General features: G+C 44.1%; 1 protein-coding gene across 1 annotated transcript; it reads right to left on the bottom strand.

Annotated features, from left to right (window-relative positions):
• Positions 1 to 28853: 28853 nt before the first annotated feature.
• On the bottom strand, positions 28854 to 56829 carry RIPK4 (receptor interacting serine/threonine kinase 4). The gene is made up of 8 exons (XM_035115444.2): positions 56519 to 56829; positions 41449 to 41740; positions 35577 to 35725; positions 34571 to 34620; positions 33795 to 33953; positions 32098 to 32198; positions 31703 to 31958; positions 28854 to 30815 (listed from the first exon to the last, which is right to left on the bottom strand). Exons 1-8 carry the CDS (start codon positions 56698 to 56700, stop codon positions 29656 to 29658), a joined length of 2349 nt encoding a protein of 782 aa, XP_034971335.1. The 5' UTR covers positions 56701 to 56829; the 3' UTR covers positions 28854 to 29655.
• Positions 56830 to 72089: the final 15260 nt, after the last annotated feature.

Below are 72089 nucleotides of genomic sequence, written 5' to 3'. Positions count from 1 at the left end.
CTGCTGCCCTGATCCAAATCAGACATCAAAATACACTGGTCAAAATAATTTTGCATCACTGTAGAGCAGAACACCACACATTGAAACAAAAGGTGCTTCCAGACAGGTGGCTCTTATCCTGTCATTGTTCTTCCACTGTTGAGCTACCAATGGAATTGCAATTGTATAGCCTGCTATTTTCTGTTCATAGCAGTGGGCATGACATAGTTGTTGTGGGAAGGGAAATGTCTTATTCATCTCTCTCTCTCTCTCTCTCTCTCTCTCTCTCTCTCTCTCTGTGTGTGTGTGTGTGTGTGTAGATATATATCAGCATTTCTGGTCACTGCCATGTAAGCAAGGTGGTCAATGACAATGACTGGCAAGGTTCCTTAATACAGTGGTACCTCAGTTTGTGAACGCAATCCGTTCCCCGGAGCAGTTCGCTCGCCGAGGCATTCGCCTGCCGAAGGCACGCTTTTGCGCATGCGTGAAGCGCCAATAGAACGCTTCTGCACACGTGCATGCTGCACAGACCACATCTGCGCATCTGACGCCACGGAACCCGGATGAAAATACTTCCGGGTCTGCGGCGTTCGTAAATGGAGGTTTTCGTAAACAGAGGTAGGTGTAAACCGAGGTTCCACTGTATATATTTTTAATAGCATTATAGCACTATTTCACTATAGTGTTGTGGTACGCAGCTAATATTTTAATATTAAATAAATGATGACTAGAAAAGTGTTCTACTGCTAATTAAAGACTGGGGTTTAAAAAGAAAAAAGAAAAGAAATGGGCTCATAAATTTAAGCCTGCCTAAGACATTGCTGCCCACATCAAAATCCTGCCCTTTTAGAAAGCCAGAGGACTAATGCTACTCCTACATTCTTCTGGGTGTTTATGGTGGAAACCAGTCTTCCTGGAAAGAAGGAAAGGAAAGAACAAGAAGGAAAATACAGAGTTGCAATGACTGTGCCATGTGGATGCCTTGTGAAAAGTGAGTGAACAAAGCATGACAATTCCAGTTGTGGGAGCACCTTAGAAATGGGGTCCCTCTGAGTTGGGCAGGCTGTTGGCAAAACACCATCTAGTGTGGACCTCCATATCAGCAAGCTTGCCAGTGGCAGTGGGCAGCAGCCAGCGCTGCTATCTTAGTGTTCAGTGGCTCCACAGTGCTCCACCACAGTGTCACATAGGGCATTGTGGGGAAATTAAAATGGCATGCAGCTTCTCAGAGCCAGCCAGATAAGTCTGCTGCTTGAGAAGCAAGCAGGTGGGAGGTACAGACAGGCACCCGGCAGAGGTGGGCCTTGTAGGAGTGTGTGGGCCCTCACAGCTGTCCAAGGCTGCTGGGTGATATTCTCACCCCACACAGAAGCTGTGCCTTGAGCATTGATCACTGATGCTTTTGCTTTGGTGAAGAGAGCGAGACACGCAGATCAACCGAAAAGGGAGGAAGAAGAGTCATAGTCGCCTCAGCATTTTGAAATCAAGGTGTAGATCTGGGGTGGGGAACATTTTTCTGCCTGAGGGCCACATTCCTTTATGGACATATTCCAGTAGCAGGCAGGACAATGGATGCTTTGGAAGATTTTACACCGACCCTCACATCTCCATCCTCCACCTAGACAAGCATGAGACATGAACACTGTTCAAGGACACCTTCCAGTCAGCAAAAGTACTCAAGGAGGGTTTGAAGTAGGCTCACTAGGGTCATAACCTGGGGAGGTTTCTAAGGGCCTGACAGGGAGCTCTGAAGGCCCACACATGGTCCCTGGACCTGGGAACCCCTGTTCTGTCGATTTTCACCAGGTGTTAGAGACCAAAGAGCTTTGGTAAGCTTCCCTTTGAACACCAGTGTTGTTGCTGTATGTTCCCAGGGTTATAGACTTATAACACAACAACCAGCTAGTTATTTGCCTGCCTTTTGGAATAACAATAAGTCTCCAGTAATATTTGCATATTTATGCCAGGCTCTTATTGGGAAATTTCAGTCTCGGAAAAGCTGCCTATTAGTTGAAATGTAGTTATTAAAAAGGTATATAGTATGTGGAAGAAGTTCAGTGTCTCGTCACTCCACCCACCCTGGCATCTGATATCGCTCTTAAGAATGCATCATGGCATGATGAACATTAATATAATACCAAACATTACAAAACCACAATTACATCACCCCACACTCATTCAACATTCACTAAATCAAGCACATGAGCCTACTTGATCAAAGGACTACAGGAGAGCAAAGGTAAACTGACTGCCATCTCACTGTCTGTTATTGAGATGGAGCAATACGATAAAAGTTTTATGGGATACACCAGGATTAAAAACCTACCAGGTTGTGATCTAATTAGCTGTAATTTATCTTAGTTTAGTTGAAACATAGTTCACTAGATTTATACTGCAACGAGTGCTTAATGGACATTTTTTTGTAAGAAGTCTCAGATCTCTGACATAGAGGGGAAAGTTTCCAATGTTTCACCTTTTCTATGTCTACACCTACCAAACCAAGCCTCACATAGCATTAAGAACATAAGAGCACTGCTGGATCAGGCCAAAGGTCCATCTAGCTCAGCATTTTGTTCTCCCTGTGGTCAACCAGATGCCTATGTAGTCCACATGATGTTACTCTTAAAAAACAACACACTTTCCCCTTGTAAATTCTGATTTACCCGATTTAGGGATAATCAAATAAATTGGGCTGGGCTGGGCTCTGAAACACTCTACTTGAAGTCACAGGCTATTTCTTTGGGTGTTTTTGAGTGGGTGGATCAGTTCTCACTGTCAGCTACTTCCCCTTTTATACTTAACTAAGTGTGCACCTGAACAGTATGTATGTTGATAGACAGACAGACCCTGCACAAAACCAGATTTGCACAAAACCAGAAAACTGCACAAGCAAACCACATAAAAAATATCCACACCAGATGCAGCGTAGCAACCTTAATCTGAAAAGTGTGCATTTGACATTTACAATGGTTTTCATTTATTTGCTGTGCTCTGGAATGGAAGAGCTTAGCATTATATACATATTTTCCTTTTGATCCTTCAGATTTGCACAAAACCAGAAAACTCACAAGCAAACAGCATTAAAACATTCTCTGCTGAGAATTTACAATTGCCTGACTTGGCGCTTTTGCACACTTCCTGGATGGTATGTAGGTATGTATGTATTTTAAAAGTGCACATGCAGCCCTCTGCATGTATGCCCTGTCACTACCAGTAGTTAATCAGCATAAACAGAACCAGCAAATTAGAAGGCAGGGCAAACGCAAATGAGAAGACCTACTAGTATGAATGGGGAAGACCAAAGTCGCTGCACTTATACAAATGCAAACATTTGTGGATGTGGACTACTGTGACTTAATTCAAATAGATAAAAAGTGGGTTAATAGCTAAATAATGCTTAGATGTTGACAAGCCCTCAGAATATTGCCATCATGGCCAGTAGTCATTTATAGCCGTATCCTTCATGATCTTGTCTAATCTTCTTTTAAAGTAATCCAAGTTGGTGGCCATCACATCTTGTGGGAGCCAAGTCCATAGGTTCATTATTAGGCACCATCACTGTTTTTTATAAGTTTTGTTCTCTCTTTCCACCTTTAAGTATATTTATGCAGAAGCTAATTCCACTCAGTTCAATGTAACTTTCATAAATGTTTTCAGGTTTAAGCCCTCTAAGCAGGGACTAGTGTCTGAACAGCAGACACTATAGCTCATCCGGGTTTAAAAAGGGGGAGGGGATTAATTTATTCTGAATTGCAAATGTGGATCTCCTGTATCAATAACATCTTTGGCTGGCACATGCACAAGGTGTTTTTTCGTGTGTCTTGGATTAGTATAGCTCTCTGTATTGCACCCATAACATGTGTAACATTCACTTAAGACACCTTGCAACAGCAAAACCTCATCCATAAACATCTGCCAGTCCCCAACTTCTGTTCCAAGTCACAAGAAGAGATTTCGAAATATCAGCCCACAGAAATGAAAAAGCGAGAACATATCACATATCACAACAGAGCCAAAGCTACTCACCCTGGGGCCGGTACTGGTGATGGGAGCTCCCTGGTCTATGCCATTGCCACCTGCTCACCCATTCTGCCCCAGAAGGCAGAGTCCGAGGAAGCAATGAGAGTGAGCAAAAGGCACAGCAGCTGCCTGGTCCTGGTACAGTAGTTGCAAGCCTATTTATATCATTGCTGCTGATATTGTGTTGTACATTTATTTATGTTGCAGAGAAATGGTCCTGGTTTTAAAAGCTTGGGTCAATCAAACATGGAGAGGGCGACTTGGATTTGGTAAAGGGTACAAAGTTTTGCAAACCTTTGAGGTTGCAAGCAGCTTGAGGGCAGGATCCTCTCTTTTGTTCGTCGCTCTTGTTGTTCATTACATCCCACAGAGCAACAACCTGCACGCTAACAGTACTATGTAAATAAAGATTCTTATGGATGACCAAGCAAGTAAGTATATGTGTTGTAAAGGTATAAGATACGCAGGTCCAAACCATACCTTAAGACACCATAAGCAACTACAGTATGAGAGTGTATAATAATAATAATAATAATAATAATAATAATAATAATAATAATAATTTATTATTTGTACCCTGCCCATCCGGCTGGGTTTCCCCAGCCACTCTGGGCAGCTTCCAACAAATATTAAAATACATTAAAATGTCACACATTAAAAACTTCCCTAAACATAGAATGGTTCATGCACATCATACGCTTAAAGTACATCTGAAGCACACTCCTCCCTCCAAGAATTCTGGGAACTGTGGTTTACACTTCACAGAGGTACAATTCCCAGTACTACTGTGCCCTGAAGTACTTTTTGGAGTTTGTGCGCTTTGAGATTTGGGGTAAGATGCTTGCATTGCAGGGCATTGGACTATTATGTTGGACTGTTATTTTCTCCTACCAATAGTGAACCCACTTAAGGACTCTATACGTGCTCTTGAATACCCCATAAGGGAAAAGGAGCAGGTTTTTTTTTCTTATAATACATAGCATACATTTTCCCCTGGCCCTTTCCTTTTTGCTGAACTCTCAGTTGTGTTATATTCCTTGTACTGTACATGCCAATTGGAATTATAACACTTGTCTATGGCAACTAGCCCACATCCAGCTACGCAGGTTTTCTTAATAGCAAAGAAGGCAATTAAATGCCTTTGCATCACAAGAGACATTCCTTTCTTTCAAATGGTTACTGATTTTTATTTTATTTTAAATCCTTTAACAAGGCAAGAGATGAGCTGAGATACTGAGGAGCTGCATTAGGATATTCTAAGAGGTTACGATAAGACAGGGAGTGGAGGAGACAGACTGTCTTCCAAAAGGGTTTGCTTAATTTAATATTTAAAAATGCTTAATATAATATGTTGAAATATGCACTCATTTTTCACTGGTAATATTTTTTTTTAAAAAAAAACACAAACAAACAACTTGCTGCTGCAGATTTCAACATATTGTATAAAGTGTCCTGTAAAAACAAATTAAAGTTACTTTCATTTTAAAAGAGCTGCTTTTCCTTTCAACTGCACTTGAAACAAATGCTAATTTAAAATTATGTCCCTGTTAAGCAATCTCCATTTTAAGTAAAGGGGGGCTACTTGCTCAGCTATGAGGGGAATATAGAAAATGTATTTATTTTAGTATTAAACATTTGCTAGAGCACCTTTAAACTGCAGACCCCTAAACCGCCTTTCTTTCACTCATCCTGAGAACCAGGTGAGGTTAGATTGCTTCTGTTTTACAAAGAGTCTATTGAAGTGTGAGGCTTAGTGACCCTGAGCAAGGTAGACTTTGAACTGAACACACACAAATATACACCCACACAGGTGGCATAAAACGCCAGATCTTACCTTCCACTATTTATACTAGCACCTGGACTGTTGCTCCTGTGAAAGAGAAAGTGGAGAATATAACTTTGAGAACTGGCTGGCAAAAGCAGGCTTAACATTCGCATGACAAGCACAGGTAAAAGAAAGGACCAGTGTGAAAACATGCTCCAGCTTCTGGAGAGTGTAAGTCCTTCAGGTGCCCTCTAGATCAGAGCATTCCAAACTTTTCATGTTGGTGACACACTTTTTAGACATGCATCATTTCATGACACTGTAGTTCAGTTTTACCAGCAAACCAGAGGTTAAACTAACCCCTTTCCAGCCCTGGGAGGAGCGTGGGGAGCATTTGTGCGACTCACCTACACACTGCAGCCGACACACTATTGTGTCATGACACACAGTTGGGAAAGCTCTGCTCTAGATGCTTTGGACTACAAATTCCATCAAGCCATGCTGGCTGGGCCTGATAGGACTTGTAGCCCAGAAAATCTGGAGGGCACTGGTTGGAGAAGCCTACCCTACATTCTGCTTGAGAGGCATCACCAACCTTTGGAGACCCATTGGCTCACACAGCATAGGCCACACACTCTTCTACTGGCTACAACAGAATGCTTTTTCCAAGCCTGATTACAGCCGGGGAAGGGATCCTGCAAGCTCCAGAGAAGGCTTCTGCTGTCACACATGTGCCTACAGGCACCAGCTCGCCACTGAACTCCCTCTGAGCATCAGTGGTCAGCATAGTTGGGCACCTGCCAGGCGCGTCACAGAGAGGCAAGGAGCCCAGGCCACCGCTGCCTGGAGAATGCTGCTACAGTTCCTCCAGCCCACCCATATCTTCTCTGCAGCAGCGCTTTTGCCATCCAACCCCTCTCATTCTGCGCCATCCCCATCATAGGCTAGCAAGGGGTGGTGGGATGATGAGGGAGCCACTATAAACCTGAGCTGGCTGAGGAAGAAAGGAAGGAAAGTCAGGGCGGGAGCTGTTGGTTCCACAGCATCATTCTGACCAGGTTTAAGCTGAAGCCAGTGCCCAAAGCCATGTTAAATGCTTTAACTTCAGAGCACTGCTAAGCACCAGAGAATCTTCTTACAGGTATTTCTCAGATCAAGCCAATTAGATGGCATTTGTTTGCTTCTGCCTTTCCTCTTGGAGAGCTTCCAAACAGAAAGGGTTTGCAAAACCCGGATAGCTCAGCTGGTTAGAGTCACACATGCTTAATTCAGTGTGCCTCTCATCCTTAATCCACAAGGAGACTGTGACAATTGGCGCATTGCTGACGCCAGACCAAAGAGCAGGATCAGTGTAGAGGAACCAAAGTGATTACACAAGCACTGACAGCACCAAACTCCCTTGCACTAGATGGAGCCTCTTGCTGGAGGTACTTTTAGAAATGCACTGCATTTCTTGCTTAGAGCAGCAAGCCCTGGAGAAGCAGCCGCTGCGAGTAGGGGTGAGAAACCTGATCTTGCTGGCAGTTCAGATCCTACCTCTTGTGGGCCAAATTTGACAGGTGGGCAGGGCTGTCCACCTGTCAATCACCCAACATCACAATGGCATCCAGTGAGGATCATTGGGACTTCAAAGTACCAAGCCGGGCTTTGAAGAGTCACTAATGAGCAGGCTTGAAGTCGCTGCCTATCAGCTGTTGGGTGGCGGCCTGTTTTCCGTAGGGATTGGCTGAGCATTGGTTCAGAGTTATCCACTTCTAAGCTTTACAGTAAAGTTGTTGTTTAAATTCTTGATGCAAGACCTATCTGGGCAGTCTTCAACATCGCCTCTCTTTTTTTTTAAAAAAAAAAGTAAGAACAACCAATTATATGCCTGTCTCCACAGCTTTTGTGGACATAAATCATGTTGTTTTCAGCAAGAGCAACTTTCGCTCCATGTCCTCAACCCAGCTCTAGTCACACATAAGGAGGAGTGGCACGTGGCTGGCAGCAATGAGGGTGTGTATAGGTACAGGTTCCTCCAGCAATTATTTATTTGCTGGATTTTTATACTGCTTTTCCTCCAAGGAACTCAAGATGGCACAGATGATTCTCTCTTTTTCCATTTTATCCCCACACCACCACAATGTGAGGTAGCTTAGACGGAGAAATAGCGAGAGACCCAAGGGCACCTAGCTAGCTTTGCCAATGAGTGGGAATTTGAACCCCATTCCCATTTCATTTCCAGGGATACTCTACCAACTGCACAGCAAATACAGTGCTACCTCGGGTTAAGAACTTAATTCGTTCCGGAGGTCCATTCTTAACCTGAAACTGTTCTTAACCTGAGGTACCACTTTAGCTAATGGGGCCTCCTGCTGCTGTCACTCCACCGCCACGTGATTTCTGTTCTCATCCTGAAGCAAAGTTCTTAACCCGAGGTACTATTTCTGGGTTAGCGGAGTCTGTAACCTGAAGCGTCTGTAACCTGAGGTACCACTGTACATACAAGGGGATTTAATGGTGTTGTGCATCCAAATCTCATCCAGAGGTGTGTACATGTGGATGCATTATCAATGTGTTTCTGCATTTTCATTCAATCTGTGCATGCATGGGAGGTTACATTGTATGCAGATGTCCCTTTCCAAACTGGGTCAAATGTGTTTAAGAACCTACCATCAGTCAAAAAGGGACATCTCTAGAAAGCAAGTGTTGAGGGCAGCTCTATTATGCAGATAGCTTGTGGCAGTACCTGCCTTGCGGTTAGCATTGTTCCCCATTGCAGAGAAGAAAACATCAGTTCCTCCCTTATGGAACATAACAGGGCGATATGGAGAGGTGGAAGGAAAGGGCAACAACTTTTTGCAAGACATCAGCGCTCATCGGCTGTGCGGCATGCCCTGACTTGCCTCACAAAACAAGCTGAGTAACTTTGCTATACGATGCTCAAATACATCAAAGAGCACAGCACATTCATGAAGAGTCAGGAAACCAATTTTGTGATAAAAACTCAGATATACTTTAAGCCTACCACCACCTGCTGTTTCTAGATGTGTGCTTGCATCACACAGATTGGGTTTTATGAAAGGGTTACTACTGAAGAGACAGCCTAGGAAGCCATTGTTCCCTGGCACATGCACAGGCACAAGCCAAGGCTTGCCCTGTGTGCTGGACTGGGAGCGGAGATGGCTGGTCGGGCACTCCCTATGCCAAGGCTTGCCTCAAACACCCAGCACGTGGCATGAACACAGAGCTGCACCCAGCACTGCCTGCAGCTGGTCTTTAGGGACTGGCAGGTGATCTTGTGCCATGGATCCAGTTAGGCGATAAGTACATAATACAGGCATTGGGTGTGAATGAACATTAGGTTAGGCTGCTCAGTTATTATGATAAGAGTTCACGTGTCTTGAGACTGACAAGGAATAAGGTGTGCATTCCATGCACTTTGGGTACCAGTACCTCCAGCAGACCATGCATGGTGGTGTTCACCCCCCACGATCATCTGTCTTCCCCCAACAGACGACATTAGAGATAGGGTGGTGGTGGTAGATACAGGATCATCTGGAAAGACTGATAGCTCTGCAGTCCGAAGGAACGTAGGGAACCTCCAGAGTTTTCTCAGAAGCAGCTTTCAGAATTATACACTGAGGTCAATGACTTTTGATGGTCAGATGGAATTTTTCTTCGACCCAAAGCCAATGATTTCCCAGAGTAGTTTGGCCTCTGGCACTTGGGCCAGATTTTATAGAAATCTGAATGGTTACTAATGCATACACATGTTCAGGTGGATACAGTATTCGTCCAAGTCTGCCAGCATTGCACCACCGTAGGACAATAAGGAAGCAGTCTCAGTGGCGACAGCTGAAGCTGAGGAGTTTCCTTCTCCTTGAGATGCTCCAAAGCAAGCTGAGCTGGAATGCCTTCCAGTAATGTTGGGATATATTTTAATATATGATATGATCATTTAGATTGGCTTTTGGTAGCATGGGTTATGCCGGTATGGGAAGATAATTTCACTTTGTGTCAGAGTGCCAGAGTATGGTCTGAAGGCACATAATGCAGCCACTTTGCTGAAGCTAAGCAGGTCTGGGACTGATTAAGGCCTGAATGAGAGGCCACTTGGTGTATTAGTACCCCATGAATACCACCTTGGTGGAATAAATCATATACACGTATTAGTAGATCCACATTTTCTAAGCAGCCACGTTGCTTAAAAAATGTGGGTCTAGTAGACCCAAATTGAGTTGCACAACTCAAATTGAATTTTTTGTTTGGAATATATTTTGAGAATCCCAAAGTTTGAGAGCACAGATATTGTGTAGGTAGAGTGTTGTAGTAAGTTGGCTGTTCTGCTGTAGCTAATGCAACCCACCCCAGCCCTTTTATCAGAAGTCAAGACCCTAGAGGACTAACAATGAGTTCAAAAATGTACTTAAGTGGATACCAAAAACGCAAATTCGTGGACAATTTGTGCTGATCTGTCGTGGAACAACCCCATTGAAGAAGATGACAGTAGTTACCCAGAACTCGTTGCTGGTTGTGAGGGGGGACCTATCACAGTTCAAGCTTCAGGGCCCCAAATGTCCTGAACCCGTGGCCTACCTGGCAGCAGAAGTCAGTATACCAAGTCTAAAGGCCAGGAAACGCAGCCCAGAATCAATCCAAGTAGCCAAGCCTGAAGTCCCACAGTCAGGATACAGTCCAGAGTCAAACCCAAAGCGCAGTCCTGTAGAGGTCCAGGAGGATCCAAATCAAGGTCCATCAACATAAGCAGTTGAGCAGACACAGCTCTTTCACTCTGCTTTTCTTTTGCACCTTGCATGCTGATTGCAGCACCTGGACTTGATGAAGCATGTGACCCTCACCTGTTCTGAGCCTACTCTAGCTGAAGAATCACACCCCTCCTCCCAGAGCTAGTGAGCCCCACCTGGCCATTTCTAAACTCTAAGCCCTGTGGATAACTCAGTTGGTAGAATATGAGACTGGTAATCTTAGGGTTGTGGGTTTGAGCTCCACGTTGGGCAAAAGATTCCTGCATTGCAGGGAATTGGATTAGATGACCCTCGTGGTCCCTTCCAACTCTACAGTTCTATGATTTTACCATCTTTACAGAAGCCCATTAGATCCAGTCCTGCCTCAGAGATAGCAATGCGGGAATCTTTTGCCCAACGTGGAGCTCAAACCCACAACCCTAAGATTACCTGTCTCATATTCTACCAACTGAGTTATCCACAGGGCTTAGAGCAGGCATCCCCAAACTTCGGCCCTCCAGATGTTTTGGACTACAATTCCCATCTTCCCCGACCACTGGTCCTGTTAGCTAGGGATCATGGGAGTTGTAGGCCAAAACATCTGGAGGGCCACAGTTTGGGGATGCCTGGCTTAGAGTTTATAAATTTATTAATGGTAAGAGCAGCTTGACAATGGAACCAGTTACATAGGGGCAAGGGGGCCCCCTTGTATAAAACTTGTATAAAATATTTGGGGGGCATGTAAGCCCCTCCCCACATAATTGATCACAAGATGAAGTTCACTCACACCATTTGAATGGCAATGCCCATTAACCTTGGGGGGCCCTGGACCCATAAAATATTTTATTGAGAGGGCTGAAGGGACCTCAGTCCCTAGGAGTTGTCTGGGGATCCATTGGCAAATAGTAGGCTCTCCCTCACAGAGGTCTTCAGGCAGACTGTTGAGGATATTTTAGCTTTAGATTTCCTGCATCAAGCAGAGGATTGGACTAGATAGCCTACAAGACCCTGTGATTCTGTAAAACAAATATATGATTTGACTCCAGCAATGAAGATACATACACAGAAACCATTTCCGCACATGGATTCCCTTGCTAGTTGTTGTGTGCCCCCACAGTGTGCAAGGGAATGTGCATTTGAACATAAAGCACCCAGTGCAGCTGTGTTTGCATTATATCTGGAACAGGGCCATGGTTCTATTCTCTGAACCTTTGGGGTAGTGTTGGCTATGCATCCTAAAGAAATGTTAAACCAATGCACGTCCCTGGTATGAACTGTCTCACCAGGTTATAGCAGGTGGCCTGGGATCATTGTAGTTAAGTGATTACTCTTCTTGTGCACATGCAGCCCGTTGTTGCACCTACGGATCTGTGGATTGGTGCACGTGTGGTTGCACAAAAGTAGATAATAACCAATTAATCAGAGGGCATTCCTGAGAATATGTTAATTAAAAATGCAAGATTTCCATACAGGAACCTGTAGTTAGCCACAAGAGTCTAGAGACATCAATAATTACTCACCCACTCACCCACCCTGGATAAACAAGTTAAGGGAGAGCCCAAACAAGAAATTCAAGAAATAAGAAAACAGATCAATATTCAAAATCCTACACATCTCTACTCACAAATAAGTACCAGCCGGTTCACATTACTTACTCTCAAAGCAAATGAGCATAGGTGGGCAAGGCTAACTATTACAAATGACTCCTACAAGGAACATTTGGGGAAACTGTGCAGGGCCGGCTCTAGGCCCGCCTCCGGTGGCACGTGGCGCCAGGGCGCCAGGCCACCAGGGGCGCCGCTGCGCCCGCTGAGAGGCGCGGCTGAGGCTGCCCCAGGCGCACCTCCACTGTTCAGCGGCTTCAAGCCACTCTCCGGAGGCGCGCGGGCCTGTGGCCACCTCCGCCGCGCACAGGGGCGTCGCAACAGGGGGTGGGCAGCGCCCCCTGGCCCAGGGCCGGCCCTACGGCAGGCTGGGTGGCGCAGTGCAGCTGCGCCGGGGGGCAGCCGCGCTGCGTGTGACGCCTGCACGCACGCCGCGCTGGGAAACGGGGCGGGGGGGGGCACCAGAAGAATCAATCGCACCACAGCGCCAGGGCGCCGGGCATGCTTAAGACGGCCCTGAAACTGTGTGTATGAATTAAATAGCTCCATTTATTTATTTATTATTTTACATCTGAAAAAGGTCTGGCATCTGTGTTATATATCAAAACTGGGGAGAGAAAGTCGGTAGAAAACTAGTAGAAGACCAGGGTTCTTCCTCAGAGGATTCTATGAGATAATTTGAAAGAGGCTCAAGTGGAAGCAAGCAATGGCACACACACGCCAACAGGCAGTTCTGCTGAACAAAGAGGGTGAAGCAAGGATGCTTTTGCAACCAGCTCAAGGAAAGGGTTCCAGGCCAGTAGTGTGTATCTGCCCAAGTGATTATGCTTACCCATGCTTAGATTGAAGGTCACAAAACAGTCACAGCAAGGATAAATGGTAGCTAAGCAAATAACTGGCTTATTCCCAAACATGGTGGGGGGTCCCCCCGTTAAGAATGAAAATATTTGCACCCCATTAAATATTTGCACCCCATTAAATATATCCAAGGAGGCAAACAACAACAACAACAACACAAAAATACAACAGCAAAAAGAACTGTAAGAAAAAATAAAAGTCCAACTGCTTTTAACCTATACAGTTCAGCATCCCAGTATCTTTCAGAGTTCTGCCCAGAGTTCTCCCTGGGTACTTTGGCCTTCCATCATAGGCCATCTCCTGTTGCAACCTCTAAGTGAGGTTCAGAGGTTGGCAAGAAGGGAGAGGGCCTTTTCTGTTGTGGCTCCCTGTCTGTGAAATGTTCTCCCAAGTGAATGCCTCCTGGCCTCCTCATGAACATCTTTCCACTGCCAGACTAAAACTTATCTCGCTCCCCCCCCCCAGTTGTTCTTTTGGTGGGTTTATTTAGGAGTTATTGAAGTGGTTTTAGTTTAGTAGAATACACTACAGTATTTTGCTTTTATGTTATGCCTTTTTTACTCTTGTAATACACTTAGATGCTTCTCTGAAGTAAGGAAAATAATAAAAGAATGATGCTAATAATATCATCTTACATTAGACCCTAAAATGACATTACCAAAAGAGATGACACCCATCATACCATCTGTGCTATTCCATGCACACTTGTCAAGGATTGAGTTCTATTGAAGACCATGGGGCTTACTTCCAAGTAAACATGCCTAGGATTGTGTTATTAGAAGAAATGGAGCTAGAGTGGCTGCCTCTGCTTTCACACAAGGCCCACAATCTGGTGTCCTCACCTGAGCACAGACAAATCTCTTGCATTGGAAGGTAAATGCATCTCTTGGCACAGATGGAATTCTGAGTGGGTGCCTGATTGGTTTGCAGATGGGCTTGTGCATGTACTTCTCATGTTTTGTTCTCCATCATGGGCATAGCTTGTGGAATAATAATAATAATAATGATAATAATAATAATAATAATAATAATAATAATAATAATAATAATAATATATTTATACCCCAGCCACTCTGGGCGGCTTCCCAAAAAATATTAAAATACAATAGTCTATTAAACATTACAAGCTTCCCTAAATAGGGCTGCCTTCAGATGTCTTCTAAAAGTCTGGTAGTTGTTTTTCTCTTTGACATCTGGTGGGAGGGTGTTCCACAGGGCGGGTGCCACTACTGAGAAGGCCCTCTGGCTGGTTACCTGTAACTTGGCTTCTCGCAACAAGGGAACTGCCAGAACGCCCTCGACGCTGGACCTCAGTGACCGGGAAGAACAATGGGGGTGGAGATGCTCCTTCAGGTATACTAGACCGAGGCTGTTTAGGGCTTTAAAGGTCAGCACCAATACTTTGGATTGTGCTCAGAAACGTACTGGGAGCCAATGTAGGTCTTTCAAGACCGGTGTTATGTGGTCTCGGTGGCCGCTCCCAGTCACCAGTCTAGCTGCCACATTCTGGATTAGTTGTAGTTTCTGGGTCACCTTCAAAGGTAGCCCCACATAGAGTGCATTGCAGTAGTCCAAGCGAGAGATAACTAGAGCGTGCACCACTCTGGCGAGACAGTCTGCAGGCAGGTAGGGTCTCAGCCTGCGTACCAAATGGAGCTGATAATTCTGGACACAGAATTGACCTGCGCCTGTGAGTCCAAAATGACTCCCAGGCTGCGCACCTGGTCCTTCATGACCAGGGAGTCCTCCACACCTGCCCCCCTCAAAACAGTACTTCTGTCTTATCAGGATTCAACCTCAATCTGTTAGCCGCCAACCGTCCTCCAACTGCCTCCAGACACTCACACAGGACCTTCACCACCTTCACTGGTTCTGATTTGAAAGAGAGGTAGAGCTGGGTATCATCCACATACTGATGAACACCCAGCCCAAACCCCCTGATGATCTCTCCCAGCAGCTGCATGTAGATGTTGAAAAGCATGGGGAGAGGACAGAACCCTGAGGCACACCACAAGTGAGAACCCAGGGGTTTGAACCCCCACCACTTTCTGAACACGGCGCAGGAGGAAGGAGCAGAACCACTATATAACAGTGCCCCCAGCTCCCAGCCCCTCTAGACAGTCCAGAAGGATGTTATGGTCCATGGTGTCAAAAGCCACAGAGAGATCCAGCAGAACTAGGAAACAGCTCTCACCTTTGTCCCTACCCCACTGGAGATTATCGACCAGTGCGACCAAGGCAACTGCCCCATGATGAGGCCTGAATCCCGACTGGAAGGGATCCAAATGGTCCAACACTGGATCCAAATCACTCCAACATTGCACACTGTTCTTTTTGTCCTACCCAAAAGGAAGGATGGCGAGTGACTTGTTCTGGCTTTTCAAGGAGGCATGACTCCTTATCTTTTCCACTCCTTTACTGAGAAAACCATCTCATTAAAGTGTCGGCAGGTGACTGAACAGCACACAGGTTATCTGATTAAGCCTGACATCTCTTCTTAGCTAGGAAAAAAAAAAGCTAATGGCAGCAGGTGACAGTGGAGACACGGGCAGTGGCGGTGGCAAAATCAACCTGCCAATGTCAACTTGAAATGCCACAAGAATGGAATAAAATCTAAAATGCTGACCCTACTCTTTTGAAAAGGGAGGCTTGTTGCCTCTTACTCAGAATCATGTCAGGACAGGCTGGGCAAATTACCGGCATTAGCTTGCCACCCAAAGTCAAAGGGTTTGCAAGAAGAGAGATGTGAAGTGAGTCACTGTGCTTCATTCATGAAAGGAAGAATGGCTTTGTGGTGAACGCTCAGGATCCATATGGCTCTGAAGCTGCCTTGGCTACAGCAGTTTGTTGCCTGTGATCTGCCTTGGGCATGTTGCATCCAGTACAGCCACAGCTTTATTCTGTTGTGGCTCAGAAGCCTGAAAGAGAATGTGTGTGCCTTTGGGTTGTTGCTGCTTTTCAATCACTTTCTCATTCTCAAGACAGATGAGTCAAAAAACTATTCTCTTGTAGGGTTCTGCCAGATACAATGCTGAAGTTTGTTGCTTGTTTGTAAAACACACACACCCCAACCATTTGCACATAAGTTTGAAACACAGCTCCACTGGGAAACATAACAAATAATTAAAATGAATATGTCCCTGGACCTCAAGGTACGTTTTGGGCTGCTCCACTATCATATATTACCATGACTGGTGAACTAACAACTTTAGGTTCTGCAATATTTTTTGCCAATCAAAACAGTTGTGTTGCAAATACATGATGGCCTCAGGTGTCAATAACAAAATATGAAGTCTGTATGCTTTAGGCCATTCCAAATCGTACATCAAAACCTTCAGAAGAGTGTCCTCTAGGAGATGGCTTTGAATTGCATCTGGCTCAAAGCTTCCCTCTGGTGTTGGACAATGTCAGAAATGGTGTCCCCATGCCAATATGTAGCAATGGATAAGGATTTGGGAACCAGCAAGCAATGTCAGTATCATTAGCCAAATTCCTTTGGGAAGCTTGCAAGTGCAATAGAGAAAGCAATCCCCTTTGTGTTGTGGTTGTTGTTGTTTAGTCGTTTAGTCGTGTCCGACTCTTCGTGACCCCATGGACCAGAGCACGCCAGGCACTCCTGTCTTCCACTGCCTCCCACAGTTTGGTCAAACTCATGTTCGTAGCTTCGAGAACACTGTCCAACCATCTTGTCCTCTGTCGTCCCCTTCTCCTTGTGCCCTCAATCTTTCCCAACATCAGGGTCTTTCCCAAGGATTCTTCTCTTCTCATGAGGTGGCCAAAGTATTGGAGCCTCAGCTTCACGATCTGTCCTTCCAGGGAGTACTCAGGGCTGATTTCCTTCTGAATGGATAGGTTTGATCTTCTTGCACTCTCAAGAGTCTCCTCCAGCACCATAATTCAAAAGCATCAATTCTTCGGCGATCAGCCTTCTTTATGGTCCAGCTCTCACTTCCATACAACACCACTGGGAAAACCTTTGTGTTAATCAAGGCTAAATCTCCACAACCTTAGCCTGTCACCTCCCTGCTTTGCTGCAGAGGTTCTATTTGACTTTCAGTAAGAGACAAATGAGTAGGATCCATTATTCTGAATGCTCATTGCAATGCAGGTGCACAGCTGGATGCAGGTGCTTCACCTGTAAGCTAGAAGCAGAAGTGGACATACTGTTGTGAGGAGGACAGAAAACCAGGAAGAAGGAGCATGGAATGGAGTGACTGGAGCCCTGGACAGAAGCACTACATACTGCAATGTTTTGTTGCGGGTCCCACCTGAAACATTAAAATACTCCAGCAGCCTAAGAGGAAATATTCAGAGTAACATAACTGAGGTTTCTGCCACCTTGCAAAGGTTCACTCATTTATAAATATATGGACAAGACTGCTTGCTTGCTTGTTTTCCAGAGGAAAAGGGCAGAGATTGTTATATTGTACTCTCAGGGATCAAGTGTGCTCTAGCAGTGCTGCTGGCTACGCCACAAGGTAAACAATATACATGGAGAACACTAGCATATTCCACCATTGTTTGTTTCAACTACAAAATTGCCCTTTCTTTCCTCTGGCAACATTAACAATAGCTTGCGGCCAGCTTTGGCTGTGTACACATTACCGGCTTAAAAACACAGCTAGGTCATTCTTTTTCACAATTCAAATTGAAGCTGGTTCAGGGGCAAACACATCAAAATGCAGCATTTCATAAGAAAAGACAGGATGGATATGGACTGTGGCAAACACCAGTTGAACACACAAAATCGGAAGTAGGGGTTCTGGCTAGCAAACTTTGCCCCAGAAGACGAACGGTGGAAGGGCACTGGTGTTGGGAGGCCTCATTAGGGAAAGCGCATCTCAGTTTAAGAACGCCTTGGGTGTAAGAACGGATTTCCGGAATGAATTAAGTTTGTACGTAAATGGAGGTACCACTGTATAGATCTCCTGGGAGTTGCCAATAACTTGAGAATGGGCCAATCGTATCTTATCCCGCTCTTGGTTTCCTCATATGAAATTGATATTGGTAATGTGGACTGTTTTTATTTTATTTTATTATTCTTATTAGGACTGTTTTGACTATGTTTTGTGGTGTATGTTATGAACTTTTAAAATACACCATCCTGGGAAGAAAAACACAGTATACATTTCTAAATTGAACAAAAAGAATTATAATGCAGTGTTAAGACCATGACTGTATAATTTAAAGCACAAGACTTCCCTCAAAGAATTCTGGGAACTGTAGTTTGCTAAGGGTTCTGGGAATGATAGCTCTGAGGGGTAATTTAAATTTCCCAGGCTTCTTTGGGGAAGTAATGTGCTTTAAATATATGGTGTGTGCACAACCCATAATAAAAGGATGCCTGCATGAATTGGAGGCTTTGGCTCATGGCTGGGATCGAAATGGTGCATGCATGGGACTTTTTAAGAGGGATTTATTTAAGGCAAAGGACATCGCATACCAGAAAAGCAAACTGTGTCTCATGTGACCCAACAACACTTAAGAGCCAGTGGACAGCATTAAAGGGATAAGTAGGAGCTGGCAGAACCGTGTCTCTAATTGACATGAACACCACCCCAGCCCAGCAATGAAATGTCAACGTGTTCCTGCCTTCTGAACAATGCTTGGACGTTTGTCTTCCAAGGTGTGGCTCCGTTGGGAAGGCCTTCTGGGTAGAACACCAAATTAACTCCCTGCCACTGAAGAAGGCTCCTGGGTTGGCGCACTTTGGGTGCTCCTGCATTGCGCCTCTTGCACACTATAATTTGGGTATGACTCGAGTGCAGTACAGCCCAGTGCAAATATGCACAGGAGTCGGCTTGTAGAGTTTCTGCTGCCCATCTGCCTGCTTTTAAAACTGCTGCCGGACTGTAAGCAGGGCATCTGTTCAGGCAGTGTGTTACCCACAGCCAAAAGAAGAAGAAAAGATAACTTAAAAGGAAATGCCCAGCCTGCATTACTTCAGCTGCCCGTTTATTTAGGCCAGTGGTTTTGCAAGGTCCTCACCTCACAGAACAAAGAAATAGCAGTCTTTGTTAAAACTGCATCTACCAAAAAGTGCATTTAAAGCATGCCGTTTCCCCCATGAAATCATGGGAACTGTAGTTTGTTCAGTGTTGGGGACCCCATGATTCTTTGGGGAAAGCCATTACTGTTAAAGTGGTATAAATATGCTTTAAATGCATGATGTGGGTGTGGATGTGGAAGTGTGGGGGTGGAAGTGTTAAAGATAGTAGTAATGGTAGTAGTAGTAATGATAATTTTATCATTTGTACCTCACCCATCTGACTAGGTTGTAGATAGGAAGTGTAGATACAGGCCTTGGTCACAGGCATCTCTGTTAAAGGAATGGAGCTTGGAGAAGTGATTTGGAGGAGGGAGGAGGAGGAGGACGGCAGCTTGATAAAAAGAGTAGAAAGAGCCGGCCCTACCTCAGACAGCAGCACCCTCCCGAGCCTCAACTCACAAGTTGGCAACATGTGTGCCACGTGGATTGCTCTTCACCCTCTAAGCTAGTTCATTGGCCTCACAGAGAAGAATGTCTCATCATCAATGCTGAATTCAGTTGTCTCCCCAGTCAACTTCTGAGCATGGAATGTTGGGTGCCATCTTGTCCTTTACCTCAGGTAGCAAAATGTATTGGGCCAGCCTACAGTAGGATGCAGGTGGCGCTGTGGTCTAAACTGCAGAGCCTAGGGCTTGCCGATCGGAAGGTTGGCAGTTCGAATCTCTGCAACGGGGGTGAGCTCCTGTTGTTTGGTCCCAGCTCCTGTCAACCTAGCAGTTCGAAAGCACATCAAGTGCAAGTAGATAAATAGGTACCGCTCCAGCGGGAAGGTAAACGGCATTTCTGTGCGCTGCTCTGGTTCGCCAGAAGCGGCTTAGACATGCTGGCCACATGAGCTGTCTGCGGTCAAACGCTGGCTGCCTTGGCCTATAGAGTGAGATGAGCGCGCAACCCTAGAGTCGTCCGTGATTGGACCTAATGGTCAGGGGTACCTTTACCTTTACTGAAAGCAGAGGAGCTTTCCCCAAACATAGGGAACAGCATGACAGAGAGCACAAGTATGGGTGGAGAGCTAATGGGCAATAAGCAGGAGAGGGAGAGCTTTTAGAATCAGGACACATTCTCACACAAGCATCCTTACACAAACCTGTGTTATGTAACGGTCAGAGTGTTTGTCATCAATGTGGGAAACCCCATTTCAAAGCCATCCTTGGGCACAGAGCAGTCAATTTATAGAGTGCTTATTCTTAAAACACCTCAGAGAAGTTTTTAGTATGGAGTTAAAAGGTATGTTCACATTAGCACTTAACTCTGCATCCTGTGCTATCCCACTGCTTGTTTAGAAGATGCATTCATACTACGTTAGCCACATTCCATATCAATCCTGTAGTTTCTGGACAAATATTTCTGTTTGATGCGTGCTTTTTTCAAACCAGCTTCAATCTGACTTGAAAACTGGATGTGGAGTAACAGTAATGTGTACATTTGAGGAGGCTGTTGCGCATATGCAGCGGACAGCTTTATTGATAGGAGTTCTGGTGTGTGGGTGGGTGTGGGTGAAAGCATACCCACCCCCCAGAGCTGGCTCTGCTATTAGGCAAACTGAGGCAGCAGCCTCAGGCACCAGAAGCCCCCAAGATGCCTCGCTGCCTCCACCACTGGCACAGAAACAGTGCTTATATCGGGGCTGATTTAGGCCGAAACCATGTCCAAAATCATGCGAGATCTCTTGTGATTTCAGTGAAATCTCACCCGAAATTCCAGAAGCAGCAGGGTGGGTGGAAAAGTAGTAGCTGAAGTTATGGTAGTGGCAGCAGGACAGGGAAAGGTGGCGCTTCCTGTTTCACATGGCTTGAAGCACCGCTTGGAGAAGGAGAATGATCTCGCTGCATTTGCAGATGCAAATGTGAACACCCCCAAAGACTCCAGAAACAAAACAAAGGGGCAAGCACTCTATAACATACAGCTTGGTACCCATAGTCTGGAGTGGGGAGCACATGGCCTTCTATGCAAATTTCTGGGGGTTATATGCCAGTGGAGGGCAGGGCCAGAGACAGAAAGGGGCAAAGCAGGTGAACTTGTACAGTACTGTAGGCTAGTTTCTATATACACCCAAGTACCTCTCTCTCCTCCATCGAGGCAAACAGGAGTCATTACCAGAGCTCAAGGACACATTCCAGCCAGTAAAAAAACACTCACGGGTGAGCAATGCTGTGAGAGGTGTGTCCTGCTGGGAAATGGTGTGCCCAGGGAGAGTCCCAGTAGCCAACTAGAGAGGACTGAAGAACTGCGGTTGGTCTTTGGGCCTAGGGATCCCCACTACATTACCTATGCAAACAATATACAAAGCTAGAAAATTGGACAAAACAAAATGAATACTCAGACTATAAAATATTTAAAAAATAACAAGTCTGAAAATGGAAGATAACCAGATCCCAAGTTGTACAAGGCCTTGTATGTTAGCAACTAGACCATGAATGTGGCTCAGTAGCTAACAGGCAGCAGGCGCATGCTCCTCTCTCTGCGCATCATGTAAAGAACTATATGAATGTGACGATCTAGGTGCCAGGCACTTTGGATGGGATGGGATCTGCTCAGACTCGAGGGGTGTCAAACTACCACATCCACCAAGCCTTTACAGCTGAAGCGATGGGAACATGGCACTAATACACTTCTCCGTAACAAACGACTTTCCCAACTGCTTAGGAGAGTTGATGGTCAGGTTATATAATCCCGGAAACTTCTTTTTACTTTCAGAATTTTATTTTCCTGCGATTGCATACAATGAAGATAAGATTGAAATGATGGTGTTTTTTAAACAACAACAACAACTGCAGTACAAGGAGATTTCTGGAAGCAGAGTTTCCTTTGAATGTGTGTCTCAGTCACTCAGATAAGTCCACAAATTTGTCACATTTGACACTTTTCGTGTATCTGTTAAACCAAGGTTTCCCAAAGTTTTGAGTTCATTGACCCTTTGACCATCTTATAAAGTTGACATTGGCTATTCTTAGGAATGTACATGAATTAAAATCAATAAAAAATGCTGCATTGCAGAATCATCTTATTAAATCCAGATCTTCCTCATTGGCAAGGTACTCTTCCCCTTTATTTCTGAGGCTTATCGTTCCCAATTATTTTTTGTGTGCTGTACCTTGTTTCCTTCTTTTCCATGACGAGGCTCTTTCCAACCCCTGGGTCTATATTCACCTGCTACACCGTCCCATCCACCCTAGCAAGTATCAAGTACTTTGGAAAACTCCGCACTAAACTTTGTGAGTATTACACCATCCTCCCAAAAAACACCTCCCTAGAAGTTGCCAGGACAACAAATGGTGTTCAATCCAACTCTTCTGCTTCTGCAATGCAAGCACGGAATAGCAGTGCCCCATTTTTCCTCTGCCTTCCCCAATTCTGCCCAGCAACATGCCTGTTATTTCAAGCCTTAGCTTCACTTAGTCAGAGGCAACAAATTATGCCACATAGTTGAATTGCTGCCATGAAACAGCAAGTCTGGAACTGTTCCGTGTTCCATTATCTGCCCAAGCAGCTTTCTATGTTATTATAGGCTTATTATTATATTTGTGGTGTGTGTCTTTCCCTCAGTTCTGCATAGTTACATTAAAGCTTAAGTCCACAAAGCTAGGACAGCTGATAGACGAATGAGGACACTTCATATACCCAGAGCAATGTAGTAGTTACTACTGGTTACTTTGTCCTCTGAAAAAGGGGGCTACACAGATCACTGCCCTCCATGTATGCGGAGATCCTAATATCAAAACACGAACAGGATTGCAGGATCTGCTCCATGAGATCTCTTTTCTTTGTTTTCTGGGTCAGCCTGAAGTTAACTAATTGGAAATCTAAAACAATGGGCTGTGCACATTATTTATTTATTACATTGAAAGTCCCACCTTTTTCACACTTGTAGTTTTGGATATAATGGAGATGTAAAATATTTGGATTATTGTAGGAGGAAATGGTTAACAAAAGGACCCACAAAGGGGAGGAGGGAAGTCCAGGAGATTCTTTGGAATCTTGTTTATATGTTGGTTATTGGATAATTGATTGTAAAACTTCAAACTGAAAAACTAAAAAAATTTTTTGAAAAAGAACGTCCCACCTTTTTCTCCAAAGTGCTCAAGGCTACATACATAGTTCCTGCTTGGGAGAATGTAAAAAGAACTCTGTTGGATGCCTATCTAGGTCTGGAGTACTACTTTCCCACAGCAGGGCATGAGCACAATAGCGCCTTCCCAACTCGGATAGCCAGAAACTAATACTTATAGGCATACAACCATTGTGATTAGAAGCAGTGTTTTGTTTCTTAGAGGGTACTTAGAGGTACTTGAGGGTATGTGGTACTGGCATGCCTTTTTGTTGTTAAAAAGTGTGGCACTTACTGTAACAACTTCATGATGAGTACTAGCATCTATTTCTCTAGAAAAAAAAGCACTGATTAGAAGACATTAGATTTGTCCTCCATTGAATTTATCTAATCCTCTTTTAAAGCTGTCCAAGTTTTATGTTGTTAGGGCATTTTATTTCAGAATTTTTAACTGCTTTACGTTCAGCTGAGCAGCAATGGCAGCCACCATTATATCTTCCATTAGTGACTATTAACTAAATTCTTAGCAGTAATTTAACTATGAGCTCTTTCCTAATTGCCGCTTTTTATTCTCATGCAACCCACTGGACGGCAGTCCAGTAATGAAAGTTAGATCCTTTAAGTACCCAAAATCCCCACCAAAGATTGTTGGAAATGTCAAACTGAAGATTGGTTATAATCAATAGGCAAAAGTGTATAGGTTTTTATAAGAGTCCAGTGAAACAGAGCAGTAGTATTTATGTGCCTTAAAACTGACTTAGGGCCAAACTTCTTGTACTATTTTATACTTTAGTGCAACAGTGGGACTATAGAACTGGGGAGATGTTAACCTCCCCACTCCCATTTCTCCCATTAAAAGTAATCTCCCAAACCTATTTTTGCCCCATGACTACCTGTAGGTTTTCTCCATGGAGCAAACTGCATGAAAATTTTAAGAAGGTTAACCCCCATCCATGCTGCAATCCTGTTCCAATTCCCCTCTCATCTTCTGTAACTTTCCCCCCTCCAAATAAAAACATGAGAGATCCAAAGCTTGCATCATTTCTAGTACAATATATCACAACAAATGCAATTAATCCTGTAGCACCTTAAATGCTAGCACATTTATTGAGGCATAGGCTTGAACTGTAGTCCATAGAAATTTATTCCATACTATATTTGTTCAGTTTATAGGACTCTTTGTTGGTTCTCCAACTCCTTTAATAAGTTCAGGCTTGGCATACTAGCTATACGTCTGTCCAGTTAAAAAACAAAACAAACAGCTTGACAGTTCTTGTTTTTTAAAGAAAGCTTCATTTTTTAGGCTAAAAACATTTTTGGAATGTAAAATCCACAGATCTGATTAACTTTTTATTTAGGTTTACCAGAATGCAACATTCTACCTTAGCAGGTTGGTATTTTAAGAGGCCAATTTGGACCAAGAAACATGTCCTGGTGGTGAGCCATGATCAAGAAACATATCCACAAGTTTTTTTCTGATTCCTGTTTGAAACTAGGATCCAACTGGGTGTGGCTTGGGTATGGACTCTCGTATAGCTCAGGTTAAGACTAAACTGATGCATATTGTAAAAGTGCATTGTCCTTAGTTCAGGAAGGCTCCTTCCCCTCTATAATATTTTGGGTCTTAATAGATGGCTCTTTCCACATTAAGTATGGAGGGCAGGCACTGCCAAATTTAAATTGCCTGGCTTTTTAGATGAATAAAACTGAGCTCTCCTACACCCCTTTTGGGATATCTTTTATTCAGGGATGGGGGAACCAGCAGCCCCATCCTCAATGTTGTTAGGCTACAGCTCCCATCATCCCTGAACCCTGCCCAATAAGAGCTGAGAGTCCAACATCATCTCAAGGGCCACCCAGGGATAATGGAGCAAAGGAGGAACGAGATAGGGCAGGAGCAGCAAGCAGGGGAGCCTGCCTTTCTTCTCACGTGATGGTCATCATGTGAGTGCCCAGGACATAGGAACATTCTGAGAATCCCAGTGCAGACTCAGATCTGTAGCAGGAAGGGTTAACTGCATGGCCAGGCACTAATTAAGGGGAAAGGGGTCCCAAGCTGATCACCAGCTCCCAAGAAAAGGTGCATTCCCACGACCCTGCACCTTCTGCCCTTAAGGTAACAAGTGGGTTCTTGATATATTATTAGCCTTCACAACACTCTTCTCAACTGACAGCTTTATTAAAATGCCGTGCTAATGGACGGATCTTAAGCTTTGTCCCTACAGGCCCCACAATGCATGAACAGACCTGCCACTTGAACATGCTCAGGATTCTCTGTGGCAACAGGAAAGAATGCTGTTTTATTGCTAACAACCCTGCAGGCAAGTCTCAGCCCTTTCATTCACAACTCCTCAGTTACACAATCTTGACTTCTTCGCAGGACAGGTTTACCGGAAAAACAAGATTCATGCAGGCTTGTTTTAAAAACCAGGATACCCTTATTGTGTGGTCTGTGAAGTCAATACGGTGTAAGGGCCAGGTTTTTCCCCACAACAGGAGAGAGCAAAGAGACAACCTGCACTAAATGGGGACTGCTTGCTAGGGAGCTGGGTGTTTCCAAGACTGTCTTCTCTCATCCAGGGAAGGCTGTTCTCTTTAAACTGGCCCATCACTTCCGTGAACACCCAACTCCCAAACAAAATCCAGCGTTTTCTTCCAAGGTACTTTATGAAACATATATTCATTCATCCTCCCCTAATTATTCCTTCCTTGGCACACAGCATGCTTGCAACAATCACAAGTGCTTTTGCTATGGCCAACACTTTCCTATTTATCTTCGGCGTACTATTATATAATCAGTCTAAAGCAGAAGTGGGCAGGCATCAAAGCTTGTACAATTGTATTTTTGTTTACTAGAATGCCCAAGGTCCACCACCTAGAGCCAGGAGCAAAATAGGGGCGTGGGGGCAGAAGATACACCAAGAAATAAAAGAACAAGGCATCTCTAAGTGCATGCATAGCCCAGGAACTTGTTTTCAGAACCGGAATTTTCACGTGAAAACCACTTACTGGTTTTATCCTAGGCCTTCTTCATATCAGTAGCCTGATAAGTGTGGAGAAGAGCTTTTCATTGTTTTTGTTAAAGGACTGGGAGTCCAAAAGGCTGGCCACTCCTACTCCAAATCACCCGAAGATCTAACTGTGGACCCTGATCAACCTTCTCCCTGTACCTGCTCTTATTCTTTCGTATTACACCTGCATTTGATATCATCTTTCAATCTGAGCATACGCCATTCCCACCATCCAACTGATAAGGAGGAACGCTCCACAAGATGGTTCCACGCTGGATCTTTCTCTCCCAGTTAGCAATTGGACTTTTAATATCAATGTTTGCCAGTTTATTTCACATGAAGACACCACTGGCACAAATCTAACTAGCAACACCCTCATAAAACCTGTTTAGGCAGCTGGTGACATCGCACCAACCAGATGGACAAGGCAGAGCACAGAGGAATTTCACCTGTCTTAGGAATTAAAGACGACGCAAACTAGGTCTGGGTGCCAGTAGCTCTTCTGTGGAGCTTTTCACATTGTTCTGGTATATTCCCTAAGGCAGTCGGTGGCAGCACTCAAGGGAGAGCTGGGAAATTAGAAAATGCTTGCTGATGTTATGTGATTATTGTATGGAAATGCTTAGCTATGTGGAGCATGTGCCCAATGTTCTTAAAGACTGCCTAGAAATATATACCGGTATATATTAATAGGAAATTAAATCCTCCACTATTACCAGTGTGGCACCGCTGCTTAAACTCTAATTTACATTTTAAACAGAAAGCTACAGCAGGGAAAAGATAAGGGCAACCTGTAATTTTATTTTTGGAATTACCAACTCCCCTTTTCATTTGAGAGAGTGTTTGAAAGTCAAAATTCACAATGAGCAGGCTCAGCATAGTCAGCTGCCATCTTCAGCCTGGGTTCTTGATTAGTCAGTAAGAAATGCAAACAAATTTATTGCCTGCCAACTGCCTTATTGATGGGAAATAAAATATGTTTTAGCAGAAGTGGCATTTATAGTATTTCTAAGCCACTATTAAATAAAAGCTAAAGCAAGCAATGAACTGTTTTTAAAAACAAAGCTGGGAGACACTGTGGTCCATTGAGGACCAAGGTTTATATAGGTTCATTGAAAAGCCCTGGCCCACAGCTGTGCTTCCTGCTAAAAGGAAGATTGGTTGCAATATGGGTAGTGGGGTGTGTGTGTGTGTGTGTGTGTGTGTGTGTGTGTGTGTGTGTGTGTCACAGAGAGGGAAAGAGGAGAAACAACATCAAGATTGTGAAATGCATTTGCCCTTTGAACACAGTACATCCACAATTCAGTTTATTATGAAGGCGGTGAAGGTACTGTGTGAGTGTCTGGAGGCGGTTGGAGGATGGATGGTGGCTAACAGATTGAGGTTGAATCCTGACAAGACAGAAGTACTGTTTTGGGGAGACAGGAGACGGGCAGGTATGGAGGACTCCTTGGTCCTGAAGGACCAGGTACACAGCCTGGGAGTCATTTTGGACTCACAGCTGTCCATGGAGGCGCAGGTCAATTTGTGTCCAGGGCAGCTGTTTATCAGCTCCATCTGGTACGCAGGCTGAGACCCTACCTGCCCGCCAGAGTGGTGCATGCTCTAGTTATCTCTCGCTTGGACTACTGCAATGCGCTCTACGTGGGGCTACCTTTGAAGGTGACCCAGAAACTACAACTAATCCAGAATGCGGCAGCTAGACTGGTGACTGGGAGCGGCCACCAAGACCACCTAACACCGGTCTTGAAAGACCTACATTGGCTCCCAGTACGTTTCCAAACACAATTTAAAGTGTTGGTGCTGACCTTTAAAGCCCTAAACAGCCTCGGTCCAGTATACCTGAAGGAGCATCTCCACCCCCATCGTTCTGCCCGGACACTGAGGTCCAGTGCTGAGGGCCTTCTGGAAGTTCCCTTGCTGCGAGAAGCCAAGTTACAGGGAACCAGGCAGATGGCCTTCTCAGTAGTGGCACCCGCCCTGTGGAACCCCCTCCCATCAGATGTCAAAGAGAAAAACAACTACCAGGCTTTTAGAAGACATCTGAAGGCAGCCCTGTTTTGGGAAGCTTTTAATGTTTAATAGACTATTGTATTTTAATATTTTGTTGGAAGCTGCCCAGGGTGGCCCAGATGGGTGGGGTATAAGTAAATTATTATTATTATTAATCTCAAACACCATTTTACAGGCAAACCACAGCTTTTTTTTTAATGGATGAACCAGACTTTATTTGAACACTTGAAAAAAAATGAACATTACAAAAGGCGTATTAAAACATACCCATGTCTGAAGAGGCACAACTTTCTGCAGTAGAAAAAGAGGCACAATGAACTGAAATACTATATATACACAGTATATCTTTAAATTAGGCTACCGAACACAGCAAAATTCAGAAGGCAAGGCAGTACTGTACACGTGGTTCATAATCTACACCATTTAAAAACTACAACCATTTAAAATCTTTTAAAGAAATTTAAACACACCTTGTGTGTGCCTATACAGTGGGCCCGCCACCTATGCAAGGGTTTGGTTCTGGGGGTCCACTTCCAAAGGCTGCATTGTGTAAAGTCAGGAACCCCAGGAATGCCCCCCCCCCGCCAGAGAACCCTGCTAACTGGGTTCTCAGGAGGGCCCTGGGAGCAACCTTCTCAGAGCCTAGGAAGAAAGCCTTAAAAAGCTCTTTGCATGGCAGGAAAACCCACTGGGTGCACAGGTGGGGGTGGAAATAAATAACTGGAGAGTGGGGAATAGTGCACTTCCCCCACTCTTCGTTTATTCCCCCCTTGTGGGCCCTGTGTGTGTGTGTGTGTGTACTTTAAACGTGTGTGATGTATTCTACATCACCAATTAATTTCTATGCAATACTGCCTTCAGTTAACTTTTGGGTGCTAACAGTTCTAATTGCAAAGACTTGCTGACTAGGGTAAAAGGAAAGCTCAACAATTTGAGAAAACAGAAATGTGTGGCTTTGAAATAGGCACTTCTTACATTCTTTTTCAACAAACTCTTGCACATTGTGAAACAGATTTTGATTGCTAGAGTACTTTTTGTACGCAATGGTGTGTGTGTGGGGGGGTGAGGAAATCAATTTCAAAAACATTCTAGCATGATTTTTGAAGACATCTTCTTCCCCATCATTTGTCTGAATGTAAAAAAGAAAGAAAAAAGGATTGAAATATTAAGATACTGACTCTGTCCGGAAAGCAACAAGTGTCCACTTCTTAAAGCAATGCAATGCAGATTGCTCCTCCTACCATCTTCAGGGCAGATCAACTCCCCCCCCCCCCACTGCTGAAGCCCCGGGGAAAGAACACAGTGTCTTTACATATGGCTTGCTCAACAGCACATCACAGGAAAGTGCCAGGCTCCGTGCTCAGGATTTCATGGCTCCTGCTCCCACGCTCCCTCGGTTCATTAGTACGCATTGCTACATCAACAATGCTGCTTCTGCCAGGATGGAACTCAGACTCACCTGCAAATTTAAGCAGACTCATACACATGACACAGGAGCAGTCAGAGGAAAAACCCTGATCGTCAGGCTCCCAGAGTCTCCATGGAAAGTCAAAAGACATAAACAAGCAGTCTGTTCACTTAGCTCTCACCGAGTAGCATAGTAACAGCACTGTATCCATTTTGTTTAGCCGCCTGCAGAGGGGTCTGAAATGTGAGGGCGCCATGCTTTAACAGAACCTCTAGGGTGTGTGGATGTCCGCCTTTGGCTGCCAGATGTAGAGCTGTGAAGCCTTCCTCATCGGGGTCGTTTACATTCTCTGGGCTGACAAGCTCCTCTACTACTTCCCAATGTCCATTTCCAGCAGCAAAGTGCAGCGCCGTCCTCTTGGAAGGCCCCTTGGCCAGGACATTGGCACCTTCTTCAACCAGCAACTTGGTGGTTGATAAGTGGCCCCTGCAGGCTGCCAGGTGGAGCGCAGTGCAGCCGTCGGCCGTCGTGGCTTCTACGTCTGCGCCCCGGTTGAGGAGCATCCTCGAAGTGCCCGTGTGGCCGGTTTCAGCAGCAACATGGAGAGCGGTGTGGAGTGAGGCATTTCTGATGTTGACATCCGACTTCAGGTCCACAAGTGTACGAGCTACTCTGTAATGCCCTCTCTGGGCTGCCAGGTGCAAAGGGGTTCTCCCATCCACTGTCTGTGCATTCACATTCACCCCGGACTGCTTGGCAAGAAGCTTCACGATGGATAGGTGACCTTGCCATGCTGCATAATGCAAAGGCACCCAGCCTTCCTTCCCTTTGATATCTGCATTAACCCCTCTTCTCAGGAAGATGCGCACAATGTTCTCTTGGCCATACTGGCAGGCCACATGGATGGGAGCTCTTCCTTCAAAGTCTACTTCGTTCAGCGAGGCGTTCTTCTCCAGAAGAAGCCTGGTGCTTAGCTCGTCCCCGTTCAGCGCAGCAAAGTGAAGTGCTGTCCACTGGTCCTCATCCTTAGCATTCACGTTGATTTTCCTCGCCAGGAGCAACTCCACAATGCTTTTATTCTTCTTCTCTATGGCCATGTGGAGGGGTGTGGAGCCTCTCTTGTTGGTCAGGTTGGGGTTGGCATTGTAAAGGAGGAGCCACTTGACACACTCTTCTTGGCCCGACTCAACAGCCAAATGCAGGAGGCTATAGTTCCCATCCAAAACCAGGTCAACGTCTTGTGGCTGGAGGATCTTCATCAGTTTGCCAGTGTCTCCAGATGTGATCGCCTCGGCCAGCTTTCTTTTCTGGATGTCCGTTGAACCAAGATCTGGAGAAGCAAAGAGCAACATTAGAATTCCATGACAATCATACATTAAAGGCACAAGAGAAATAAATAAATGGCAGCTCCACTCTTCATGGCCCTGCTAAAGACCCTGGAGAGCCAGTGGCAGAGTAGATAATACTGGGCTAGATGAACCATTAGCCTGACAGCTGCCTGTGTTCCCTATGTAGATTCATTAGTTCAGGTTGCACAATGCATTCTTCATACTATCACCTCCCTAGGAACACTCAGGACACATTTCATGGAAAGAAGCCTTTGACCCTCAAATGCCTTGGTTTTAAGGCAGAACTGGAGAAACTCTGACCCTCCAGATGTTGCTAGACTTTAACTCCCATCATCCCTAATCAATGGCCATGTTGGCTGGTACTGATGGAGTCCAACAACACCTGAAGGGCTAACGGTTCCCCAGCCCAGTTTTAAGGTCTTGGCAGAATTGTGGTGTGCAACTGGTTTGCTATCAAACAAACAAGATAAAGATCAGGCAACTCCTCTGAGGTGGAGGCTAACTTCAAAACAGAAAGCCTAAGTCTATTGATTTCAATGGGCTTACTCTGAATATGACTTAGTTGGGTATCACCCCAAGAGACGTCATGATCATTGCTCACAACTTCTTTGGAAGCCTATGAAAATGAGGGGGAGCAGTGATTGATATGCAACAACTTAAAACATATAGCCAGCCGCTTGCCATGGAAAAATGAGGGAGGGGACTTTCTGCTGGCTGTGCCGCATCCTCCCACAAACGATCATCTCATGGCAAAGTTGCCTTCAATATAGGACATGAGAAACCGCTAATTCCACAGCCACCCAGTCCCAACACACACCCAGAATTCATTTTTCCAAGTTATTGTTTGCTAAAACTATAAAACCCTTACCGCTTTCAGAATTCTCTCTCTCAAATGACAGGGATAGGGAACCGCGTGAAGAAAAGGCAGAGTCTACTGAGGACACTCCTGAAAGCCTCTTGTCGCTGGAAGCAAGCCTAGACTCAGAAGCACTACGACTGAGTTCTTCAGGCTCTTCTGTTTGTGAAATTCCCGAGTCAAGTTGGGACAACAACTCCGAAAGGCTATAATCCTTAGATGAGGAGGATTCAGACCCTTGCTTTAGCTGGGATAGTCCAGGCAGCTCCTGGAACAAAGAGTGTGGGGTGGAGAGAGGGAGGAAATTACAAATTAAAAGTGCTTGTCAAATGTTACCCAGGAGGGGAAGAAGGCACCAATATCAAGTTATCTCTATTTTTCACATACAGTACTGCTGAAATACATACCTTGGGGTAAGTCCGAGTATCTTTGGTGTCCTCCTGAACTATCAGTTCCTTGTTTTCAGTCTCTGGCTTTTCACAAAGGTCTTCTGTTTCAGAAGTAATTTCTTAAAAACCAAAACAAAAGCCAAAGATTAGATTTATACTAGTAGAAGATGGGTCAAAAAATATGTGCATCATTTACAGCAACTGTGTATTTTTCCCATATACCATAATCTCTTTCTCAACAACTGGCCAGTTTAGATAAGAGAAACTAAACTTTAAACTACCCAGCTGCTAGAAGATACTGCTTCCTACTTGAAAGTTTGGCCAACCACTCTTTATATAACATTATCATAATTTTTGAATCAAGGTGTTGTTGGTCCAAACTCCCACTGCTACAGCAACATATTTCCCCAATGTGCTTTACTTCCTCTGTGTAAGCAATTAACTCTGTGGGGAATTTCTGCCCTGTAAAGACTGTATTATGTCACCACAAAACCTACTGAGATGGAATAGAGTATGCCAGTTGCACAACATAGCAGGTTATGGTGCCATGTTCAAATCTGTCACCAGGAGAGAAGATTAGTTGTTGTGCCAAGGGAAGGATTTGCATTCCCACCCCAGCATGCTTTTGTGCGCACACACACACACACACACACACACACACACACACACAGCTTCAAGCTGCCAGCTCTTTTTCCCATTTTACCAAAATGATCAAGGGGCTGAGGAAATGTTTGGGACCTTAGTTGAGAACAAGGGCAGGTATAATGTGGGCTGTATCATCTGTACATTACAGAGAAAATGGGTAGAGAGAAATTTATCTCCCTCTGCCATCATCCTAGAACCAGGGCCAGCCAAAGAAGCTGAATGGTGGAAGGCCCAGGACGGACAAAATAAAGCACTTCTTCATATCATGAATAGTTAAAACTATAGAGCTCACTACCACAAAATGTGGTGATGGCCACAAACCTGGATGACTTTAAAGGGAGATTAGACAATTCATGGAACATAAGCTACCTATGGCTACTAGTCCTAATGGTTCTGTTCCACACCCCCAGTCAGAGGCTTCTGAATATCAGCTACTTGGGATTATGAACAGGAGAGCATTGTTGTGCTCATGTCATGCTTATGGGTTTCCCATAGGCATCTCACAGAGAAAACAGAATGCTGGACCAGTTCCAGCAGGGCTCTTCCTATAGCAGAAATTGCACAAGGCTCTTACCCGCAAAGTTAACTGCAACATAAGGAAGCTGCACAAACTGCAATATGGCAGTAAAACCACATCCAATCACCTGCTGTAACATTTCAGACTATGCTGATTCTTCAACCTGCTTTTTAAAGCTAATCAAACATGACCTTAACTCACTCTTCATGACACCTCTTTCATGCTACGGAATACGCAGTCAGAAACAAGAGACACCTAACGTTTTACCTGGGATTTTAAGGATCAAAACGTTAAACCTAGGCAGCAACTTGGGGAGCTAGCCAGATCATTTGACATCTAAATCAACACTTTCATGATCGGACAAGTTCTTTGATAATCCCTTCCCTGTAGTGAGGAAGTGCCCCATACTGCTGCCTGAGCAAAAGAGTGGGTTGGGTATATTTGCATCCATCATTTTTACAAGATTTTGGTGGAGCTCTCTACCAGGGATTAGTAGAGTCCCGAACACTGAAATGACTCACTGGGTTTGCCAACTAGTCGGTAAAAAGTTTACCTTGAAATGTTGGCCTTTTGCTAGGATCATCTTGCCAGCACTTTTGCATCAGTTTGATCAAGCTGTTACACGCATGAGGTCTGGATCTGGAGACAGCTGGCAACTCTGGGCGGTGGCCATTCACTACTTTCACCATAATATGTAGAATATTATTCTCTTCTGCAAAGGAAAAGGCACAAATTAATATTACTCTGAGAACTGAAGCAGCCTCGGACCAATATCTCAGATCACCTTAATCAGAGTCCTCTTTCCTGTTAGAGTTCTCTTTCTAGAAGAGAAAGAGGTATGCATTTCAACTGACTCAAGAGTCTCATAGATTAGGGTCTCTGGATCAGATGGTAATGGCAGAAGGTATGTTGCCTAGCTCCCTGCATACATTGTTTCAGGTTAAAGTCAAGGCTGCCTGCTCTTTACTTACCTGACGTTGAGGTCTGAACAGCTTGGCTAACTGTTAAGAGGACACTGGTGGATGCAACATGTCCCCATCTATTCATATGAGGGTAGATGCAATGACCCTTTTGTTCCTTATCAAGCCTGACACTCTATGGTCTCCAGTCTGGCTTTCAGTGCAGAAATAATAGCTGAGGCTTCCTCAAAGCTATGCATGAAAGGTGGTGTTGTTAAGCAGCTAGAACAGGTGTATAATCGGCAGTGATGAAGCTTGGGCATTCTGAAGGCTAGTCCCCTCAGGGTGGGCCTACACACATTTGAGGAGGACTTTTGTTTGATGTGCTCATCTAAAATATGATCCATTACACAAATATTTATTTGCTTACCTGAAAAGGGCTTTTTCTGTGTGAGAACTCCCCAGATAACAATGGAAAAGCTGCAAATAGAAACATCAGTTAATGTTAACTTTATAAAAATCATAGGATGCACTCTCTTCTTCTTGATTACTGTTAGGCTTTCTAGTGCTAATCATCTCAGGCCATCAACTAAAAATTTGGTATGATGCTATAATTGAAAAAGGGTCTCAAAAGAACATAAGAATTGTATTTGTAGACCAGACCAAGATCTATCCTGGTGCCATCCAGATATTTAATGGACTCCAAGTCCTGTTAGTTCTAGTCTTCTTGGTCAGTAGTCATGGATGATAGGAGTTGTAGTCCAACAACTTCCGGACAACCCTGTTCTAATTATGCCTTGTGTACAAAATTACTTTCTATTCCTTGTCCTGAATCTACAGCTGATCAACTTCACTTCTGGCGCACAGAAAGAGATGTTACACACCCATGGTGCTTGCACACTGCTTCTCCACAGCCTGTTGACAATGTCACCTTTGGGCTGGACGTTAATGAAACATGATCACTGAAACAGCACTTGCTACACAGTGCATAAACCTTGCTTTTAATGGCTCTCAAGTGGCTTGGCATGTTGAGGTGTGTAACCCAGATCAGCTTCACCCAGATGGCCCCAAAGAAAATTAGGAGGTCTGGAAAATGATCAACTGGGTTCCAACACTGCTCCCTAAAGAATCAAGAAATATCTGCAGGTGTGACCTTGGTTTTGCCAGTTCAAGAAGGAATTCAAACACAGAGGTTGATTTATCAAAATTTTGGTGAGCATGAGAAAAGTGCATTGCATTAAAGCTACAATGACTCCCTTAAGTATCTCCTAAGTTTTGAAGAGTTGGCCTTTGTGTCCTGTTTTGTTGATAAACAATTGCAACAATATGGTTAAACAAAATATCAATTCTAAGGATTTCCCAAGAGTTTAATTCTACCAGAGTTATCTAGCAAATACGGGCGAGAAATAGATGCACTGAGGAAGAAAAGTACAAACCTGTACACATCATGTTTAGTATCGAAGTACCGGGTCTTCTCTTTAATGCGTTCTGGGGGCAGGTATGCTATAGTGCCACAAAGCCCATCCATGCTGAGATCATGAGAATGTGAAAGGCCATTGCACTTGGCTAATCCAAAGTCTGAAATCTGATAAAGTTAAAAAAAAGAGTTCCAGTTAGAGTAGTCTGCAAAATCATTGCTGCATGTGTGGTTGCACAAACTCAAACACAGTGGTTTTGAGGACTGGAGACAGTTGGGCTTAAGTGCTTACTCTGGGCCTCACAAATCAGCACTGTTTGTGCCTCCCAAGCAAGAAAACATGCTGATGTCTGCTAAATGTTATGCAAGGAAATAATTTTAATAATAATAATAATAATAAAATAAATAAATAAATAAATAAATAATAATAATAATAATATATTATTTATACCCTGCCCATCTGGCTGGGTTTCCCCAGCCACTCTGGGCAGCTTCCAACAAAATATTAAAATAAAATGGTCTGTTAAACTTTAAAAGCTTCCCTAAACAGGGCTGCCTTCAGATGTCTTCTAAAGTCTGGTAGATGTTTTTCTCTTTGACATCTGGTGGGAGGGCATTCCACAGGGCGGGTGCCACTACTGAGAAGGCCCTCTGATAGATATACACTGTAGAAATTGCAGCAACCTTGCATACCCAGGGAGTGACCAAAAAAAAAAGGGATTCTTCTTTCGAATAAAGATATGAAAGCAACAACTGGTGAGCATCAGGCAGATGGCTATGGAAAGAATAAGCAAGTAACAGCAAGCACTTCTTAAGAGTTCTCACACCCAATTATGTTTAAGTGTCAAAACAAAATAAATCCATAGATTTTCTTCCAGGATTTTGCTTAGGAGATTCAAAGGGAGGGAGCTGGCAAGAGACAAAAAGCTCAACAGCCTCATAAACAGAACTGTTAATGTTCCACACATTTGAAGCATTTCTGTACAAGGCTAAAGGCCTTATTATTCTACCTCCTGAGACACTTGGTTCCCCCCCCCCCAGCTATTTAGGAATGTAGTGCAAGACATTGCAAACCTAGGGAAATACTTAGGAGGAGTGACTTTATAAGTTAGGTGACTGTTGCACCAATGTGGATCACTTTAAGAGAGATTTATCTTTGTGGTTATGTACTTGGAACAAAATGATGTGCAACAGAGGCAAAAGAAAGAAAGAAAAAGGAAGGAAGGAAGGAAGGAAGGAAGGAAGGAAGGAAGGAAGGAAGGAAGGAAGGAAGGAAGGAAGGAAGGAAGGGAAGGTTACTAACTGCTTCTGGTTAAAGATTACTTTATTTTCATATGTAATTTGCCAACCCTGAAACTCAGGGAAAGTAATTTTTAATAAGTACACACCACTGCAAACCACTTACATTGTTTTTGTTAAGTTAGTTGGCCTGATAGGAGAAATGACAGTATGGGTCGGGGGGAGAAAAAAAATCTACAGTGGTACCTCTACTTATGAATTTAATGCGTTCCGAACGCACATTCGTAAGTAGAAAAAATTTGTAAGTCGAATCCCATGGGAATGCATTGGGAGAAAAAATTAATAAGTCGAAGCAACCCTATCTAAAAATTCGTAAGTAGAAAAAATCCTATCTAAACCGCATCCAAGATGGCGGACGGAGCTCCATTCGTAAGTAGAAACATTTGTAAGTAGAGTTATTCGTAAGTAGAGGTACCACTGTAATGGGAAACAACAGCAAAGACGTTTCAGAAGTAGTTAGATGCACAGGGTGGAGAAGGAAGTGGGGAAAGATTCAATGTATTTGTCCCTGAATGTAAATATCCAGACACACCCTGAGTTCACATATTTTTGAAGCAAGAGCTTTTATCGTGATTCCTGAAGTCCCAGCTCAAACTTCAGCCAAGCCAAGGGGAGCAGGGCAAGGTAAACTACCAAAGGCTCATGTTTTAGATATGCCCCCCCTCCAGTCTCCCACACTGAGTGACAAAAGAGATTATTGTCTAAACTTTTGTATAATTTGATTTCAGCCATGCAATGGCACACAAATTTTTGGAGGACCCAGGTGCAAAAGTGACTAATTTTGGCATTATGAATCACTAGACAACGCAAACTCATCTTACAAGTCTCTGTTTTAAGCAAATTGTTATCATTATAATCAGAACACAGAAGTCAAGCTGCAGCTTTGAGCATATCAGAATGCTCTGACAACTAAATCAAACTGAGTTGTGCCTTCAAGGACTCTCCAAGCCTTGGCAAGAGAGCTGCATTCTGGAAGGAGTCGTGTGGGTTTGAAATTAGATGCTCTGAAGTAAGTTTCTAGCACTGAGCATGGCGTTTAGTCATACAGCTCCTATTAACATCAGTGGGAACCATGTAGCACACACAAAAATACAGTCATAAAAGAAGGGCTTTTAATTAGATTCAAGACACCTTCTGACATGCCTATGGGTGGCAGACAGTACAGCCAAATGCAGCAAAAATCCAAGAATTCTCCGAGATTTTTTTAACCTTTTTGCCACGTCTGGGGTATTTCTTTGAGAGGTTTTGATTTCTGCTGTACACCATCCAAATAAATGGATAAGGAGCAAAAGAAGAATTCCACTGCAGGAAGCCAACACCTCTATTTTGTATTCCATCCGGTAATCTGGATACCAGTTTGGATAGGCATGCACAGATTAGCCAAATTTTGAGGGCCTTGATTTCACCCTTTGTACAACTTCGGGTGCAAACATCAAAGTTCTATGGGAATTCTGCAACAGCCTCCCACACAACCAGGTAATAACATCTGGCAAAGAGAGAAATGAAACCAAGTATCAAATCCCCTTTACAAATAATGTGATCTCAGGCTATTAAAATTATTGCAGAGATATGTGTGAACAGCTACAGGGAGTGACTAACACTTGCAACACACATTCTTTGAACCCCATGGAAGAGAGACAAAAGCAACTTTAGTTACAGCAAGCTATGTCTCCTCACTCATATTTCCATGCAAAGCACAGCTTGGACACCTATTTTCAGCTAACCTGAACTCCTCGTTCAGCTGCTCTTGCCTGTTAAATAATATTGGCTGGAGCCCTATTCTGGAATGTTGCAACCCCTTACAAGAACTGCTTTCAGAAAAGCGAATCAAGATTGCTAGGGTGGGCCCGGGTGGTTGCTCTAGGGCTCCTTCCACCCCCAAGAACTCCAGCAACCACCAGAAGCTCTGAAGAGTCCTGCGTGTGCCCTGAGTATTTAGACTCCTGGAGACACCCTTGAACATTATGGCACCTGCCCCCTCCGTGTCTCCCAGTCTCAGTCCTACTCAGTGCCTCCTGCTTCCTTTCACCTCCTGCCTCTGTTCTTGCCACTCCCTCATCCCCACAGTCGCTATGCCTCAATGTAACTAAATTAAAGGATGCACCACTGGAATAATAAACTATTCTTCCCATTGCCTCTGTTTCCCCCCCTTCCTCAGCTGCTTGCCTGATTCTACGTTAGACTGGAAGGCCCTTCTTGGAGTAGGGACTGATGACACCTGTTCTTTAGATAGTGCCATGCACATAAAAGGCACTATAAAAATAAGCTAAACAAACAAACACACAACACGATCAACAACTTAGATCACAATCTAACCATAAGGCTGGAACTAGAGCAGCTTCAAAGGTTATAGAGCACAACTATGGAAGGTGCCAGGTGGGTTTCGGGTGGGGAATGAACAGAAAAGTCATTGGTAAGGAGTTTTATTGCACCGCACTCTAAGCCAAGGATAGCCTATCGAGTAATAAAGCTGGATTAAAAAGTAAGCCCTTCTGCTATGACTTCTGTGTGTTTAGTTGTCAGATATAAGCATGTGACTGGAGAGCTTTGAACTTGGATTCAAAAGGCACTTCTGCTTGTGAGCACTTTCTTTTGGAGAAGGGCATTACTTCTGTTCCCTTCTAAAAATCCCCCCCCCACGCTATGGAGTTTCCTCCAAAACTCTGGAATCAGTTTTTGGGGTGAGAATTAAACACAAACCTCACAAATAAAATCAGAAACACATTTAAGTCCATTTCCAGGGGTGTAGTCTGGTGGGTTTTTGTTTTGTGCAACAGAGCCTTGTGGCACCTTAGTTTATTAGTCCTTAAGGTGCCAAAAGATGCTCTGTTGTTTTTACATCTAAGTAAAGAAAGGTATTCTGCTACTTTCATAAAAATGCATGGGACTTAAAACATCTATTGCACGGAACCGGCAATTATAAGTATGCAGTTATAATTGAATATTTATATATAAATATAACTGAATATAATGTTTATATATAATATCTGTAACCAAAGCAATTTCCTGTATTCTGGCAGTGTAGCATACCATAATGTTTTTGGGGGGAGCATCAAAGGTTGAGAAGATGAATTTTTAGAAAATTAAGGAGTTTTGAACTGGGAACAGAAACAAGCTCTAAACTCCTCATCCCCCAAGGAATCCAGGCATCACTGTAACTTTAATGCTGTGCAAATATCTAAAAATCTAGGGTGCAGGTCAGATATTAATGGGAAACCATGGCTCCCCACTGGTACATGAATGAGCTGTTTCAAGCACTGAACACACCAACTCCCTCCTGAACCATATCAATATGTTCCAAAACCAAACATAGGCTATTTTTTACAAAGATCTGTCTGTTCTCATTCACACCACAAGTAGCAAGATACTAAGCACATTACACAGGAACAGAATTTTGGCAATTAATTAGTTGAAAAAGAAACAGTGAAATCCGTTTTCAGCTCTAATAGTAATCTTTGTTTTAGTGGACTGCAGATGAGCCTCGGCACGTCTGAGCAAGTAATCAGGCTCTTATGGCAAGGAGAAGGGGCTTCTGCAGAATTTCCTTTCTATTTCTAAGAACATTGGCTTAGTTTTACATGTGAACCAAGGCTCCTTGTTAACAGTGATGGTTAGTTAAACAGGGCAGCTTCATAACCCATGGCCTGAAATAAGCTTGTTTGGCAAATTAACCTCTCTTTGTTGTGTTGTTATTAATTATTATTATTATATAACAACAACAACAACAACAACAATAATAATTTATACCCCACCCATCTGGCTGGATTTCCCCAGCCACTTTGGGCGGCCTCCAACAGAAGTATTAAAATACAATAATCTATTAAACATTAAAAGCTTCCCTAAACAGGGAAGCTGCAAGATGTTTGTTATATGCCACAATTCAAGATTATTTATGCACACCTGCACTAAAATATTCCATAAATGTATTTTATATAGAGGAAAGATGTTGGTTTGTAATACCACACTGCAACTAGCCATCTATGTAAAGAAAAACATGGGTATCAACCTTTACTTTTCCTCTTTACTTCCCCTAAAGAAGTATCATTATCATACAACCTCTTACACAAAGAGCTTTCAATTCTAAACATAAGATTGCTTACAGGCATGAGTTGGGATCTGTCTGTATGATCACCACAATAGCATTTTCTGAAAGTTGAATTATTATTATTTAAAAAAAACACCTTTGCAATATCTTGCTTTTTTTCTTTCCCGGTACTCATTTTTTTTAAAAAAAACTTTTAAAACAATGGAAAAGCTGTAACTGTGTTTAGAAAACAGTGACAAACTTTTAAAGCAGGGGTGGGTAACCTTTGGCCCTTCAGATGTTGGTGAACTACAACTTGTATCACTTCCGGCCATGCCGGCTTGTACGGATGGGAGCTGTAGTCCAACAACATCTAGAAAGCCAAAGGTTCCCCACTCCTGCTATAAAGCAAGGATAATATGTGACTTACTGAACTCACAATCAAGTTGCACGTCAAAGCAGAATTTGCACTGAAAGGCCCAGAGACAAACCTCTCCTTCAGTCTCATCATGACAATGATATGGCAAAAAAAAAAATGTGGGTCAAATAGCAATGGCCTAGGACATACCTTGACATGATAATGGCCATCAAGTAGTATGTTTGCTGGTTTAAGATCCAGGTGAAGCAGAGGTGGGGACATGCAATGAAGGAAGTTCATGCCCACAGCTGTTTCATGGATAATTCGGAATCGCAGGTCCCAGGGCAGCGGTTCTGCAGCCAGGAGCTTCTCCAGTGATCCTGTCTCCATGTACTCCATGACCAAGCCCACAGGCTCTTTACAGATGCCATAGACTGGAAGGATGTAGCGAAATTTTGCCATTTCCATCTTCTTGGCTTCTTCCAACAGTTCCATACGCTCCCTATGTAAAAAGGGTAAAGTGCAGGACTTTAGCATTTCAGTCATCTATTAGCGTCAAATTTTGTATGGGAAATTCTTCCGTTTTACTGATATTTAGTGCATACATTTTTATGTATCCATTAATGTATTCACAACCTTTGGCACAGCATTATGTCTGAAATGGAGATCATGGTTTGTTGTTGTCCAAACAAATCATGATCTGAAGCCAAGGTTTGTTCTTGCTTACCAGTTGTGATCTATGGGTTTGGTTATAATGCTAAGCCAAGGATTGTGGTTTGTTCCTCCCACTGACTAGTGGGGAAGACCAAAGGAGGAGTGAATCTCCTGTTCACAGCACACCATTATTATGCATGGCTTATCATGATATGCAACTCAGCCGCTGTGTTTTACAGAGCTGAAATTTAACTTCTCTGGAATTTCTAAGTTGTGTACATTTTATCAAGCCAAAATCATTTGTAAATGGGTTTCATATGAAAGCTGCAGGATGGTCTTACAGTTACTAATCTCATTTAGGTAGTTACGGAGAACTAGAATATGCACATAATTTTGGCTCATAAATTATCACCCTTTTGTCCAGGCAGCACAAAAAGGTTAAATAGATAAGAGTATTATAAAACTTCCCTTTGTGAAGCACTTAAAATATTCATCATGGTATTGAATTTTATCTGCACTACGATGAAAAAGTTAGGACACTGATCTGAAGTGAACTCTCCTAGGCTTCTACTCCCTAGATTTTAGATAGGCATGGGAACAAGCACTCTGAGAACAGGATGCCTCTTTGGTCTGCTCTAGAAAGATTCTTCTTGGGTTTTCAAGTATCTAAGACTTATTATCCACATTTTCATTCCAACCTTTTCCAAGAAGCACACGGAGGTTATTCTATTTTATTCTCACTGTAAACTATGGGGTAGGTTAGCAGAAGATAGTATGCATAACTTGTCCCCAAGTCATCTAGCAGTTTTCATGGTTACACTGAGTTACAGAGTTACGCTGAGCAAACTCCCAGATTCAGATGCCTAGCTAAGAGCCCCAAAGCTTTAGACTACCAATACAAATCTCCCTATTCCATAGTTTTGAAATTAGTTAGAGACCTCACGACTGCAGATGAAGGAGCAACAGGGAATAAAACTCAAGCAAAGCTATAATTTACAGTTTGTAAAGGACTGCAAAAAATAAATAAAATTGTGCTGTTTGCAGGCCCTGTTAGACACAAGCTCTTTCCATTTCCTGCTAGTGCTTCCATTTTAAGACATTTTATTCCACTGTTTAGGACCAAGGGAGAGAGTATAATTCAATGTAGCACAAAGTACAGGGGGTATGTATGCAAGGAATGAGGTCCACTCACACAACAGGACTTTCTCCTCCCACCATGTGCCCCCAGACATGTTCTAGGGCTTTTCCCCAACCCTCAAGAGCAGGGTTAAGTGGTGGGGCGTGCAGAAGAGGAGGGAAGGAAGAGCTCCGTTGAATGAGATGTTGCTTCCCACCCAAACAGCAGCTAAGTTGAGTCCAGCCCAGTGTGTAAGAGAAGATAGGGTTAAGAACACTATGATAAACAGAATCCAACCATGGTCTTTGTTGATGTGAAACACAATGAAGCTGATGTAACTTGAACATGGCTACACATAGCAAGATGAGAAGTCTGTTCAAGTCACTGCATTCACCTTACTTGAAAGCAACATAAAAATAGACTCATGGGTGACCTAAATACAAAAGCAAAAGTGTCCGTAAGACTCCTAGTATTTTCAAGTTTTCTATATTATTTGCTAAATGCCCCCAAAGATGCTATGAGGCCAAGTCCTCCTAATTCATCAAATGCCATTGTGTCAGCCCAAACGACTGTATGTGGCAGAAACAATCCAGTATTGTTCAAGAATTCAGTACATCAGACTTCAACAACTGGGTGCCCTCCAGCTGCTTTTGACTACAACTCCCATCAGCTGGAAGGCAGCAATTGGTGAAGGCATCAATACATAGTAACAAGGGGAAAGGGTTTTCCTACCTAAAATTGGGACAGAAGGGGATACTTATACAGTTGCCCCCGAAAAGAGTTTCATTTGAGAACGGTGAAAAATAAGTGAAATCAGTGCTAGGTAGCCAGTCATTAAATTAAATCTACAGTCATTAACTAGCAAGTCCATATCTAGAAGTAAGAATCTGGTGCAGTAATGTTGCCTTTAAGGACCAATGAGTCACATCAAGAAGGTTCAAACTAGAGAGATGCGTTGGAGTCTCCTTGGAGAGGAGACTTGGAGGCCCTTCTTTAGTTCTCCTCCCCACTTCAATACTACCGGTACAGACTGGGTGTGGGAACAGATGGTGGGGTCTCTTTCTAGTATCCAGTGTGGCTGCTATTACTGCCCTGAGGCACCTCTCTTTTAAGATAATTACTTTTGAAGAGAAACATCAGGGTGCTTTGACATGACAAGGAGGAAGGGAGTGTCAGTGAATGAGCAGCGCAGCCAACTCTTGCCCCTAAGCGTACATAACTCACAGAGCTCCAGCTAGCGTGGGATACAAACTGTAGAAAATCTCTGAATACTGAGGTGGAATTTGTGAAAGTGGGTGGGCAGTCGTAGACCGAACAGGCAAAATAAAAGCCACCACCAAGTCAAAGGCAAATTTACACACAATGTTAAATGAAAGCTGGTTCCTGGTTTTAGGGAGCCCTTGGGAGAGAGGCTCTCAAGCCCCTACCCGCAGTTCTCCTGCTCCTCACTGTTGCCCACCTACTTGACACACACCCCCTCTGGGCCCAATTCGGACCACCTCTGAGAGACAGAAGGCATAAGGACATACTGATCCTTGGTTCTCAAGCTACTTATTTACTTGCCATCTCCAAATGAGGGAGTAAACAGGTAGCTACAGCAAAGGGGAATGGCAGTAGGGGCAGAAGATCCCATGGACTGACCCTGGGATTCAACTGTGAGATGGAAAGGACATGTGCTGAATACTACATACTCATCTCCAGCCACTGACACTTTTTTGACTGGGGAAAGCCCAGTTCTGGGTCCAGTGGTGGGGAAAGAAGCAGGAAGCAACTTGATAGAAACTAAGAAAGGTAAAGTTTACCAATAATTTCCATATTAAACGACATTTGCCTTGAGGACTGCATAAATCTTGGAAGCTCTGTATGGGAGAGGAACTTGAAAAGGGAGATTATTGCTGTGGGCAAGAGAAAGCCAGTGGCCTCCAACTTCTGTATGAACAGAGGTTTGTTTCAGAAAGTTATTCCTTGCTTTATGCCTCGTTTGCCAAGTAAACAGAAAGGGGAACGAACTAGCATCCTAAATTGGATAGGTACAGTAGCCCTATTCAAGAGTTCACCTGAATGTGTGTGGGCAAAAAAAGGGGGGGAGGCAATGCATCCAAGCCCCCTCCTGAAATATCTTCATTTTGTATTTTACTACATTGAGAGGGAAAGGTCTGAAGGGAGGTCCTAAGCACATTAAGCTAAACTTGCTTAAAATCATCCTTTTGATCAGGAATCCTGCTTAACAGGGGTCCTGGTCACAAAGAGGAGTCTAAGTGGATTCACGAGAACACACTTCTGCTCCACTTTAGATGTTCCATCTCAATGCAGGAAAGTCTGAAAGAGGAACGAGCATGCGCAGGGATGTTGGTGGCAGGACCGGTGCGCGCGCTTTCCCTCCATTCCAAATTTTATACCACACATATTCACACCGAGTGCATGAAGAGGGCTTCAGAATATTAGCTATCAAATATTCTCAATTTTCCCATCACACTGAGGACTACTAAAGTGTCCCGAGGACACCACATGTGCCTAACTGAACAACGATGAAAGATACCTGCACTCACTTGGTTGACATTGCTCAAGTTCTAAGCACAGGGCACAGCTTGTCAAAAGCTTTTAATGGCAAGGTCCTGTTCCATTATCCCTAGTGATATGTATCTATTCTCCTTGATTAAATATAATAAAGGACAAACATGTTCATCTCACTTTTGCACCTTTTCATCTCAGTCTTAACACAATGGAGGTATCTAACAAAGTAATAAAGAGTAGGCACACTAAGAATCAATGGGCTTAAATTCCGAAATATATCTAATCCTAACCTATCACCCAAGAAGATAATGTTTAGAGTATCACAGACATCTAGCTCTCTTCAGGTGCCCTCATAATGTCCCCCCCCCCGCCACCTCTGCACATTCAGCAAAACATCTGGAAGGGACCTTTGCACTCGTCCAGCTATATCTGCAAGATCCTGAGCACATGGAAGCTGTCAATGTGCTGAAATCCTTTTCAGATGTGCCACTGAATCTGAGGAGGTCAGCATGCACAATCCCACTCTCTGCACATTGAGTGAAGGTGGGTTTTGAAAATGTGAAATGGCCTCTTTCCAATGCCATAATTCTAATTTCCCCTTAGTCTTTCAGACTAACATTAAGCAGATAACAGAAAAGCCCATGCGGCTAAAAGTATTTCTCCTGAATTAACACTTTTCTCCCTATCCAGAATGCTGAATGACTGGGAAATTCCATGGGGGCCAATAGTCACGGAATGTTATTTATTTTCCAGGTGTAAAATTCCTACCATTGAAAAAGAAAGAAGTCTTCAACATGGATCTAATTTTCTAATGCGTAAGTAGCTGTAAACAGTCACACTCCAAATCAGCCTACGCATGCTTTGTATGGGGGATAGATTATATTTTTGTCAATTGATTTCCCCCAATCAGCAGCAAGACTACAGCTGTGTACACACTTTGGCTTTAAAGCATGTTCAAAACACATTCTTTCCCTCAAAGAATTATGGGCACTGTAGATTGTTAAGGGTTGTTGGGAACTAACTCTGTGAGGGGTAAACTAGCCCAGAATTATTTGTGGGAAAGGATGTACAGTATTTTGAATGTGCTTTAAAGGTTCGGTACGTGCACAGCCTACCTGTTGGACAAAATCCATGGATCAGGTGATCCATCAAATATGTGTAATAATCAGAAAAGCTTTTAAAGGAACCCCTAAGGTACGCCGCCTTACTTCTTCTGCATCCCTCCCGTTCCCTCTTAGAAAGTTTTATTGTTCCCTTTGCATTGTTCGAATATGTATCTCCTTTATTATAACACCCAAAGGATTGTACTCTAAAATTTGCAATTATAAAAACTTGCTAGGCAAGCTTTAAAAGTACATGTTTCTAGCATGTACTTCCTGAGAGAAGCCAGTTAAATGCTTCATTATTACTCCAAAGAGAGGAGATAATGATCCCACAGTAGTCAGTAAAATATATACTGCATATATATGCAAATGATCAGGACATTAAAATACTCAACTTGGAGATCTCTATCAATAATAATTACTCCACTTATTTAATTTTTCCAGCAAAAAAAAGATCAACTTTATCTATATACCTGTGCACATTCCAATACAGGACCCAAGCCGAACCTGCAAGAATATATTATCTGCGTTGGGACAAGGAAATCTGCTTTGTCTCCTAGCAATTGTTGCTAGTTTTGAGGGGTTTTTTGCATGACTCCTGTGCATATCCTAAAGTACTGAGAGGCACGAGTTCTAAATCCTGTGAGTGTTCCGGCAAAAAAAAGAGTGTCTACTTATGGGAATTTCTTTTTGAAAAAAAAGTGCCATATAAACATTCACACATAACACCAAACCACGGTCTACTGTTAGAAAAATGAGCTGCAGCAAACCTCAGGCTCTCAGATTTCCTCTCCCAATCTGGAGAGGTCAGGAGAAGTTATTAAGCTTTCGTTCTCTTTTTAAGTAAACTGTGGGTTGTTGTGGACAGACAAACTGTGATCAATCTCAAAGAAACAAACTGAAAACCATGATCTATGTAGATGTCTGGTTTCAATAAACCACAGTTAAGGTTAAGCACGTCTAGGTTTGGATGTCATAACAAGCTGCAGTTAATAAAAAAATGAAAACTTCTGAATTTCCCTTGCAGCAACCTTGAAGGAGAAGAGGGGAGGTTGAGTGCAGGAGCCCAAGGATTAATGTGGCTCCTCCTTGTAAGACAACCAAATTTAAGAACTCTTATGTAAGGTAGAACACGCAAGAGCAAAAAACATGGAAGGGCAATGAAAAGGAGAGCAGGGCCCCCAAACTAGGAAATAAGGTTTAGCGAATCAGAAAGGGAATTTATTTTTCTAAAGTACTAAAAACTGCCCCAAGGCTTCCCTAATTTCATTGTTTTGAAAACACATTTTGAATAGGAGGAGACAATATGCTTTTCTCTATTAGGTATAACTGAATAACTGAATGAAAAGCTGTATTCCCTTCCTTATTTGCCTCTCAAGAAAAATACAGTGGCACCTCGACTTACGAATGCCTCGACAACCGAATTTTTCGACTTTTGAATGCGGCAAATGGCCACACGCTTATGAATTTCTCGACATCCGAATGGAAACCGTGGTGGTTTTAGATAGGGTTTTTTTAGATGGGGTTGCTTCGACTTACGAATTTTTCCGTTTCCAATGCATTCCTATGGGAAATCGCGTTTCCAGTGGCGCTTTTCGACTTACGAATTTTTGACCTATGAAGGTGCCTTCGGAACGGATTAAATTCGTAAGTCGAGGCACCACTGTATTTTGGTGTTTGTTCCTCTTCATGTCTCATTCACTTTTAGGCACATGAAACACATTTCAGTTTCCTGATTATAATCCTTTTTTTTCCTGTTTGCATTATCCTTCTAACATCAGTGTGTCTCTATGGAGAAGAGAACTGTAGAATAAAGGTAACTCTCTGCCTCTTCTTCAAGTGGGCTCCAAGCTGAGCTCCTCCTGGCTTTGCAACTGCAATGCCAGGTGTGAGTACTGATTCAACCTTCAGTCTTATCCTACCAAGGTGTACAACCGTGATTACGGATATTCTTCTACATCTAAGTCATGATTAAGCATAAAAGCAAAAATAGATTTGAGTTTGTGGTTTGTGACTATGACTCAAAAGGCAACTGGATCAAAGGGGAAGGGGGGGAATACTACCATACCGTATATACATAGTATATGGGATGAGGAGCTGGGCAGGCATCAGATGTTGTGGGACAGCAGCTCCCATCATCCCTGACCCCTGGCCGTGCTGGGTGGGTCTGATGGGAGTTGGGAGTCCACAATATCTGCAGGGCCACAGGGTTCCTATAGCTGACAGCATATTTTAAGGGGATTGGTGAAAGGGCTCCAGAGAAGCAGCAACTAGGCTACAATGAATACACTGGGAGAAATGGAAATAATGAAAAGTTTTGAAAAATAACATCTCTGCCAACTTGCATTTAACTGAGGCATTTTGCAACATAATGAAAAGGTGTCTATCTATTTACTGCCATTAAAAAAGAAAACCCACCACAAAAGCTTTTAGGGCTTAATTTTGCTTTTGCTTTGCTTTTTACAAGGAGCCAAGTGGCTTCCTGTTACACTGTGAAGGCTTGCAGGGCTAAGTGCTTTGCAGCTGATTGACCATCATCATCAGTCTGTTCTCAAAGAAGAGCTGTTTCCAGAGATCCCCAGCTCCTACCCAAATTCGCAGGCCACATTCCTGATACTAACAAAGTTAATTTTTACAACATGATGTCAGGGGGAAATCCTTGATAAATGGAAGGGATCTTAGCACTCGCTTTCCCAATTGCTGCTGCTGCTTCTATTTTACCATCCTCCCCAGTGCAGTGCTCTGAGTGGACCTAGCTGCTGTGACATAATAAGGCACAGCAGCTGGTGGAAAGGAGTAGGCAGCAACGTTGCTGTGCAGTGTCCAATTCTCAAAGGTCCCATGCAGAACTGTAATTGCCTAGATATTATCTAGCTTTAAAAAGCAATAAAGTTGTGCCTTAGTTGCCCATGGCAACCTGGCTCATGTGATATAAAAAAACACAGCACACAGATGTTTATATGCTGTGATCTTATTGTCTTGGACTCTGGATTTTAAGAGGGGGAATTCCTTATTTAAAAATAATTGCACCCAGGGAGAATTATTTCAAGCATAATAGCTTTGGCTTTCTTTCTGAGCCCCCCCCCCCAAAAAAAACCAGACTGCCCCGAAAGTAGTCTTGCTCCCAGTTCCAGCCTACAACTCTCACAGCCTAAATAGTTTGGGGATGGCAACAATATTCCAATAGTGACCTTGGTGAGAAAGTCATGGTAAATTTCAGCATAGGCCAAACACAAATACAGAGATACCTCTGAACACTTATGAAGTTAGAATGGTAGTCACAACACGCACATACTGTGATCTTACCCACTACTGGGCTACATCTCCTCTCTCCAAGGAAGCTCACTTGGTTGGTCACCATGAGAAGATGGTGGACTAGATGAGGCTCTGGTCTGATCTTGTCTTGTTCTGAACTAGCAAGCTGCTTCCTGGGCTCAAAGAGCATTTCAATACAGCTCCACTCTGTCCGCCTCAACACTCATCTGTCTGAGATGCCATTCATCATTAGTCATGCTGTGTGGCATTTACTCTATGAAAAACTCTCTCAACTGTAGAGAAGCAATCTCTAGTTCATAACAAACACACACAAACAAGAGTCAACGATTATGTCTCTCTCCTCCATTCTTAGGCAGTGACCTTCGGAGAGATAAAAAGAAGACCCACACAAAGAGAGGATGAGAACCTGTAGACACTGGCACATCATCCATGGAAATCAAATCACATTAAGTGGAACCCCCAGTTGTAAATCTATGACAAGTCGCACAAAGAAAAGAAAAGAACCCAACGACTCACTTAGAGAAGAATTATCAACCATACAAATTAATCTAGTAGCAACTTGGCTATACAAGGGTTTGATACCGTGACACAGATAGGCCATCAGGAAACTATCCCTCCATTATAACCCAGCCTTTCTCCACTCCCCACCCCAGGCACAGGCCTTTGTGTTTTTCTAATATCACAATGGGCCTAAAGAGAAGATCCTGCTTGCATGCCATTTCATTTGTTTGCACTTCAAAAGAAAGCACCCAAAGCACTTTCTGCTTTGGTGGTGCCTACTTTGACCTCTGGAGCTGCAAACGGGCAAGGCTTAGCAGCACAAGCCACCACATGCCCTGATTGAGGTAGGGCCTATAATGTGCTGGGAACTGCTCCCAGCCAAGAGTGCATGACGTTTAACTCGGTGAGCATGAAGTTCTTACCACTAGCCTGCCCAAAGTGGTTAAACCCCATCATTACCACCATCATCAACACCACAGTAGGCCCACCCAGTACACTGTAGGCAAGAAGCACCGCAGACAGACTGTTGGAGGTGTCCCTCGCTTCTTTCTGCTTGAAGTTCGGCGAAGGTCATTAGTTATACACAACAGGTTTAGCAACTATATTTAGTCACCATTATTGCATACAGTTATGAAGGAGCGAGGTGATCGTGGCCAGAGCCATCCAAGACCCCACTTCAAAGTAGCCTTTAAAAAGCAGCTCTTGAGGCATTAAAGTAACCAGCTTCTAATTCTTTTTGGAAAGTATTGCAGTCCTGCCCAGCTAGGCAGGGGAGGGGGGAGGAATCTTCTAATCCTTCATTTACCTAGATAAAGTTTTTAGCATCATGGTTTATTCATTACTGAATCACACATTGTTCTTTCCAAATCCAAGATCAGCTTACTTCCTACAGCGAGGCATTTTTTAGAAACAAAAATATTCATTGTCCCTCTAAGCTGTACGAGCAAACAGGTACAGGCACTATTGCAACAGGAGTCATGATACAAAAGGACAAGTTAGCCAGAACTTTCCTTCACGTTATTATCGAACGCTTTTTTTTACATAATGAGAGAATATAATGTGATTTTTCACTATGGAAGGGGAAACCTTCTTAGCTTGAGGGCCACAGTCCTTTCTGTGGCTAGAGGCAGAAGTGGCCAAGCTAAAGGATGCGGCCCTCACCTTTAAATAGTAGGATACATCCCAGCCTGCCAACACAATATATACACATACACACACACCATCACAATTTCTTCATCCAGGCAAGCAAGATACATTATCACAGTTCAAGAACACATTCCTTGAACAGACAAACACACAAGAAGGGTGCAGAGCAAGGTCAAGGAAGGGTGGGTAGGTCCTGACAAGAGGGTGTGGCCTAGGGCTTGACATTTGGTCCCTAGGCCAGAGGTTCCCAATATGGACTATCTCCAAACAACAGGACTTTCAAATCCTTCAGCTAGCAATCTCCACAACTGGAAAACACACACACACACACACACACACACACACACACACACACACGATGATTTCCTTCAGAACACTGCAAGTCCAGAAATATGTACAGAAATATTAAGAATAGATTCAGGAAGAGGAAACAATTAAAAATGATGGTGGAGAGCTACATGCTACAGTATTTGAGAACATGCACATTTCTTGTGTCACAAAAAGGTGCTCATTTTATATCTCTATGCCCACTTAGGGCTTGCACTTTTCCCAGAGATATTTCAGGAATGGTATTTTTAAGCATTCTTGCCTCCATCGAAATAGAAGCAGCCAAGCTAAGTCTTCAACAAAACTAACACTGGTAGAACACTCCTGGTGTTACCTCCCACTAGAAGTCAATCATAGAGTTGGAAGGGTCCACAAGGGTCATCTAGTCCAACCCCCTGCAATGCAGGAATCTCAACTCAAGCATCCATGACAGATGGCTACCTAACCTCTGCTTTAAAAACCTCCAAGGAAGGAGAGCCCACCATCTACTGAGGGAGACTATTCCACTCGTACAGCCCCCATTATTAACAGACACTTACTACATACGCCAGTGAACAGAAGAGCTCTTCCATGGCTAGAAAGTGAACTCGTATACCCAGTGTGGGTGACTTACACAGCGTGTTCAAACTTTCCACATTCATCTACCTGCTGTGGGCCTCTTGCAAAACGGCAGAGAATCAGGGATGTGCTTTCTGGAACACTCCAAGGATAAGCTGGGCAACAGCAAGATCTGTTATGTACTGTACAGCCTGGCAACATACTGCAATGAATTATCAATAATAGTGGGCAACTGGATTTCGGGCGATTTGTCTTATGGATACCGTCAACGAACCCCATGATTCTGTGGAGCTACCTGTCTTAGGCCAGGATATGGTTTCTGTCAACAGAGATCATTGCACTTGAGATCAAATAGTTTCCCCCGCTCCAAATCAGGATGGGAGAATGTGCCCTTCCCTAAAATAAAGGGCTTGGCATTTGAAGCTATATTCTTTCATCTTGTTGCACACTATGGTATGGGTTCTACAGCTTGACCTGTGGGGGCAGGTGAGTAGATGGGCAGACAGAGAACTGGGCTAGATCACCCCAGTGGTTCCTTTTTCAATACTTTGCTGTTAGCAGCGTTGTGTCAGAATCAATATTTTTAACATATGAAAAGCATTTAAATGTACAGTGGCTAGGTCTTGTACCAAAAGTGCTTTTCCCTGACCTCCAGAGGTAGGGGTCAAATATTTTAGTCTAGATATTGCTCAAAAATCATAACTGAATAGTGAGTACCAAGTGTCTGGAACATTTTGCAATAAGCATGACAACTTAGCAATCAAATTCCATTGTAGCAGTTTAAAGTGATGTCTGAGTGATGTAGCTAAATTGACATATTCACATATATAAGCCCAAGTTTTCAAAAGCGGTAAGAGATTTTTGAAACCAGTGTTTGCAGACACGTTGGTCCTGCAATACAATATCAATGCTCTACGCACTCAAAGTGTTTAGTATTTCCCTCTGATGCTTGTTTTTCCAAGAACTACCCAAGCTCTGAAAATTAGGATACATATAAAAATATGACTATAACACATTTAGGGCACTCTATACACATCATCCACCTGCTGTGAGATGTTGCAAACTGCAGGGACTCTGCAGTGTGATTTAGAGTTCATGTAGAGCGAAAGTAATATATATATCCATCAAATATACATCAAATGAGGGATGACTTTTACAGGTTTGTTAAAGCTTTGTTCAGCAGACTTTAGTACAGCATATAAATGTGAAGATAGTGATCGGTTTCATATTTTTGATGCCTACAAAGTTGCCCCAAGAGAATGAGCTATGCTCGGGGGTAGAATCCCAAAATTAGAAAACTTCACAGGTTCTCAGATCAGAAGCCAAATATTTGTGATCTGTTGCTAAAAACAGCTCAAGGTATCACATTGAAGCCTTATACCAGGTCAGATTATTTGTCCACCTGGCTCTAACTATCATCAGGTCTCCAGGGTTCTTCCCACATTTTCCCATTACCTTGCTACCTGATTCTGAGGTGCCAGGGACTGAACCAACCTGGGATCTTCTCCATGCAAAACAAGTGTTCTGTCCCACAGAACTATGGTTACCACTGAGGAAGCCCACCAAGCACAGTGACAACTTGCTTCTGAGGAGATCTGAATAAGGGTATGCTTTTAATTTCCAGAATTGACAATTTCTAAATGGCAGCTCAGGGCTTTTGCTGATGATTTCTGGGATAAAATGATGCAACACAAGGTTATCTGGCAGCCCAACATTACATGGAAGCAAAACAAACCCCAACAGGATTTGCTTTCAAATACATTTAGGACCAACGCAGGCTGCATTTTGCAACCTAGTCTCATGTGTGAAGCAGCAAGTGACCCCTACAGCAAGAATTTTAGGCTGGATTAAGACTTAATTTGCAAATGGGTTGTTTAGATCTTGCAAACAGTCAACTGGCAACAAGATTTTTGTTTAATCCTATGGGAAGAAGGGCGAGAAATAAATTTAATAAATAAATATCAAATTTGCTGCAGAAATGGTAAATCTCTCTATATATTTTTAATAGGGCCTTTTTTCTACCAACAATGTCATATGGTCCATGCAAAAAAACTTGCACGCATGAGGAACACCGACCTTGTTGTTTAGTCGTGTCCGACTCTTTGTGACCCCACGGACCATAGCACGCCAGGCACTCCTGGCACCGACCTTGCAACACCCTAAATTAGTTCCACTGAAATTAATGTCACACCATGAGTAACTTTTCACACTCATTTCTGTGGGGTCCAAGTGCAACGAAACTTTTTAGTCTGGATCCAACCCGTTGTTGCTAACCATTCATTCAAGTTGTTACAGGTAGGTAGCCCTGTTGGTCTGACGTAGTCGAAACAAAAAATAATTAAAAAATCATTCCAGTAGCACCTTAGAGACCAACTAAGTTTGTCATAGGTATGAGCTTTCGTGTGTATGCACACTTCAGCCTTTTCCAAACCCACCGACGCAAACCAGCTTCGACCCAGAAAACCGGGGGTGGGGGTTACATCTTCCTTCGCCTCCACCGTTTCCGTTGCACGCCACCCTTGCAGAACAGCCGGTCCTTTCTGCAGAACTCCGAAGCACAACTCTGCAGGCAGCGACAAGCCGATCGCTCCCAGCGTCCCGTACTGTTGCCAACGCGTTTTGCTTATAAATGCAGCCTCCTTTTCATTAAGCGAGTGCATTACAAAGGGGCCATTACCGCAAATCTGCAGGCAAATTGGCCTCGCGGTGCAAAAGTGCCCTTTGTAAGCAAACGTATTGCATGCGCGGCGGCGTATAATGAAAATAATCGTTTCACAAGCGAGGAGCAAACAACCGGAGGCAGCGAGCGAACCGGAGCTGCATATGCTGGGACGGGACAGGACCGTGGGAAGCGGATGGTGCCCCTTTCAAAGTGTTTCTGCTTCGCTTTCATGGAGCCGAACTGTTTCGCCAAAAGGCCCTTCAAGTGGAACGATGGCGTGGCAGCCTGCCAAATCGCCCTCTGAGTAGAACCACTGACTTCAATGGGTCTACTCCGAGTAGGACTTAGTTGGAAAGCATACATGGGGTTTTAATGCACACAAGTCTTTTCTTTTATTTCCTATCCCTTTCCTTACTTCAGGCGGCTCAGCAAACTGAAATTAACTCTGCACCTTTCCTAGGCTGCGCAAAGCAAACCAGCCGAAGGAGGGAAATAAGACGGGTGTTTTTTTTCGTCCTAGCTTCCTCTCTACGCCATCCGAGCCGCACAAGAGATAGGCTTTTAACTACCAGACTTCCTTAAGAAGTCGATGACACAATCAGGACAAATTCCTTGCATAAAGCGAAGCCTCGCATAGGAAAGCAGCGCCGTCTTTAAAACTGCAAATTACTAGCATATTTTTACGCGCGCGCGCACCGCGCTGCCCCGGACCCCGAACTAAGCAACAAGAAACGAAAATGCGAACATCTCAACCAAAGCGGATTTTCAATACAAAACAACACTTTATATTAAGTTCTCAAACCCAGCAGCAGACCTGTCTAAAACGTGCTTTTGACCAAACGGAGAATTCTTTCCTAGCTAGCAGCAGCCCAGGACTGCAGCTGGGCTCAGCGTGGGAAGTTACCAAGGGGTGGGGTGCGTGTGCAAGCAGGTTTGCCGTTTACGACTTGCAGCGCCACCCTGAGTGTGCCTCCTCAGAAGTAAGCCCAGCAGATCTGGCTCCCTCGGTCCCTGGTGGTTCGACACCTGCACGACTCCGCGCGGCAGTCTCGAGGGCAACGGGACCGTCCACCCCCCGCCGGCAGCCCCCTCTGGAAACCAAGGGAACCGCTCCAAAGGTCACAACGCAGCCCGGGCAGCCTTTCAACGGGTTCGCCGCGGCGCCCTTCGCGCGTATTCTGGACTGCACTTGCAAAACGACGCCCAAAAATAAAATAAAATTGCGCCACTTCTAGTTGACAAGACACCCCCCACCCACAAGCAGCTGGAACCCAACTCAGGGGTCCCGACTCCTCCGCTGCCAAGCGAGCCGAGCTCGCGATCCTTCCCCGCTTCGGTCGGGGAAGTCCAACCAGGCGGCGCGCCTCCCTCCTCCTCCCCGACGCCCAGCCCGGCGACGCGGGCAGCCCGACGGGCCCTTACTTCTCATCCACATGCAAGCTGGGCGAGCACTTGATGGCGAGCCAGGTTTTCCAGTGGATGTGGCGGACTTTGTAAACCTGCCCGAAGCCTCCCGAGCCGATCTTCTCCCAGCTGCCGAACTCGCTGGCGTCGAAGGTTTTCAGCAGCCCCATGGGCCACGCGGAGCGGCCCTCCTTCTCCATACGGCCCCCGGATTCTTCCCCCAGTGTGACAGCCGGACGACTCGCCCCCCGCGCGAGACACACCTGAACTGCACGGCCTCCCTTCGCGGACTGAGCGCCCTCCCATCTGGCGGCGCCGTCTCCTTTCCCCAGGTGACTCAAGGTGTGCTCATTCGCCAGGCCCTGACGTCACTTCCGGCGTTCAGCAAAGTCGAGCGGCCCCAAAGGGAACTGCCAGGCGAAAGCGCAGGGGTGGCATCAGCCTGGCTGGGCGGTTGCAAGATTTGCGCGCTGGGGGTGGAAGGCAGCTTCCCCGCGGGAAGGAGAGACCACTCCGAAGCGCCTCTGGAGAAACTTGCACGGCTCCCGCTCTTTAGGGTGAAAACGGGAGTGTGCGAAGGGATGTAGCTCCCAGGTTCAGTCTCCTTCGCCTCCAGAAAAGGTTAAGAATGGCCCCACCCAGGAGTGCCAACTTGAATAAAATATTGGGGGGGGGAGGTAAGCCCCGGCCCCCGGCCCGCATAATCGATCACAAGACACAGCACCCGCACATCATTTGAATGATATAAAAAAAAATCCTTCAGTAGCACCTTAAAGACCAACTAAGTTTTTATTTTGGTATGAGCTTTCGTGTGCATGCACACTTCATCAGATACACTGAAACATTTGAATGGCAATGCTCATCAACTTTTTTGGGGGGGGGCAGCCCCCACGAATATTTTAGGGGGCTGCCCGAAGGGAACTCAACCCCTAGGTGTTGGCTGCTATGGCCCCATCTGATAGTCCCTCAAGACCGGTGAATTACTAGCAGATCTGTAATGGACCATCCGCACATCATTCCGATTTATTGTGGTTCTGCAATGCATCCCTCATGTTGGTGTGTTATTGGTGCGCTGTAGCAAAACAAAAGTGGAGCCGCCACTGCCACCACCCAGAACATTCAGAGTACCAAAGGTTACCCGGCAGCTATCAGGCACGCACCTATTGCAAAGGAAGTGGTTTTATTTGTTGTTCATTTAATGTCCTAACTTTCTCCCAGCACAGTACCCCAGGTCACAACATGCATTAAAAACAGGTGCAGGTTAAAAACACACCTATCAGTTGTATTTTTAAAGAAACAAGTAAATTGTTATATTAAAAACCACTGAATCCATGCAATTTAAAACCACTTAAAAGCACAAGAGAAGAAAATATACAACAACACCCACTATTAAAAGACCCTGGCCTGCTGCAAAACAAAAACCCCTCTTTGCCTTCTGGCAACAGGAAAGCAGAGAGGGAGTCTAGCCTTCTGCAGAAGGGAGCTCCACAGTCTGGAAGCAGCTACCTAGGAGGCCCTCTCTTGTGTCCTTACCAAATATGTCTGCGAGGGTGGTAAAACTGCTGCTATTTAAAAAATGTTTTTACTCTGTGTTCCCTGTCCCACCCCTGCTTTACACAAACTGCTGTTGTTTAAAACCAGCTACTATCCCCCCCCCTTTGTATACTTCCCCCTTCTCATTCCCGTGCCATGGTCATGGCTCTTGTCAACCTGCCTTCTCTTTTGCTCCTCTCTGCAAACCCAGGATTGTGGTGAGGCAGTACAAATCTTCCAATGTGGGATGCATAATGGCAGCCTTCCATATTTTATGTATATAGGAAGAAAAGGAAATAATGGATGCAGTGTATCACACCACTATTATTGGCAGCCTTCATTCATTTCAGTAAATAGCAGTTTCTACATAGTGCAAGTTAGTAAACAGAAGCCATATAGCACCAACATATGGTGTTATCTTGCCATTCCTCCCGCCCCATTTGCTCCAGATGGTTGGGGGGGGGGCTTACTGGAGCAGATTTTAAGGGATTGCAGGGAGAGCAGTTGCCAATTTGTTTCCAGTTCCAATATAATGTGCTCATGTTGACCTTTAAATCCCTTAAATGGTTTGGGATCAAGTTAGTGGCATTTGACCACAGAGTTGACATGAGTTTCTTCAAATGCGAGCAAGCCCTTTTGTGTTCTTTATTTGCATTTCTGTAACCTTTTTATGTGTGAGGTTACGTGCACAGATTTCAAAGTGTTTTGTTTACAGCTCCTTGGTTTGAGCTCACACCCACCCACAATGCATGTAATTTTGAGCAAGCCTTGTAAAGCCAAACTCACTCTGTGTTTTATTGATGCCCACCTTCAGCGTCCTCTTGTTGTGCTTGCCTTAGGAATTGCAAGGTCCAGGAAGCAGAAGCACAGTAATCCACCTCACAGAGCTGAACTGTTGTATGTTTCAACATGTTTATGCAGATAACAAGTGCTCTTCAAACCAAAGAACATGGAAAGATGAGACAAATGGCCTTTGTAGTTAAAACAGAAACAATAAACTAAGAAGTACCGACACCCCTCCTCAGGGCTAGTATGTTTTTCTGATGGTTTGATAATTACAAGACTCTTAGTAGACAGAGACAGAAAATGGGAGAGTAGGGATGGCAGAATATGCCCATTTTGGTGTCTCTGAGCTTATCATTTTTCCATTTTTTTTTTAGTTTTTAAGGAAACTTTATTATTACAGAACATCAAGTTTTCAAGATTACAACATCGAGAGTAATAATATGGCAATATCACAGACACAATGAATGTATAGAACAGTACTTATTTCCAAAAAGCTAATAATAATAATTTATTTATATCCCACCCATCTGGCTGGGCTTCCAACAAACATTAATATATATCGAATATCACAGATTAAAAAACTTCCCTAAACAAGGCTGCCTTTAGGTATTTTCTAAATGTCAGGTAGTTGTTTATCTCTCTGACCTCTGATGGGAGGGTGTTCCACAGGGCGGGTGTCACTACCGAGAAGGCCCTCTGCCTGGTTCCCTGTAGCTTTGCTTCTCGCAGTGAGGGAACCGCCAGAACGCCCTCGGCGCTGGACCTCAGTGTCCAGGCAGAACGATGGGGGAGGAGACGCTCCTTCAGGTATACTGGACCGAGGCCGTTTAGGGCTTTAAAGGTCAGCACCAACACTTTGAATTGTGCTCGGAAACGTACTGGGAGCCAATGTACATCTTTCAAGACCGGTGTTATGTGGTCTCGGCGGCTGCTCCCAGTCACCAGTCTAGCTGCCGCATTCTGGATTCGTTGTAGTTTCCGGGTCACCTTCAAAGGTAGCCCCACATAGAGCGCATTGCAGTAGTCCAAGCAAGAGATAACTAGAGCATGCACCACTCTGGCGAGACAGTCCGCAGGCAGGTAGGGTCTCAGCCTGCATACCAGATGGAGCTGATAGACAGCTGCCCTGGACACAGAATTGACCTGCACCTCCATGGACAGCTGTGAGTCCAAAATGACTCCCAGGCTGCGCACCTGGTCTATCAGGGGCACAGTTACCCCGTTTAGCACCAGGGAGTCCTCCACACCTGCCCGCTTCCTGTCCCCCACAAACAGTACTTCTGTCTTGTCAGGATTCAGTCTCAATCTGTTAGCCGCCATCCATCCTCCAACTGCCTCCAGACACTCACACAGGACCTTCACCGCCTTCACTGGTTCTGATTTGAAAGAGAGGTAGAGCTGGGTATCATCCACATACTGATGAACACCCAGCCCAAACCCCCTGATGATCTCTCCCAGCGGCCGCATGTAGATGTTAAAAAGCATGGGGGAGAGGACAGAACCCTGAGGCACCCCACAAGTGAGAGCCCAGGGATCTGAACACTCATCCCCCACCACCACTTTCTGAGCACGGCCCAGGAGGAAGGAACGGAACCACTGTATGACAGTGCCCCAAACTCCCAACCCCTCTTGACGGTCCAGAAGGATGTTATGGTCGATGGTGTCAAAAGCCGCTGAGAGATCCATCAGAACTAGGAAACAGCTCTCACCTTTGTCCCTAGCCCGCCGGAGATAATCAACCAGTGCGACCAAGGCAGTTTCAGTCCCATTATTAGGCCTGAATCCCGACTGGAAGGGATCCAAGTGGTCCGCTTCTTTCAGGCGTGCCTGGAGTTGTTCAGCGACCACTCACTCAATCACCTTGCCCAAGAATGGTAAATTTGAGACTGGGCGATAATTAGCCATATTTGCCGGGTCTAAAGATGTCTTTTTAAGAAGCGGTTTAATGACCGCCTCTTTCAGCGGGTCTGGGAAAACTCAGTCACAAAGGGAAGCATTCACCACCCCGCGGAGCCCGTTGCCCAGCCCTTCCCGGCTCGCTTTTATTAGCCAGGATGGGCAAGGGTCAAGGAGACAGGTGGTCGGTTTCACTCGTCCAAGCAGCCTGTCCACATCCTCGGAGGTAACAGATTGGAATTGATCCCATAGAATATGACTAGACAGGGCTCTGGCACTCTCCCGCCCTGGCCCTGCTCCCACGGTGAGTCTACCTCTTTCCGAATCTGAGCGACTTTATCTGCAAAAAACTTTGCAAAAGCATTGCAGGAGATCTTGGGGTCCTTGCCAGGCCCCAATGACGAAGGTGGTTCTGATAGATTTCGAACCACCTGGAACAGTCTCCTGCTGCTGTTTTCTGCAGATGCAATGGAAACGGCGAAGAAGGTCCTCTTCGCCGTCACCATTGCCACTTGGTAGGCTCAAAGTTGAGCTCACTGAGCGAGTTTTCCACCACCGGCGCTCTAGCCGTCTTAGCGACTGTTTCATCACCCTGAGCTCCAGGGAAAACCACGGGGCTGTCCGGGCGCCATGCAATCGGAGAGGGCGCTTCGGAGACAGACAGTCAATAGCCCTGGTTAACTCCACATTCCAGCGGGCCACCAGGGAATCAGCTGAAAGGCCATCAGCAAGGGATAAAACATCCCCTACCACTCTCTGGAAGCCAATTGGATCTATTAAGTAGCGGGGGCGGACCATCCGAATCGGTCCCACCTCCTAGCAGAGGGGAAGGGTCGAGGAGAAGTCCAGCTGCACCAGGAAGTGATCTGACCATGGCACTTCTTTTGTTTCGCTTTTACTTAGTGTCAGATCCCCAACATCCATAGAGGTAAACAATTAATTCATTTTTCCATTCTTGAGTTCTCAACATTTCCATATCAGTTTGCAATTAAATAAAAAATTCCTCGGAATTTTTTTGGTGAGAATATTTTATAATATACACATTTTTCTTTGCAGTTCTTCCTACTTCTACCGGTATATATGTGCTTGTCTAGTCCTGTGGCTCTGGAAAACAAATAGGCAAATGACTGTGGCCTTCTGCTCTTTAAAAAGAGAGATGTGGGCCATGTCAAATGTTAAGACATCATCTTAGCTTGTGTTTAGCCATGTACATTAACCTCTGCTGCACCTGCTGATTGATGAACTTCGTAACCTGACTTATGTACTGAAGTTATCTATGCATCCAAGCCTTTGGCAAAAACAGAGTCAAGGGTCCAGTACAGTTTCCACCAGGGAGAACCAGGACAGTGAGCGCTTTGCTCAGTAGATGTGAGATTAGAGTTTAACTGTCCCTTTCCTTGCAAGCAGCGGCAGACAGACGACTTCAGTCACACTGTGGCAACAAAAAGGAAAATTCCCCTTCTTTCCCCACTTTTAGGAACTACAGAGTTAAGGATATGAACTCTTGAGTTCCTTCAGAGCTTTTTGAACTAATTTGATGAATGTCATTAAACCAAACTAGTCTATTCAAAGCACTGGTCAAACTGGGGGGGAGGGTTATGGCAAATGTCATGTCTAGTTTGGCCCTCAGGCAGAGCAATCGGACTCTGGCACTGTTATATCATAGCTGACATAACTTCATTCCTGTTTAAAGTGATCCTGACTTTCTATAAGTCTGTGTAAGTGCACTATGATTTTCACCCAGTAGAAACAGAATAAATTTATGTCATCATAGTTATGCACTAAGAAAATAATTCCTGTGTTTGCTGTGTTCTCTCATATGCTGCATATTGGGCTGCATATTGTAAGATTTTCTGCAGTAACAGAAAAGGTAAATTTAAAAGAAGAGGACTGTTTCACAGCAAAACTGAACAGCCAGATTAACCCACAGGTGAATCTACTGAAATTGCAGAGGAAGGACACCATAGAGAGTTAGAATCATAGAATCATACAGTTGGAAGAGACCACAATGGCCATCCAGTCCAACCCCCTGCCAAGCAGGAAACACGATCAAAGCATTCTTGACATATGCCTGTCAAGCCTCTGCTTAAAGACCTCCAAAGAAGGAGACTCCACCACACTCCTTGGTAGCAAATTCCACTGCCGAACAGCTCTTACTGTCAGGAAGTTCTTCCTAATGTTTAGGTGGAATCTTCTTTCTTGTAGTTTGAATCCATTGCTCCGTGTCCGCTTCTCTGGAGCAGCAGAAAACAACCTTTCTCCCTCCTCTATATGACATCCTTTTATATATTTGAACATGGCTATCATATCACCCCTTAACCTTCTCTTCTCCAGGCTAAACATACCCAGTTCCCTAAGCCGTTCCTCATAAGGCATCGTTTCCAGGCCTTTGACCATTTTGGTTGCCCTCTTCTGGACACGTTCCAGCTTGTCAGTATCCTTCTTGAACTGTGGTGCCCAGAACTGGACACAGTACTGACCAGAGCAGAATACAGTGGTACTATTACTTCCCTTGATCTAGATGCTATACTCCTATTGATGCAGCCCAGAATTGCATTGGTTTTTTTAGCTGCTGCATCACACTGTTGACTCATGTCAAGTTTGTGGTCTACCAAGACTCCTAGATCCTTTTCACATGTACTGCTCTCAAGCCAGGTGTCTCCCATCCTGTATTTGTGCCTTTCATTATTATTATTTTGCCCAAGTGTAGTACTTTACATTTCTCCTTGTTAAAATTCATCTTGTTTGCTTTGGCCCAGTTCTCTAATCTGTTAAGGTCATTTTGAAGTGTGATCCTGTCCCCTGGGGTATTAGCCACCCCTCCCAATTTGGTGTCATCTGCAAACTTGCTCAGGATGCCCTCAAGCCCATCGTCCAAGTCATTGATAAAGATGTTGAATAAGGCTGGGCCCAAGACAGAACCCTGTGGCACCCCACTAGTCACTACTCTCCAGGATGAGAAGGTGCCATTGATGAGCACCCTTTGGGTTCGGTCAGTCAGCCAGTTACAAATCCACTGATTTGGTAGCATTGTGTAGCCCGCTTTTTACCAGCTTCTTTACAAGAATATCATGGGGCACCTTGTCAAAGGCCTTGCTGAAATCAAGATAGGCTACATCCACAGTGTTCCCTTCATCTACCAGGGTTGTAATTCTGTCAAAAAATGAGATCAGATTAGTCTGACATGACTTATTTTTCAGTTTCTAAGGAACGCTTTCCATGGTCAAAATACATTGACAACAAATGTGTAAGAGAGGTATCAGTTTCCCTGCCTTTCCCCCCTTGCTTGCCCCTCCATTTAATACTTTTTTTCTGAACTAGTCTAGCCTGTTGACCAAGTTGAGAATATACTGTTTATCTAATAAAAATCAGAACAGAAGATGGAACTTGAAAAAACATGCATAGGAAGATTGAGCAAAGTGCTACAGATAGTAAGGGGGAAGGGAGAAATCAAAGTTATATGCTAGCTTAAGAAGTGAAGCAAATCCAAACCGTCCCCAAAACCTGATTGTCCATAAAAGTTAATTATAAGTTAACACACAAAAAATGAAATTGCTACCCTAACAAAACAACTCCCATAGGTGTCATTTTCACATTCTCTACAAAAGGGCAACTTGTATATGCACAGCCAAGACGACTCCTGAGCCTCTATTTAAAAATGTTAAGCTCTCTCATTATGATATTAATGGTTAAAATTAAGAAGTCCTTGCGACACATGTATTCTGTTGCAAGGCTTGTCTATAAGGAGAGAAAAGGGTATCTCTTTGCCTTTTCATGTAGACAAGCCCTTAAACAGAATATACGGTATGTGAAAGTGTTGCCCAAGGTCTTCTCATCTGGAAATGGTGCAATAACTGGAATGACATTTAAGGAATATGACAAACACTAGAAAATAGCTGTTCTTCTTTAAATCTGGATTTGATTAATGAGATTTGGAAAACCGCACCACACAGAAACGTACTTTCAAGTAGCATAGTGGAAGATACACTTTGATCCAGCTGGGTCATCTACGTATTCAAAGGTTAGGGTGTCTGTAAACTGCTCACCACTTTACAGCTGTTCAGTAATCTGTTGTCTGATCCTTGGAAGCCCTGTGTTTATCTATAGTGGCTGGTCAGGGTCAGTGGAGATAATAGTCAGTGTCTCTCAATAGGGCATTTTGCTGCAGATGGCCGAGGCCCCCAAATGATCACCACTTTGTATGGTGCATTAATTCCATCCTTACACCTGCATTTTTCACTGGCTTTATTCGAATGCTCTCTATTTCTATTCATCTGTTTTAATTTTATTTACTTTCAAAGCTGCCTTGGGGGCCACTGATTTTCCAAACACAGGTAACTCCTTGTTTACACGAGGGTTGCAGTCTGGGTCATCACGCACATCTGCAGAGCACACATACACAGCCCTGCTCCTCCCCCTCCCCCTTCTGTCAGTGGTCATGTGCCAATTGAATGCGCGCAAAATGGTCTATAATAAATAGAAAGATGCAAAACCACAGGAAGCTGGATTATACCAAGCTAGCTAGCTCAGTATTGTCTACACTGATTGGCAGCAGTTTTCCAGGGTTTCAGACAGCGGACATTCCCAGCCCTACTGAGGATTGATTATGGGACCATTTTACATGTGAAGTAAATGCTCTTTCATTGAACTGTGGCCCTTCCTCTTTATATAATAAGTTATTATAACTGAGTTATGTTTGCAGAACTTCTTGTGTCATCTTTGTTAGGAAAGCTGGAGTTGTGCATGTTGAAAGTAATAAATTGGGAAGGTCACAGGGGCTGTCTCTACAGAGCCCAATACCAATACGTTGAACAAGTCATTGTTGGCTGTAGTGGCAAAGACCTTTTCCACATGTAGGATATTAAAACGTATTTTGTGAATTATTCAACTATTTCCTGTTCTCTCCCCAAGTAGCCGTGCAAGGGATGGGGAAGGTGTCATGCCCAGCCCTTATCCAGAGAGCATCTCCCCAGAGGAGGAACCATGCCTCCCACTTACTTGTGGGGAGCAGGCAGGGTCCCCCATTGCCAACCCGAGAGTCCGGGGGAAGCTGAGCAAGGCTGAGTACAAGCCAGCTCCTTAACTGATGGCAACTTTCATGTGCAAAGTGTGCTCCTTTCCTTATCTTGTCAATCCTTTCTATTACAAGATTCTAATTCCATTTAACAGATAAGGAACAAAGACAGAAAGATAGTGAGTGGCCTTGGACAGGATTAAGTCCTTCAGCTACCACATTTGAACCAGGCTTCTCTTGAGATCCAAGTGTCACAGGGTTTGGTGGCCGGAGGGTTGCCACTTCAGTGCGCCTGTGCCTTCTAACAGTCCGTGTGACGGGCAGAAACTGATATGCAGCTCTCCTTAGCACTGTAGCACATTTCTGCCTGTTATGAATCTGTTAAAACCAAAGGCACCTTACTTGAAAGAAAGGGGTTGGTGGAAATAATAATCTTAATTGGAAGTGGTGGGAAGATTAATATCATAACCTTGCCCTATTGATCAAAATATCACAAGAGGACAGTGGAGGGGGCGCGCGCAGATATTCTCTCAGAAGGGTTCTCGTCAGTAAAGCTCCTCTATACACCCCCCCTACAAACTTTTCCATTTCACATGGTAATACCAGTTCGGATGGCTTGAACTTGATTCCAAAGACCATTTCTCTAAAATCCTTAGGAGTATGTAGTAGTTTCACAGATTAATGTCACAATTACACCTTTCTTTTGATTAAATAAGAGTCCAAGTTCCCGTTCTTTGGAGGATACTGTATCAAATGCCCAATTATATCTATCATTTTGCAAGCCGCTACCATTATAGAATAATAAGATCACAGAATTGTAGAGTTGGAAGGGACCTTAAGGGTCATCCAGACCAAATCACTAACCACTTGGCAAACTACAGTTCCCAGGATCCCTTGGGGGAAGCCATGGTCTTTAAATCTATGGTGAACATGCAGCCACTCTGTAAAGAGAGAGAGAGAGAGAGAGAGAGAGAGAGAGAGAGAAGCTGTAAAGTTCCTTGTACTCACCACTGCTTAACAATAGGGAAGCCCGGTGGATGGCAGCTGTAGTCCAAAACATCTGGGCAAAGTTGGCAAAGGCTGCTTTGAAAAACTAAGCTCTGGTTGTGTTAATTGTCAAGTCAATATTGTCCTGTTCCCAACAACAAAGTGTGCAAACCTCCTAATTGTCAAGTCAATATTGTCCTGTTCCCAAAAAACAAAGTGTGCAAACCTCCTAATTGAATAGAACAGACGTTTTTGGATAGTCCCTCCAGCCTCACTCGAAACAGAACAGGAGCCCTATTTAAAATTTGGCTGGGGGATTGTTTTCTTACTTCACTATGCAGCTCAATTAACAATTACAACGATAATAGTTTCTAAATGTTAGGTTTGAACTAACTTCCACCGTGCACAGAACCAGGCTGGATTCATGCCTTTCATCTTCGCTAGGCACATAATTTGAGTACATACCATGCTGCAACCTACGTCAGCAGCTGCATATGCGCGCATGAAACTTTAAAAGGTGACATCCCATTTCTTCTGTATTGGCCATGGAAATGCCACTGCTTGCTTTCTGTAGTTTAGCTGTGGTTTCATGCATAAACCCCAGGAAGTGTCTTTGCATTGTTAAGCCAAGATTTGGGGGCAGAAGTCTACTTTACATGCGACGTTTTCCCCAATACACACAAACACCCCTGTAAAAACAAAACAAAGCAGTAAAATGAAATGAAATATGTAGATGATCATATATGACGATCATGCAAGGGTCTGTTTTGCTGGGTGAACATCCTCTGCCAGTTGCAACTTTCAAATGAGCATACAATTTGCACATTGAACATTGCACACTCTTCACACACATTAGTGTGCATCAGTTTGTTCATGCAACAATGTACACCTGTGTAGAGAAAAATACTGTGAAGTGCCACTCAGTTTCCCTCTTTTTGGCAGCTCGCCCCTTTGGCTACATTCCTGTGATGTTTTATGCATATGCTCAAAGATCCTAAAAATGCCCTCGCATCTGAATGACTTTAAACAGCTAAAAAGGTCTTTGGAGATCAAAGGAACCCTTTGCATGCCTAAAATTACTCCTAAGTGTTAAATATTTGCTGTATTTGCTTATAAGGGGCTTTGGGTTTTTCGGAGATGAAAGATTCAAATAATCCTCTTTATCTACATTGGTAGGTTAAGACAGCAAACAGTCGAGCTTCACAGAACTCTTGGAACATTAGGAACACAGACCTGATTTCTTTGTTGTCAAAAGGAGCAGAAGTCCAGCTAATTTGAGCTTCATTATCTTTCCCTCCCCCAATAACATAAAATTGAAAAAGAACCCACAAATGCAACTGAACCACAGCATGAATATTAGCCCTGATTGCAGGATTCTTCATTGAGGCAAGCGGCTCTGTCCTCCTTGCTGAACTGAAAAACTCCCATTTCCAAACTGATCATGCTCTTTAATTTTGGTAACACTGATTGCCAGGCAGGCAAGGCAGGCAAGGCAGGCAGAATCCAGTAGAATCTCTTCTCTCACAGGGAAGTTTAGGGAAATTTTTAATGACTGATGTTTTAATGAATTCTTAACCTTCTGTTGGAAGACGCCCAGAGTGGCTGGGGAAACCCCAGCAGAGTAGAAATAATATATTATTATTATTATTATTATTATTATTATTATTATTATTATTATTATATCACAGTTCTTTGTGCTTCTAGTACCTGCTTCCATTCAAAGATTGCCCCTGTGTGTGTGTATGAGTACATAGATGAATTTATAACTGATTTATTGAACCCACCCACCCACATAATATTTTTTTTATATAAAGGAGTTATACTAGGTTGTTTCACTACACACTTGATGCGAAGCAGGAGTACTGCAGAATCCAAGGGCCCTTTAACAAGTGACAATTAAGAGAGTCTCTTAGGCCAGTTCTACTAGCATCAGAGATTAGCATCAGGGCCACTCCAAGCTGTTTCTGTGCATTAGGAAAGCCATTTCATGGAGTCTTACTTGGAAGTTGAATCTTAGCTCGGCGTGAAAACAGAATAATGTTCCTTACCACAGCTTGTCCTGGTCAGCATTGTGGGGCACCTACAAAGGTAGAGGGCCCATGGCTCACCCCATGCAAGCAAGGAAAAGATGGAACATGAACATCCACTTCATCTGGCCTTGCACTCCTCCCTTGGGGGGGGGGCTATTTGGATTGGGCTCATTGTGTTAGAATTGAGGAGAAGGGAGCCCTATTCAGAGAGGGCTCCCATACTCAGTGAGGATATGATGCCCAAGAACCCTCCAAAGTCCGGAGCTGGTCCCCAAATGAGTCTTTGATCCAGGTAAAAGAAAACTTAGTTTCACCCTGTCCAGTTTTAGTCCTTTTTGTGCCTTGTACACATGTGCAAAGGACTGTAACTCTATTGGCAGTTTTGAATGCTCAGGGACCTGACTTTTAAACAGACTGACATCCTTCATGTACCTCTTGTGTTTCCTGGGGAGAAGATGCTTCCCACATCAACAGATCACCCTCCATCCATCATTGTTACGCTCAAGACATGTGCCCCACAATAGAGCTTCAGCCTAGGCTTCAGCACTAGCTGATTCAGCTAGGGTGAAAGAAGAATGCACCTAAGCAGGAGCAGCCTTACTCCTGTCCAAATATAATGCAGTCAGCAGGAGCAATGGGCAAAGATCTGCAAGCAAACAAGAATGCAATTTTCAAATGACTTGAGTGGAAAAATCCTAAGGCTGCAACTCCCTGTGGACATTTGCTTGGGTATAAGCCCTGTTGAACTTAATGGAATCGTTTCTAGGTAAAGATGCTTAGGATTGCATTGCAACACAGATTTGGAAAACTGTGCTGTATCCTGCATAATAACGACATGAGAAAGATCCTGTCACCTTCTTCTTAGCATAGGTCGTTCCCTCCAGTGCAGTTTTGCCTGTCTACCAGAGTAATGGCGATTTAGATACCCATTGACTGGTTTTGTGCCAGGCTGCTAAAGGGGCCTGTGGTGTGGGAGAGAAAGAATCACCAACTGGGCTTGCTTAAAGTGCTTCAGGAAACAACTGTATTCCAGTTTATCTTTCACATGATGAAATGCCTGATTTCTATCCACATATTTGGGTCAGAAACCTTCCTAGAGAGAGTCATCTCCAGGTTTCCCTTTACAGCACAACCTATACCCTTCTGTTGCAAAGTAATATTAGGTAAGCATCTCTAGGCCTGCAGTGCAAGTCTATATACATGTTGACTCAGAAGTAAACCCAACTGAGATCAATGGAACTTAATCTTAAGTAAATGTGTAGAATTGGAGCCTTAATTTGGGGGTTCAGTTGACATGGTAACTTGGGGAACGTCTTTCTCCTTGCAAAATATCCCAGGGATATAAGGGTATGGATAAATGTGGGTTGTGCTGAACTAAGTTCTACACCCCCAGTATGGCTTCCTTTTATCACATATACAGCCCAACAAGACAACAACAAGAACCCACCAACAGCATATGAATCAATCTGGCTTACTTGACCTAACAAGCCCTCCACTCCCTCACAAATGCAAACAAACCCCATTGCAGCTAACCACAGATAACCAACCACAACCTGGGCCCCCAACCTCTCTCGCTACCAAGGGAATATAACAAGTAAATAGAACGAGAACGTATCTAGTTGACACTGACACAAAACCCCACACGTACACTGTAAAAAATATAAATTTCACTACCACCCCTCCTCTCCACCCCCTCTTCTTATACTGTACTCAACACTAATGTCTCATAACAAATACTGTACTCAACACTAATGTCTCATAACAAATGTAACTGATCTGTAGAAAAGACTGTAAAACTTGAAAAAAGGGACAAGGCATGTACTTTCGTAAACCAAGAAAATCTTTAATTATATTTCTAAGGACACCTAAGTTCTACTCCACTGAAATTAATGTACCTAAGTTAATCACACTCATTGATTTCAGTGGATCTACACAGAATTTGACTGACATTGGATACAGCCCTGCGAGAATTAGCCGTATGTGGGCACGGTCTGCAATGATTTCTGAGACCACTGAGATACATGATGGGGTCACCTCAAACATGGAGATCATTGCAGGCTGCATCCATGTGTCATGTTTTCATGGGTGATCATGTGAAGAGAGAAAATGACCAACAGCGGCTGTGTGAAGTTTCCACTAGTACAGGAGAGTCAAGTTTATTGAAGCCTGTTAGGGCAAAATTCTGGGTGCGAGAATGCTCATCAGGCAAGGGCCTGTGGTCGTTGCGGAGTATAAAAGGAAGGAGTCCAGCCACGATCCGGAGCAAACAGCAAGGTTTATTACTGCGCAGCAGGTTCAATGCCAGACTGAACACCATGAACAGGGCTGCAAGAACTTTTAAAAGTTCCCACCACCATCCCATACTGCACATCGAAAGCATCATACATACATCACTTGTGACAGGGGTGTTGTTGTTGTTGTTGTTGTTGTTGTTTAGTCGTTTAGTCGTGTCCGACTCTTCGTGACCCCATGGACCATAGCACGCCAGGCACTCCTGTCTTCCACTGCCTCCCGCAGTTTGGTCAAACTCATGTTCGTAGCTTCGAGAACACTGTCCAACCATCTCGTCCTCTGTCGTCCCCTTCTCCTAGTGCCCTCCATCTTTCCCAACATCAAGGTCTTTTCCAAGGATTCTTCTCTTCTCATGAGGTGGCCAAAGTATTGGAGCCTCAGCTTCACGATCTGTCCTTCCAGTGAGCACTCAGGGCTGATTTCCTTCAGAATGGATAGGTTTGATCTTCTAGCAGTCCATGGGACTCTCAAGAGTCTCCTCCAGCACCATAATTCAAAAGCATCAATTCTTCGGCGATCAGCCTTCTTTATGGTCCAGCTCTCACTTCCATACATCACTACTGGGAAAACCATAGCTTTAACTATACGGACCTTTGTAGGCAAGGTGATGTCTCTGCTTTTTAAGATGCTGTCTAGGTTTGTCATTGCTTTTCTCCCAAGAAGCAGGCGTCTTTTAATTTCGTGACTGCTGTCACCATCTGCAGTGATCAAGGAGCCCAAGAAAGTAAAATCTCTCTCTGCCTCCATTTCTTCCCCTTCTATTTGCCAGGAGGTAATGGGACCAGTGGCCATGATCTTGGTTTTTTTTATGTTGAGCTTCAGACCATATTTTGCGCTCTCCTCTTTCACCCTCATTAAAAGGTTCTTTAATTCCTCCTCACTTTCTGCCATCAAGGTTGTGTCATCTGCATATCTGAGGTTGTTGATATTTCTTCCGGCAATCTTAATTCAGGGTAAAACGTCAGAAAAGGGGAAGGTACAAGGGGCATTAGCATACAGGTAAACAGGAGGTAAACAGGATTAACATAAGGTAACTGAGCCTAGGGCTTGC

The sequence above is a fragment of the Zootoca vivipara genome, chromosome 4 (assembly GCF_963506605.1).
Source record: "Zootoca vivipara chromosome 4, rZooViv1.1, whole genome shotgun sequence".
Taxonomy (NCBI): Eukaryota; Metazoa; Chordata; class Lepidosauria; order Squamata; family Lacertidae; genus Zootoca; species Zootoca vivipara.
This window is presented reverse-complemented; position numbering and strand designations above follow the sequence as displayed.

Bases quoted from the DNA above. Each gene is read 5' to 3' on its own strand.
- RIPK4 (XM_035115444.2), bottom strand. From the start codon at position 56,700: ATGGAGAAGGAGGGCCGCTCCGCGTGGCCCATGGGGCTGCTGAAAACC. The intron at 32,199-33,794 runs GTAAACTTTTTA...TTGGTTTTTAAG, and splicing joins CAAAAGGCCAACATTTCAAG to AAATTACTTCTGAAACAGAA. The intron at 31,959-32,097 runs GTATGTATTTCA...TCTTTGTTCCAG, and splicing joins ATACTCGGACTTACCCCAAG to GAGCTGCCTGGACTATCCCA.